We start from the raw sequence: 62185 nt of genomic DNA on the forward strand, positions 1-62185 counted from the left end.
GTGTTCTAGGTCTTTAACTTTATTCGGTCTTAATTTTCTCATATAGGTGTGAGTCTACTTACCGGAGTTTGAGCATGACAGACACCCCGTGACCATCCAGTCAGGATCGCTCATTCAGGAGTTGCTTAAGGAGATTTATTTTATTTTTTATGTTTTGAGTCTGTTCTTCATTTTATGTCGTCTTTCACTTTCTAGATTTGTACAGTAATGTCGAGTCTTTTGTTATTGTACTTTCTACTTTACATTTGAAAAGTGTGTTGTAACTCAAAAATCCAAAAAACAGAGTTTCACATTTTATATTTCTGTTAGAAGTATTCTTTTGAATACTAATTCTAGAAATAAAAAAAATCATTTGAGGTAGTTTTCCTTTATTGAATTAATATCTAGAACTCAAAATAAAATTACTTTTATATTTCCTTTTAGTACATTAAGACTAAAAATTAAAAAAAAAAAGGAATTTTCTTTTAGTACCTCTTTAAAAGTTTTCTTTAAGATCTTAATTCCAAAAATTCATAATGATTTTCTTTTGAGATTCTTTTTTGGCAAATTAATGAAAAATGAATAAAAAAATATATTCTTTTTATTTTCACTAGAATTTTAGGACATTATGCATAGAAGAAAAAAAAACAACAAAATAGTTTTTATCTTTTTCATTTCTCATTTCGAAGTTTTTCTTTAGAGTTTCAAATGAACATTCAAAATATTTTTCTTTGATTCATACTTTAGATTTCCTTCCTAAAAAAAGAATCAAAAAATATTTTTCTCTTCTAGAGTTTTTTCCTTAATAATTTCTCATAGAGTATTTGTTTCAAAAAGAAAAAAGAAAAAAAATATATGCTCGTTTAAGCTTGAGTTTAGAATAGGTTATAGAGCATTAAGTCTATAAAATTCAAAAAAAAGGATTTGCTTCTTTTATTGCTCTTTTCTCATCAGAGTAGTCATTAAGGTAAAAAAAGAAAAGAAAAAAAAAAGAACGTTAATTTGTTTACTTTATTCCCCATCTCCCAGAACTACGCTTGGTCTGATTCATGCGGCGTCATAATACATAGGCGATCCCTATAGGATTCGATCATAACCGTGAAATGAAAAGAAAAAAAAGGAGAGAAAACAAGAAAATTGCGGGGAAAGAAATAATGGCAAAACAAGAAAGGAAAAATGAGAGAATAAAGAATAAAGACAATAATCAAGCAAAGAAAAGCAGGAATGAAAATGAGAGAGAGAAAGAAAATTGCAAAATGAAAATTAGTGAAAGCCGGGATGACGCAAGCAGTCATTCAAATGCATAATAGAAATGGTTAATTGCTTAGGTGCATTGCATCTCCAATGTGTGGTTGCCTTTCCATTAAGCTCTAATCGCTAACAAGTTTGTTTGTTGTCATCAAGTACAGGCAGGTGGTTAGTTTGTTCGGCATTCTGGCAACCCACCTGTACAACACCAGGTCTAAAAACATGTTGATCATGGCTGGCCAAGAGCTGATGGTTGAGTCAGAATCTGAGTTGAGAGAAGAGGTTCTAAGGTTGAAAGGACAAATGGTCGAAATATACCAAGCATGGATTAGTGGGCGTCCCCCACCATCAGTTCCCACTAACTGCACTGAAATCCTTTTCACCATTCCGCCACTGTCACAAGTCCAGGATATTTCCTCACAACCTTTTCACACTCCACCCCCAGAACCACCTCATATCCCGCTCCTTTGACCACTCATGTTTTTGTAGCTCATTCACCTGCTATATTTCCTCGATCCTCTAGCGAGACTATGTTCAAAATCCCTGATGCCCAACACTATGCTCCAGAACCAATTTTCAAGGTCTCAAGTCTATACTCTTACGCTCCTCATTTTGAGCCTCCCAGTGAGACTACGAAGCCTGCTAAGACAGTGGAGCAAGATGAGATATCCAGAAAGCTGAAAGGGTTTAAGATGCCAAAGTTTAATTTGTATGATGGGCGTGGAGATCCAGTAGCCCATCTGAGGGGTTATTGCAGTGAAATGAGAAGTGTTGGTGGGAAAGATGAGTTGTTGATGGTGTATTTCAGTGAGAGCCTGACTGGGGAAGTTTTGGAAAGGCATACTCGTCAAGATGTCAGTAAGTGGCATACATGGGATGACATGGCTCAAGATTTTGTGCGACACTTTCAGTATAATATATACATTATCCCAGACTGCTCTTCCCTATCTCAGATGGAAAAGAAACCCGAGGGAAGTTTTAGGGAGTTTTGGCTCAGATGGAACTAACAAGTTGCTCGGGTCAGTTCTCCGATTGATAAAAAAGATGTTGTTGATTCCCGCCAACGACAGGATCCAGTGGGCATTCCTGCTAAACGCTTTCAGCCTCAATACCGACCCTATGAACATCCCCAAGCTCCACATAATCCACCCCAGTATTATCCTCTGAACAATGTTTGGCCATCTTTCCAACCATTGGGTCATTCCTCATGGCGAGCGCCAGCACCGCATAATGCACTTTTGCCTTCACAACATTTTCGAGCATCCAACAACCCTAGAAAACTAGGGCATGGAGGGAAACAAAGGCAAAAAGATAATTTCACGTCCATCGGAGAATACTACACCAACTTGATTGAAATGTTAAAACATTTTGGCCTGATTGAGCCGCTCCTCGGCTATACGTCGGACCCATATGCAAAAGGATTTGATCTTACTGTACGGTGCATATACCACTCTAATGTCCAAGGGCATAGCATTGAAGATTGTCGTGCTTTGAAAAGGGAAATAGAAAGAATGATTCAAGAAGGAATAATTGTGGTCCAAGGCAGTAATACCCCAAGTGTCACACATAATTCTCTATAGGTACATGACAACGCACAGATTGTTGGGATGGTTTGCAATGACGAAGGGATGGTCAAAGGAGTCAATGAGGCACTTGGTGAAGTTAATGATATTGAAATTGGTAATGGTCTTGGTAATATTGATGTGGAACTCAGTGGCTAAGATGCCAAGCTTGGTAATTGGAAAGACACTCCTTTCTTAGCTAGCCAGGGAAGAGTCTTGGTGGTTCATTTTGTTGTCATTTCTGTTGTCCGGGTTATTTCAGGGTTATAATCCGGATATTGTCTTGTGATTCAAACCCTTCTATCCTTTTATTTTGCCTAGTTCCTTTAGTCGTAGTAACTCATTTAGTGTTATCTAGGTTTATTCCAAGGTTGTACCCTAGTTTATTTTGCTTGTTTTGTTGTTCAAACCCTTTCATTGACTGTCTAATGCAATTTTCTGTTTTCTGTTATTTCTAGTCATTTTTGTTTAGTTCTCTTCTCCTTTTATAGTTCTTTTCATGCTGGTTCTAGTGACATGACATGCACGCATAATTCTAGGCTTGGTCTTAAAAGTTAGTTTAGTCATGAAGCAACGAAGTAATTTTGAAGATGATAGGGACACTTGAGGGAAATAAGTACAGATTTGGACATTTTGAGATCATTTGAAGCCCGAACCATGTGAAACTAGAGCAGATAATTTGGGAAGTTAATAGGGTGACAAGAATTCGTTAGGAGAGTGCATCCCGGACGATTTGAAGTAAGCAACTTTGAGTTCAAGTGCATCTCAAGTTACAAGATAAAGTCAAGAAAGTCTTCTCCAAATTGACGGAGGATATCCATTGTGAAAAAGGAATCACCCAACGAGGGTTCTGTACTTGACAAGGCGCTAAAGAAAAGTGGAAGGCATATCAGTGATATCAATGACGAAACCGCAAAAGAAATATTGTGCATGATCTTCAATTTTCATTTTAAGTTGCATGTGTTGTACTTGACATTTTCAGGGATTGGGAGGCTCTTTTTCAGCTACCTAAACACTTATACCATTTGATACCCTTTTGAGCCTGTACTAATTTCTTTGACCTCCCCTCTTTTGGAATCAAGTTAGAGTCATACGAAAAAAAAAGTTTATGTCCCCATAGGTTTATTTTAAAAGGTTCATTCCAAAAGAAAAATTCAAAAAAAAAAAGAAGAAGAGAAAAATAGAGATCAAAAAAGGGGAAAAGAAAGAAAAAAGAAAAAAAGAAAAAGGAAAATAGTAACAAGAAAGTATCTTTGTGAACTACGTTTGACCCGATTTTTGTTACCACAAGATACATAGGCAGCCTTATGGTTCGATCATATCAAATAAAATATTTCATAATCCCACGAAGTCGAGAGTGGGGCAATTTTTCTTAGTAACTCCATCAAAAGAAAAGAAAAAAAAAGAATCAAATTCCCTTATTTTAGAAATTGGGGCAAAGTTTTTCGAATGAATTCAAAAAGTTGTAAATAAATTAATCCCGTTGTCTTAGTTATTTTGAGCCTTTATGATATCCTTTCTTTCTAAACCTGTCCAAAAGCCACATTACAGTCCAAAAAATACCTTCCAGATAATCTTTGAGAGTGCTGAGTTTAGACATGCCAAGAGTATTTGATATTTTTACTATGGTTAATGCCTTGTCATCTGCAGAATCAAAGGAAATAAGAAGAAAAGAACAAAATGAGAGAGTTTTATTGATGAAAACCTTCACAGGTACCATAAGGTGATGGTGAGTTGAGAGAAAGAACAAAATGAGATAGGCTTGACGATGAAAACCCTCCGGGCACTACAAGTCAAATAAGGATCGTGAATCAGATAGGATAATCGGAGAATTGAAGCCGAGTTTCACGGTTTAGGGGGTATAACAAGAGTTGAACACTAGACTTGCTTGACAGATTAGGCCACTTAATCCAAAGGTGCATGTCATGGTCATTAGAGTTGGTATCCACATCTGATAAGTTTCTACTTTGTAGTTTTCTTGTTAGGAATCATCTCTTTCCATTGTCCTTTACTCTGTTCCTTTTGTTTTGTTTACTTCCTCTTCCAGAGTCTGTTTGTTTAGAACAAGTGAGAAATGACTTCAAAATTTGCCACCAGCTTTCCAATTGCACAAATCGGGGTCTGGCTAGCATATCAAAATGGCATAAGTTAGGAAAGAACAGCATGCGCACTGAGTTGGTAACAATCAACATGCTTTGGAATTCATGTGAAATACAAAGGTTCGGTATATGTCAATTCATGAACAATGCAATAGATAGAGGGTGTTGGGTTTGGACGGATCAAAGGTATTTTCTGTGATAAGGTTGACAGAGAAAGTGGTTAACCAATAACAAGCAAGGTCTTTCAAATGGAAATCAAAGTTATCATGGCAAGTGAAGGAGCAATAGACCTCAAGGCCAAGGCCAGTGGCCTACGTCAAGAAAGAATAGTAAGCGCACTGAGTTGGTAAAAGTCAACGTGTTTTGGGATTCATGTAAAATACAAAGGTTCGGTAAATGTTAATTTATGAGCAAAATGCAACAGATAGAGGATGTTGGGTTTGAACGGATCAAAGGTATTTTCTGTGATAAGGGTGACAGAGAAAGTGGTTAGTCAATAAACAAGCAAGGTCTTTCGAGTTGAAACCAAAGTTATCATGGGAAGTGAAGGAGCAACCGCCCTCAAAGTCAAGGCCACAAACCAACCACCATATTTATAAACTCACGGGTTTTCTTTGTTTGAAACAGGGATGAAAATTGTGTCCAAATCAAAGCTTGGAATTTTGAATTTTTTCAAGTGTCGTGCCCAAATTTTGTCAGCACAAAGATAGTTTGAGAAGAGGAAAGAAAAAATTGTTCGATCTGTAGGAACCCTCCATGAGGAAAAGCATGGTTCAAAGGCAAGGAATTTTGTTCGTTTTGCATAGATCTTCCAAGAAGAGAGCATGGCTCAGGTAAGTTCATTCTCGGCTTTTCAGGACCCTCCTGGATAATGGAATTTAATTTAAAATTTTCGGGACCCTCCTGGATAATGGGAGCTAATTTTAAAAAAAAAAAAGTTTTCATGACCCTCCTGGATAATGGGACTTAGTTGAATTCTAAGACCTTCATAGATAACAAGATTTAGCATAAGTTCTACCTTTAGGAAATATAAGTTAACTTTGAAGTTTTCACTCTTAAGATGAGATTTAATTTCAATTTTCAGGGCCCTCCTGGATAATGGGATTTAGCTTTTAAATTCTTAGGGCTTTTTTGGGTAACATGATTCGATTAACACTCACAGATGTGCCCAGATACAAAACTGGGGCAGAAAAGTTTCTTTTGTTTTGTCTGTTTTGTTGTAATCAGGCACCCACCTTGAGAACAAGGGAATACAGCTCAAGTTTTGGCAATCAGGTGCCCACCTGGAGAACAAGGGAATACAGTTCAAGTTTTGGTAATCAGGTACCTGATCAAGGCCAACCCTGCACTACTATTGAGTAGCGAGAGAGGTCGAAGCAGCTTTTACCCGATGAGGTCAGGATCAATTTCCACAAGAAGCCAGATATTGGAGTTAAATGTCTATCTAAAGTGGAGTTGTGTATTTGTTCCAAATTACACTTCAAAACATTTTGGGTTTTGATTTTACTTCTAATTGTATAATACTACGATGCTAAATTATGCTAAATAAAGCTAAGATTAGACTATTAAGAATTGATCAAATAGATAAAAGGCACTAGGGTAGTGACTTTCTCCTAGGTGGTTAATTAACGGATTCTTGAGTCTAAGGCTAGATTGTCATATTTGGGGAGTATGATATAACCATTGCACGATTCTACTCACTCTACACCTCTCGGTGGTTCAAGTGATTTTGCCCTAATTGACATTTGTGCAAGCAATTAAGGTTCAAGTCGGGTATTACTATCTCTAGGTTTAACCCTTTAATTGGGGCTATCAATCTCTTGAGTACGCCCCAATTCCTTGTTGGACTAATTTCATGGACTTAGGCTCTCTTTCTCAAGAAGAGCCAAAGTCTACTAGGCATAAACTAGTGTTTGCAACCACTAATTCACAATTAAAACCCTAATTAGCCCAAATATCAAACACCCATAGACAATCAAGCTCAAAACACAAGACCCATCAATTACACACACTAGGGTTGAGCCACAACCCTAGCTAATGGGTCTAGCTACTCATAATTAAAGAAGAAAATAAAGCAATAGATGAAGAAAAGCTCATAATACTTAATTGCTTAATTAAAGTTGAAGATTCAATGTTGAAATTAAGCTAAAATTACTCAAAATAGGTAAGAGAAACGAAGTCACGAGCGCAACTCTGAGTACAAAACTATCTGATGACCTAAAAATGGGAAAAGAATCTATTTATACTAGGCTGAAAATTCTGGATAAAATACCCTTGCGGGGCTAGTGCAGACCGCACAAAATCGAGTGTGGTCGCACTAAGGCTCTAGGCTTGAATAATCATCTCTCTGAACTTGGGCAATATGGACCGCACAAAGTCGAGTGCGGGCGGGGTGGCTTCTAGTGCGGTCCGCATGAAATGGACCGTGGACCGCATTGGGCTTTATCCTCCAAAATGCCACCTCTCTGAACCTTGGCTCTGCGTACCGGATGAAATCAAGTGCGGCCGCGGTGAACCCAATGCGGACCGCACAAAAACCTTTGTGGCCGCATTGCCTTATGGCCTGAAAAGTAACCTCTCTGAACTTCACTTTTGTGGACCGCACTGAACGGTGTGCGGCCGCACTGGCTTCTATTTGACTGAGCTTGATCTTATCTTGGTACTTGTGCAAGTTTCACTCCTTTTTGAGCTGGTTTTTGACACCTTGTCACCTTGTTGATCAAACCTGCAATCAAGCACAACTTGTGAGCCTTTAGGACTTATTTTGTACACATTTCTAATTAAAACTTAAGCAAGAAGGAGTGTAAAATGCATCACAATCCCTATTTATCAGCACCCACCTGGAGCACAAGGGAATACAGTTCAAGTTTTGGCAATCGGGCACCCACCTAGAGAACAAGGGAATACAGCTCAAGTTTTGGAAATCAGGCGCCCACCTGGAGAACAAGGGATACAGTTCAAGTTTTGGCAATCAAGCGCCCACCTAGAGAACAAGGGAATACAGTTCGAGTTTTGGCAACAAGGCGTCCACCTGGAGAACAAGGGAATACAGTTCGAGTTTTTGGCAATCAGGCGCCCACCTGTAGAACAAGGGAATACAATTCAAGTTTTGGCAATCAGGCGCCCACCTGTAGAACAAGGGAATACAGTTCGAGTTTTGGCAATCAGGCGCTTACCTAGAAAATAAGGGAATATAGTTCAAGTTTTGGCAATCAAACGCCCATCTGGAAAACAAGGGAATACAGTTTCAAGCTTTGGTAATCAGGCGCTCACCTGGAGGACAAGGGAATACAGTTCGAGTTTTGGCAATCAGGTGCCCACCTGGAGAACAAGGAAATACAGTTCAAGTTTCGACAATCAGATGCCCACCTGGGAAAACAAAGGAATACAGTTCAAGTTTTGGCAATCAGGCGCCCACCTGGAGAACAAGGGAATACAGTTCAAGTTTTTGGCAATCAGGCGTCCACCTGGAGAACAAGGGAATATAGTTCAAGTTTTGGCAATCAGGTGCCCACCAGGAGAACAAGGGAATACAATTCAAGTTTTGGCAATCAGGTGCACACCTGGAGAACAAGGGAATACAGTTCAAGTTTTTGGCAATCAGGGGCCCACCAGGAGAACAAGGGAATATAGTTCAAGTTTTGGCAATCAGGCGCCCACCTGGAGAACAAGGGAATACAGTTCAAGTTTTGGAAATCAGGCTCCCACCTGGAGAACAAGGGAATTCAGTTCAAGTATCGACAACAGGCACCCACATGGAGAACAAGGGAAGTCATTTCAGAATTCAATTCAAGTTAGAAGTAGCAGAAGTTCGCGGCAAGAATGCAAGTCAACAGTCCGAGATGATCAACTAAAGTTAGCCACAATGCAGAATAAAAAAAGAAGAAAAAAGTGAATCCAAAATGCAGAAGTAGAGAAAGATGTGAACTGCGCAAGACATGGCTAAAATCACGAGCATTGCATGTCCGGTTTTGATCCGAAGAAGAATGAACTAGCACCTACAGCTATCAAGCGTCAAGATTCAAATCTAAAGTCTGCAGGAAGAACCATTCAAGACTCAAGATCAAGCTTCAGAAGACTTATAGATAGGAGTCTTGTAACTTATAGTTGACAGACTTAGCTAGTTTTTCATTTTTGATTTTGATGTAATAACAGGACTGCGGACCGGAACCTTGACGGAACGGCACCTCGACCGGCTCTCCACCTCAGTATACTCCATCACCTCATTCACTTTTGAACTACACGTGGCCTAATTCCTTTATAGCTAAAGATATGTAGGCAGCTCAGATACTGGGGCTCGGTCACATTCTCCTTTCTCTTAGTTTTTGGTCTCCCTAAATAGGGGTCGGGTCAAAAAACCTGTCTAGTCGTTCTTTGTCTGAAAATACTTTGTGTTTCCAGTCAAAGAGGGGTAGTTGTAGACATGTAATTTTTGACCCTCCCCAAGATTTTACACATTTTTGTATTTAAATATTTAGTTTAGGTCTAATATAGTTATTTTAACTAGTTTTGACCCTTTTACTTTATTTTATCACAAAATAAAAATTACAAAAATATTTCTTCTTTTTAGGTGCATTTAGTTTATATACCTTTCATAAAATTAAAAAAATATAAAAATATTACTTTATTTTTATTTTAATATGATATTTGAAAATACCAAAAAATAGGTTTGTTTTAATGATTAATCTTATTTTAATAGTTATTTTACTTAAATAGGATTAATTAGTAAATGAGGTCGTATTTTAGTGTCGTTCACGTAGAAAGAATAAAATTTGGGCTCAAACAACCCATTTTAGGCCTAATATAATTCTCAAGCCCATAATTCTTGAGTCTATACCCCTAACCTGAAAATAACCCAAAACTAATACTACTTAGAGCTATCAGCTGAAAATAACTCAAAAACGGGAGCACCCCAATTCCAAGATGAAAAAGAACGGTAGTCCTCTAATCTCCAAGCTTCTGCAATATACTTGATTGTGCCTATTGTAGTAGTTGATCTTGAGAAATAGGAAAAGTAGTGTCAAATATTCACTACCCAAATTATTGTAGCTAGATCAAGGGTGTGAATGTGGAAAATTTAATATTTCAATCACAATCAAGAGAAGAACGGTACTCACCCTTCTCGACGCCTAAGCCATCCACCTCCGTCCACTGTTAGATCTAGGACTCTTTGGGTAAACGCACGCACACAGGCATAAACGGAGGCAAGAAATAGTGAGAGAACGAGAATGCGAGGGAGGCAGGGAATTTTAATCCAAACATCGAGTGAACAATAGCGAAGTTCAATCCGTCGAGGTCGCCAGTTCAGAGTTCAATCAATAGTTCGTCGGGTATTGTTCCATCAACCGACGAGGTTCATAACGTTGTTTCTTCTCTTCAGCAGTCAGTTTTTGTGTATTTCTTTTTCTTCCATATTACGTTTCTTTTGTTTGATTAGAATTTTGTGGTATTTCTTGAAATTAAATGGCATTTCTTTTAGAACTACTTTAATTCTAGTATAATGAGACCATAAACAAGTTTCTTTTGTTTTCTACTAGTACAAAATGATTTGTCATATTTATTTGGTGTGCTTTGGTTGTAATCTATAGAAGGCAGTAGTGGAAAATCCTCCCGTGCAAAGAAAGATATTGTCAAATCTCTTTGGATATATGCGGGAGTTTACTGAAGTTATGCTAATTCTCGTTAATTAAAGTTTAGACTTTTTCACAATAATTTTCCACAACTTTAGCCTTATGATAATCTTGAAGTAGTTTAGGAAAATAACTTATGAATATCGTAGCTTGCTTTAGGCGCGATCAGTAATAATAAATCATCGTGACTATGGGTAAGCTTCCCGTGGCATGGTCACGATACGTAAATCTCAATTCGGGTGTGCATTTCATGTGACCCGTCCATAATGTTGATAAATAATTAAAATAAATATGTTGTAAATTGCGGGTGCATTTCACGTGACGCGGTTCGCAATGTGTACCAAAATGACAAGTGTACGACATCGTAACTTGTTCCAGAAATAATTCCATAAATCCTAAAAAGCGGTTAAATAAATAAAAGCGGTTATAAAGTTAAAAATGCACAATAGATTTAAAACATGTAATAAATCAGATAACGAGGCCAATTATTAATAGTTGAGCGACCGTGCTAAAACCACGAAACTCGGGAGTGCCTCACACATTCTCCCGGGTTAATATAATTCCTTACACGGTCTTCTGTGTTCGTGGACCATAAATAGAGTCAAACTTCCTCGATTCAGGATTTTAAACCGGTGATTTGGGACACCATAAATTATCCCAAGTGGTGACTCTGAATTTGAATATAAATAATCACATTTCGATTATTGTTACTTTAATTAAAAAAAACTCCCGTATATCCTTGTGGGGTAGAAAAAGGAGGTGTGACAAGAGTAAGCTGGTATTGTCTTTAGCGTCACCTGAGATCGGTGTCATGTGTAAGAGCTTTTGAGTATTGATTTGCGGATCCTTGATTCACTTTACAACATTAGTGCGGCTGGTGGTATGGATGTGCAGACTTGTTTCCTGATACGGAAGATCGTGGAAGTGTATCCACAGGAAGATGGTATAAGTGTGACACGTAGTCACTTAATTGATTAAAGATTGAAAACCAAGTATGGAGATTGTGGTACTATCATTAATGTGAGAATTTATTCCTAAAAGGTGCTAGGTTCATTTGGTGGTGGACTATGAAAGTTTGTTCCGGATTTGATGGTTGTCCTTGTATGTCATAGTAAAGATTGTGGTGAATCCTTGGAAGGTTACTAGCCTAGTGCGGTATGATCAGAATCGGCTTGAGGTCTATGGATGGATCTAAATGTGAACGTGGGTTCTATATCAAGCTGGATGTATTCATTTCAGCATAGCACTCCTTATGGAGGAGTATTCGGACATTGGATGTTGTTTCGTCGTCGGCTATTTCATGTAATACTAGATTGTGCCATGTGAGTTGTGAAATGGCTTGATAAATTTCATATGTGTTGAGGTTCCGCATAGCGATGGTGTTATGTGAGCAGGATGACTCTCGAGATTCAGATCATATATCGCACCATAGTTGTGCTTGAGTTTTTGTAGCATATGGATCTATCTGTCTCCCCAGGGATGGTATTATGCACTTGGCATGCTTGTGGCCGATATTCGGATATTTTTGTAGTAATGAGCATTCTAGCTCGGTAAGTATCTCCTTATATAGATTTTATGTGTAGATCGGGTGGCACGCCGCCACGGGTATGTTGTTTGTATCGGGTTGCACGCCGCAACAGTGTGATGTTGAGTACAGTCCCCTATATCTATTCTTGTGTTTTGTTTCCCATTTTCTGAGGAAGTTTCATAACATCCTTTCGGTTGTTCAATTAGTTATGTGGGTCGAGTGCTTCTTTCCAGAGTTCGTTCTCCTTATGTATTACGTTTGAGTTTGTAACTTGTTGGCCCATTGTGGCATCATATGAGACTTTTGGCAATGTCTGAGGTGGCTGGGTGAGACGAGATTATTGGACCTGAAATCAGTGAGATCAAATTTATATGAAGTATATTAAAGAGAAAATATAGTTATTTGGTTCATAATGAGGCAATGGTTCTTGTCAAGAGAAGGAACTCAATGAATTATTGACTCAGCAGTTGGTCATGAATTTCTACATATCTCTTATGTCGTAGCAGTATTGCAAGAGTTGGAATAGGACTTATATGAGTCATGAGGTATGTGTGAGCATCAGATTCGTGGAATGTTGACTATTATTATCAGAAAATGTTATTATGGTCATGTGAATTATGCGGTGCATGGTGTTAATTCAGCAAAGGTATGCAATCATGTTTTGGTACGTTGTGTGGTGATTGATATAGTGTTCGTATGTTGGAAACAGGCCTGGTAGAGAATTCCGGGTGTTGGAATTTGGCTCTAAGGCTTATTTGGCTTAGTAAAAAGGGAGAATCTTTAGATTTTTTCGAGCAAATGTGCTCAACTGAGTTGTGGTAGCACGGATAGGTGCACGAGGTGTTAGCGATTTCGGACAATTCCAGAACAGTTCTTAGCACGTTCGAGGACGAACGTACGTTTAAGTAGGAGAGAATGTAATGACCTGACCGGTCGTTTTGAGCTCTAGCGCATCGTTTGGCCGTTTAAAGCCATGAGCAGCTTCACTTTAGGCATTATGACTTGTACGCCTGGTCGGAATTGAATTTCGGGAGGTTCGGAGTTCAATTGAAAAGAAAAATTCTCATTTCGAAAGCTTTAAGCTGGAAGAATCGACTAAGATTAGATTTTTTGAGTAAACGGCCTAGGAATCGGGATTTGAAGGTTCCACCAGGTTTGTATAATGATTTTGGACTTGGGAGTATGTTCGGATCGGGTTTTGGATGACACGGGAGCGTTTCGGCGCCTATTGTGGAAGTTAGCATTTTGGAAGAATTTCATAAATTTGGGTTGAAGTGCATTTCAAAGTTATCGATGTCCGTTTGGAATTTAGAGTCTGAGAATAGCTCTGTGTTGTGATTCCAGTATTGGGAGCGCATCCGAAAGTGGATTTGGAGGTCTATAGGTCATTTTGGAGTCGTTTGGCGAAAGTTAGAAATTTGAAAGTTTTTGAGAAGTTTGACCGAAAGTGGACTTTTTGATATCGGGGTCGAAATATGATTTTGGAAATTGGAGTAGGTCCGTAATGTCAAATATGACTTGTGTGCAAAATTTGAGGTCAATCGGACGTGATTCGATAGGTTTCGGCATCGAATGAGGAAGTTTGAAGTTCTAAAGTTCATAAAGCTTGAATTGGAGTGTAATTCATTATTTTTGCGTTGTTTGATGAGATTTGAGGCCTCGAGTAGGTCCACATTATGTTTTGGAACTGGTTGGTGTGATTGGACGGGATCCCGGAGGCCTCGGGTGGATTCTGGGTGGTTAACGGATCGAAAATTGAATTTGAGGAAGGGTTGAGGCAGCTAGGCATCTGGTGTAATCGCACCAGCGTGAAGAGGGCCGCAGGTGCGAGCCCGTAGGTGCGGGAAAGGACTCGCATAAGTGAATTTTGCTGGGGGAGGCTTGGACCGCAGATGCGGTCGAGTTCCGCAGAAGTGGGACAGCACCTGCACGCGTGGAGTTGCAGGTGCGAGCTACGAGCCGCAGACGTGAAGAAAGAAGGATAGTCCCAGGCACCACAGGTGCGGAGGTTTTGGTGCACCTGCGGTCCCTTGAGCTTGCAGGTGCGAAGCTTGGCCAGTAGGGGAAAATGCTCACCTGTGATGGCCTCTCCGCAGGTGCGGTACCGCAAGTGCGGCCAAGGCACCGTAGGTGCGAAAAAGCTGGAGGCAGTGAGGTTCATTTAATACGGGACTTAGACCATTTTTTTTTACACATTTTCACTCACTCCTTGGGCGATTTTGGAGCTTCTTGAGAGGGATTTTCACCTAGCTTGTGGAGGTAAGTAATTTCTACTTAATATAAGTTAAATACATAGTTTGTGAGTGGATTATAACATGTAAGTTAGTGAAAATCATGGGTTTAGATAAAAAAACCTAGGGTTTTGATAAAAATGAGATTCTACGACGAAAATAATTATGAAACTTAGTGAAAATCATGTATTATGTTCCTAAGGTTATGGGTAACAACTTTCTTTGAAAATTTTCGGAATTCGGGCATGTGGGCCCGAGGGTCAATTTTAGGAATCTTGCATTTAGAGTTGGAAAATTTCCTTAATAGTTAGAATATGAACTCTTGAGCATATATTGATTAGTTTTTATACTATTTGAATAGTTTTGGATCGTTCGGCTCTGATTTGAGGGTTTGAGCGCATTCTTGAGTTTGGAAGTAGGCCTTGGGAGGAGGTAAGTCTCCTTTCTAACCTTGTAAAAGGGAATTAACTCCATAGGTGAACTAAATTATTCTGTGCTTCTAATTGTGGGGGCAACGTACGCACGAGGTGACGAGAATTCGTACGTAGCTACTAGCTATGCCTATGTCCGAGTAGTTTTAGGCTTACACCATGCCTTGTTGATATTATTGTTAATTTATGTTTATTGTTTATCTTGAGATGAAGCGAGATTGACTTAGCTTATCAAATGTTTTGAAAGGAGTTGAAAGTGAGAAAAAGTTTGGAACTTAAAGGTTTTTCATTTGAAATTCGTAATTTAAAAAGAATTAATGAATACTTTAATAACTTAAGAAATCTGTGTGTAACCGCGTCGCATGTATGTTTCGCGAGCGAGGAAAATTTCCTTATAAGTTTCACGTCGAATTATCTTTATTTTGAAAAGAATTAAGAAAAGGATTATGATTTATTAATAAATTTATATTTAACCGCATCGCACGTATGATTCGCGAACGGGGTATTTCCTTCTACTACTCTTATGGGAGCGGGTCGATCGCCTCGGCAGGTTAATAGATGCATCTATGGTTCACGTTGTTCGACCTTCGGCATTGCACAATTTACTTTTATATTTGATTAGGCCGTACGCCTCGGCATTTCCTATATATATTATCCTTATGGAATCGTGCGTAATATTTGGCAAGAAGCAGTGTATCTGAGGAATTTTTCCTTGATTTGAATCATGACAACTTCTTTGATAAAATTCATTATATATATATATATATATATATATATATATATATATATATAGAGAGAGAGAGAGAGAGAGAGAGAGAGAGGGAGAGTATTGCGGTTACGGAGGGAACTTGCTAGTTGAGAGCTTGAGTAAATTATAAAGAGGAAAATTGTACCACGTATTTTATACTTGTTTGTTTCATATATTTACTCTGTCTCATATTTATTCACTTCTTTACTGTACCTGATATTATTGGACCACTAGTAAGTGTCGAAGTCGACCCCTCGTCACTACTTCTTCGAGGTTAGACTGGATACTTACTGGGTACGCATTGATTTACGTACTCATATTATATTTACTGTACATTTTATTGTACATGCACATATGTGTTCAGTGGCCTTGTGGGCGCAGTGGCGTGGTTGATACGGGGACTTAGGTGAGCTGCATCTTATGAGACGATCCGCAGCCAGCAGAGTCTCCTTCAGAGTACTTGTATTTTCTTTTCTGTCCAAATTTGTATTCCGGACAGTTATTGTATTGTATTTTTAAATTCCTAGTAAATGCTCATGCACTTATGACCACCGGGTTCTGGGATTATTATGGAATATTTAGTATAATATTTGAAAATATTATTAATTATTCTGCAAAGTTCATCTTTTTACTAGTTAAATTGAAGGAAATTTATGGTTTCAAAATATAAAAATGAGAATTTAATTAATTATTTAGTGTTGGCTTGCCTGACAGAGGTGTCCGGCGCCATCACGACCTTTAATGGATTTGGGTCGTGACATTCGCATACATGGATTTCATATTGGCAAAAGTGGAACATGACAAAAACTACTCATCTTTTCCTATAAATAGCAAGCTCTCTTTGTATAAGGATATCTAATCTTTGCAAGACAAGAACTAGTCCATGTCTTCTTTTTTTGTAGTAAAAATATTTCTAATTTTCTAAATATCTTTTTAGCGTTTATTACTCCATAATGGAGTAATCTCTTTTCGTTGGGATAGTTGATGAAGCTTGATATATTTTATAATACTATCTCAGTTTTTATATATTTTTGGCTTGAAACTTCTTATTCACATTTCATAATGTACTGGAATGATAGTTTTTAATTACTCTATTATCATGTCTACATATTTTATCTCTAAGTTATACTTATATTAAGTTTGTAATTCTCACGGAGCAAAATTAATATATAATAACTGATGAATAAAATAGTAGAGTGAAACTAATTTTTTAGTAGACTATTATTTCAAGTCAGTAATGTTATTTTCCTCAGTTTTAATTCTCACAGAGGAATTATTGTAGGCAAGATTATCGATCCTTAGTAAAAATATTCTCACGAAGTTTTTACTTTCTTTTAGCATAATTCAAGCAAGAAAAATATTTCGGTTTAAACGTCACTAGTCTTAAGTTGATTAATTAATATAATCCTCACAGAGTGTTATTAATTGGTTATTTCTTAGTGATCAAATATAATTGTATTAAAAATAAGCAATTATTCTTTAAAGAAATAAATGTAGAAATTGCGATTTTATTATAGTAATATTATCAAGTGAATTCAATAATTCCCATCTCTTTTTAAAAATTTTAAATCTTCCAAAAGTTATTTATTTTGTTTAAGTAATTAACAATTTTTAAACCTCACTCACTTTTCATCAATTTGATTCTCTCAATAGTAGTTAAAAAAATACAAGTTGTAGCATAGATTATCCAGTCTTTGTGGGACGATATCTTAAACTATAATAGAATTTGACAGAGTATGAGCAGGAAATTACAATACACATTGGCCTCGTCATGGCCCCCGTAGGGCCACATTGCCAGTTCGTCGTAATCACCACGACCTGCATAGCTCGCTCGATTGTTTCGACCACAACGAACAAAATCCACTCATTGACCACGCCAGAAGCCGGCTTCAATAAGCGGAGGGACTAACTGTATGGGTCAAAATCTGTCTTTAGAATATTTTAGCCGAGATAGTATTAAAGGAAGAGTTCTCAAGTCGTCGTTCGTCTAGATGGCCCAAGAAGCAGCGAAGTCTGTAGTCGAAGAGTCAACGAGAGTCGAAGTCGAGGTGTCAACAAGGGTCGAGGTCGAGTAGCGTTGATAGAGCTGTAACGGCTAATTTTTCAGGATAGAATATTCTAGTGAATATTCTCTACACGTTGTGCTATTAAGGTTTCTTATGAATATGTCCCATATAAATAGGAAAAGAGGCAATGGTAGGGGAATTATGATATTCATTTGTAAAGAACACACTTTGACTTAAAGATTAGGCTCTCACTTGCTAAGATACAAACATCACCTTTTCACTGAGATTTTTGTCCATACTTTTCCATCAGATTCGAGAATAACTCGAATATTCAAGGATTTGTCTATCATTCATCATTGTCCAGAGGAACATCCACTTATTCCTTCCTTTCTTGGGTGACTCATTCACTCTATTTACTTAAATGTCATTTATTGTTGTTCTTTATCATTAAATGCTATTTTGTTATACCTGGTTTCTAAAGTATTTATTGCATGTTATCGCCATTATTCGACCAGATCTACCTAATATTTGTTGCTTCTTTAAAAACTTCGTCTAGTGATATTATTATTAGCTAAGATTAACCCTTATTTCTATAAATTTAATTATTTGAACCAAGATCTATATTTTTTGGTCAAATACTCGCACCTATGCCGCCCCTCACCGCTTGCCATTCCTATACGCAGGAGAACTTTCCATACGCTAGAGTTCTAACATAATATGCTGCAAGTTTTTACGCAGGAGCTCCTAATTGAGCATATTATGCTGAAACTTTTTGTGTTTCAGTAAAATAATGATTATTTTTCAATGACTTTGAAAATGCTGACTATTTTTAGTTACTAGTCTGAAAATTGGCTAGCCCGTGCTATTTTCACTAATCCCGTACGAACTGTAAGCCAATCACACAAGGAGTCCGCTTCTTTTCTTCCAAAGCCCACCTGGAGACTGCTTTTTTACTAATTTGGGCCCGAATTTTTCAATCCAAATTCGAAGGCCCCATATTTACCTGCCAGCCACAGCGCGTACAAACACGTGCTCCAACCCCTTCGATATTACTTTAGGGGATATACAACCTCTCATCGGCGTCTTCGTCTTCTTCCATCAATCGATCAATTCTTTTATTTTCAGTATTTTTCATGAATCCTCCGATGCATACAAGTTTGTAAAAATCATATTTGCAATTCAAATTCCTTTTTCCCAAGTTCAGATTTCAGATTTTTCTTTGTCGGAGTCCGTCGGCCGAATTTCAGCTCCGATACGTGCCGGTGAGTTTCAGTTCTCTTTTAGTTCCTGTTTTCAGTAATAATTTGATAATTCGATCCGTAAATTTATATACCTGAAGTTCTTATGCTTAATTCACGCTTATTTGATTGCAACTTCAATGTTATGCCTACAGCTTTGTGAAATTCAATGATCCAGTTGATTTGATCTGTTAATTATAATTACCGTTGACTTATAATCTTCCGGACGGTTACTGTAGGATTAATCGACGCCTTAGATCATTGCTTTATGTATAATCCACGAATTCTAAATTTCTGAAAATTTTACTCTCTCCATGTCAATTATGTGAACTATTTGACTGAATGCGGAGTTTAAAAAAGAAAGAAAGAAAAAAAGACAACTTCTCAAATACGGAGTTTAAAAAAGAAAGAAAGAAAAAAAGACAACTTTTGAAACTTATGTGTCCATTTGTGTGGCTAGAAAAACTTCTCAAGGTAAATTGTTTTCAAATATAGGAAGGGTCATTTTTTTGGAACGGACCAAAAAGGAAATATGATCAAATAAACTGGTAAAGAGGGACTATTTTGAGTCTTTTCTAGTATTTCCTAAAGCAATAATTTTTTAAGTGGAGTCAGAGGTGTGCTACATTACTGAGAGTTGCTTAAGTTTCAACATGTGTGGAATTATGGAGTAAGGAATATACAGAAGCATCGTTTCGTAACTTTTCATAACCTGTAACGTGAAAGAAGAAAATTCAACTATATATGTGCAAAAATTATTTTTTGGAGTACAGCAAGAAAAGTGCAGAAGGTTAGAGGCCTCGAGGCAGGAAGTAGTTGTTTGTCTGGACTCTAGCTTACTATTGGATCTACTAAATGTTTCTAAATTTGGATTATATTCTGCCAATTTTTTCTTGCTGCTGATTAGCTTTTCCTGTGAAGGTGTAACTGGCCAGAATAGATTGGAGCACTTAGTCGGCATAAACAACGTATAACAATGAGGCGTATGGTTCCTTCACTGGTAGATTTATGTGTTCAGACAGCTATAGATAATGTCAGATACCTAGGGGATGTTGGTGAAACAGATTCTCATCTACTAGAGCGCATTTTGCCTCACTGTTCTCTTGAACAGTTAATACATGTGGAGAATTCGACACAAGTAAGAAACTCTATGTTTAGGTTATCCTCTTGCCGTGTTACAGAGCAGGCTAAAAATTTTAACTTTTGAATTCTTCTTTCAGGGAAGAGATCTCAGTCAAGTGACAGATAGACTTTGGAAGAGGTTCTACCAGATTCAGTTCGGTGAGAAGAGCACCAATCAGGTGGTTGAGAGAATGAAGCAAAAGAAAGTAACATTTAAATGGAAACTGTTGTATGAGGTGATTTATCGTTTCATATCTTGTTCTCCCATTCCATACTTTTTACTCCTTTATTTTGATGTATGTCAGTATGTTTAGTATTAGATCGTATCTTTTTCTTATTGTGGTTATCAAATCATTCAACATTTACAAAAGGGTATAAAATTTACTTGCAGGCAAAGTCAAAAGAAGTGGAGGAGACTCAACAAAGGTCATTCGAAAGAATCAAGGAATTGTATCAAAAGGAAGATGCAAGTATGTGCTTTACTTCTGTTTTCTTTGTTCTTTGATTTGTTTTCCCAGTAAGTATTACCATCCTCTCCTAGTACTTTTAAGAATGAATTACAAAATTCAGTACCAGCTCAAGAGTATTTAAGCAAATCCCCTCAGGAATTTTAATTTGGTTATTATGGTGATAGGTTGTGTCGTGATCACATCTGACTATATCTAGTTCTTGAAACTTGCTTAGTTTATTTCTGTTGTAGTGGAGATATGGTATAAGTTTACCATTATATTTGGCTTATAGTCGGACTGTCTCTTTTGTCTTTGTAGAACGGCAAAGCCGACAAGTTCGAGTTTGCACAAAGGTTCCACCTTCTAGCAATAAAAGAAGCTTTTGGGGTACGCTTCATGTTTTCTTCAGATCCCTTTTCATTGTCAAAGTCAATACATAATGTTTATTGGAGAATGTATGGTATTTTGTCATAAGATACACCTTACAAGGTAATAAGTTACTTCTCTATTTGTTCCTGAGTAAATAGGTAATTTGTAGGTAGTGGACCTGGTAGCAGTTTTTGCAACACAAAGAGTACCTTGATGAAGAAGGCAAAAATAGAGTTTGTAAACAGGTAAGTTTGGCCTCCTTGGAACACATGGTTCTGATATTGTATTCATGCAACTATAGGCACTCTTTCCCCCACTCCATATTGGATATCTTTCCCAGTGTTGGTGTTTGTGTTCTTAAATTTGTCCTCAACTGTCTCTATGTTCATGGGCCTGTATCGAATGTATCTTCTTGGTCTTCAGCTTATATGCAGTTTGATTGGAAAATTTTGCGTTAAGAAGTTTAACATTTCTAGTAACTTGTATGTGTATTTGTGTGAGTTGCTCAATTAGCTCTGCTTCTTTGAAAGGGCCTCTTTATTCAGGTAGCTGATTCTGTTTCTGCCGTTTCTTACAGTCGAGAAGTAAAGAATCTCGCAGCTATGAAGAATAAGGCTGTGCAAAGAAATCACAGCCACAGGTAAAGATCTACTTACAGTTTTGATGCTTCAACATACTGTATTCTATTATTCTCTAATCTTCTTTTTAATTTTTCAAATTTTCCAGCCAAATTTCTCCTGCAAAAAAACCAGGTGGTTTTTCCTCTATGGCTTCTTCCTCAAGATCAAACTTTACAAGCCGGTAAGAGAGATTCTACACTGGCATTGAAAGCATCAAAGTCGGCTGTTGAAGAAAATGATGATTACTTTGTTTTCTGCAACATCAAAGTGCAATTCTGTATTTATTCATAAAACTTTTGCGGGCTTGAGTGTCATACTTTCCATTGTTTTCAATCCATAGTATTGCAAATAGTGCTTTTGGATTTCTTGTAAAATAGGAAATTGGAAGTCTGAGGACATCAAATAAAACTAGTTTCATATGAATAGTGTAAGAGGGGCGCAATGCGAGATGTTTTACCTGATATAGGGCAAGGCATGGCATTCGTCCCGATGCATGGTACGCCTTGTTAAGTTTTAAAAATTAACTATTCATAATTTAATAAAGTAGTAAAAGAATTCAAAATGTTGAAAATGTGTTACAAATATTTCAAATGTTGAAAATTTAACATATTATAGAAGCATGCAAACCTAGTACTAAGAGTATAAAAATACATTAAGGTACTAAATAATTACAACATCCTAACAAATCAAACAAACATTGATAAGAAAAAACCATAAATTATATAAAGATAATATTATCAGAGTGTACACCATACCTTCTTATGAGTAAAGAAGAATTCTCCTCGAACACTATTCCTTCAATATTGTTTTCTAGTCTGGGATGTAACCAAATTGCCAAAAAAAAAAATGTGTTTTATCTCCAATTGAAACAACTTAAAATAACATTATATAACCCACGTGTTATATGCTCCTCAACAACGTGTTAAGAGTCAAGCAATAACTCTTAGTACTGTAATTCAACTATGGGTATTGAGGAGTCAAGAGTTGGCCAATTTAAGTTTACATTTATGGTTCTCGGGAATTGGTACCTCCCGTTCTACTGTTTTCCTTTTGGTTTTAGCTAAATTGATGTTACTTTAGATCACAATAGTTAAATCATCCAATAGGTGTACAGGTAGTCACTTGTTTCCTTCTAGTTTGATTTGTTGTCCATTGTGCACTAGCGAGTCTTTTGTAGATCTGTCGTAGGTGTAGTGGCGGCGGTCTGGGATGATAGATTAAAGGCATGTCCTCAGGTGGGGCAGAGTGTGGGGCAAAGAGTGGGCCCGGGGTCAGGGGGTGGGTCAGGAGGCAGGGGAGGTAGAGGGGGCCAGGGAGCCTATAGGTTGAGAATCGGGTCATGGAACATAGGTTCGCTAACGAGTAAGTCTATAGAGTTGGCGAAGATCCTTCAGAAGAGAAAGATTAATATAGCGTGTGTCCAAGAGACTAGGTGGGTCGGATCGAGGGCGAGAAACGCGGATGGGTATAAGTTGTGGTATTCTGGAGTCGTGAGGGGTAAGAATGGAGTGGGTATCCTAGTAGATAGCCATCTTAGGGAGTCGGTGGTAGAGGTCAGGCGTGTGAATGATAGACTAATGACTATTAAATTGGTGGTGGGTGAGTGTACTTTAAACGTCGTTAGCGCGTACGCACCGCAAGTAGGTTGTGATGAGGAGATTAAAAGGTATTTTTGGGAAGGGTTGGATGACATTGTTCGTAGTATTCCGCCTTCCGAGAGGTTATTCATAGGAGGGGATTTCAATGGTCATATTGGGTCGTCGGCAGGTGGTTATACTGAGGTGCATGGCGGCTTTGGTTTCGGGAAACGGAACGGAGGGGGCACCTCACTGCTGGATTTTGCCAAGGCATTCGATCTAGTGATTGCAAACTCGAGTTTTCCGAAGCGAGAGGAGCATTTGGTTACTTACCAAAGTTCGGTGGCGAAGACTCAAATTGACTATCTCCTCCTCAGGAGATGCGACATAAGGTTGTGCGAGAATTGCAAAGTTATCCCAGGTGAGACCCTTGCAACGCAACATAGGCTCTTGGTGATGGATGTTAGTATTATGATAAGAAGGAAACAGAGGTCAGTACGAGGCCGCCCGAGGATTAGGTGGGGCGCCTTGACTAAGGTTAAAGCCCAGGAATTGGAAGGAAGGTGGTCGGCAATGGGAGCTTGGAGAAGTAGTGGGGACGCAAACACTATGTGGTCGACGACGGCGGACTATGTAAGGAAGGCGGCGAGAGAGGTGTTAGGGGTATCTTCAGGCCGCACCGGTGGCCACAAAGGAGACTGGTGGTGGAATGCAGTTGTACAAGGTAAAGTGGAAGCGAAGAAGGTGGCTTACCTACGGTTAGTGGGGAGCACTGGAGAGGAGGAGAAGAGAGCGAACATTGCGAGATATAAGGTAGCTAGGAAGGAGGCAAAGATGGCAGCTTTTGCTCGTTTGTATGAGGAACTAGGGAACAAAGGCGGGGAGAAGAAGTTACTCCGACTCGCTAAGGTGAGAGAGAGGACGACTCGAGATTTGGACCAAGTGAGGTGCATAAAAGATGAGGACGGCAAAGTTTTGTTGGGGGATGACCAGATTAAGAGGAGATGGCAGACCTACTTTCATAAACTTCTAAATGAGGAAGGGGATCAGAATATTGTACTAGGTTAATTGAGGAACGCCGACAGCCCCCATGAACTAAGTGATTGTCGGGACATTGAGGTCGATGAGGTCATGGAGGCAATGCGTAAGATGAGAAGGGGCAGAGCTACCGGACCAGATGAAATTCCGGTTGAGCTTTGGAGGTGTGTGGGTAGAGCAGGTTTGGAATGGCTTACTAAGTTGCTTAATGTTATATCCAAGACTAATAGGATGCCCGAAGAGTGGAGGTGGAGTACAATGGTCCCGTTGTATAAGAACAAAGGCGATATCCAGATCTGTAACAACTATAGGGGTATTAAATTACTAAGTCATACCATGAAAGTTTGGGAGAGAGTGGTAGAAATGAGAGTGCGAAGAACAGTGTCTATTTCAGACAACCAGTTCGGGTTCATGCTGGGGCGATCTACCACAGAAGCTATCCACCTTATTAGGAGGATGGTGGAACAATACAGGGATAAGAAGAAGGATCTCCACATGGTGTTTATCAGTCTAGAGAAAGCGTACGACAGGGTTCCTAGGGAGGTCTTATGGAGATGCTTAGAGGCTAAAGGGGTCCCGGTTGCCTACATTAGGGCGATTAAGGACATGTATGATGGAGCTAAGACTCGGGTTAGGACAGCAGGAGGCGATTCCGATTATTTTCCGGTTATTACGGGGTTGCACCAAGGGTCTGCGTTCAGCCCTTTCCTATTTGCCCTGGTGATGGATGCTATAACGCATCATATTCAAGGGGAGGTGCCATGGTGCATGCTATTTGCTGATGACATAGTCCTAATCGACGAGACACGACGCGGCGTCAGCGAGAGGTTAGAGGTTTGGAGACATACCCTTGAGTCCAAAGGTTTCAGGTTGAGCAGGACGAAAACGGAATACCTTGAGTGCAAATTTGGGGCAGAGCCGACGGAAGCGGGAGTGGAAGTGAGGCTTGATTCTCAAGTCATCCCTAAGAGGGGTAGTTTCAAGTACCTGGGGTCGTTTATTCAGGGGTCCGGGGAGATCGACGAGGATGTCACACACCGTATAGGGGTGGGGTGGATGAAATGGAGGTTAGCGTCGGGAGTCCTGTGTGACAAGAAAGTGCCACTGTTACTGAAAGGTAAATTTTATAGGGCAGTGGTTAGGCCTGCTATGTTGTATGGGACCGAGTGTTGGCCGGTGAAGATCTCACACATCCAGAGGATGAAAGTTGCAGAGATGAAGATGTTGAGGTGGATGTGCGGGCATACAAGGAAGGATAAGATTAGAAATGAAGATATTCGAGAGAAGGTGGGTGTGGCCCCCATGGAGGACAAGATGCGGGAAGCAAGACTCAGATGGTTCGGGCACATTCAGAGGAGGAACACTGATGCACCGGTGAGAAAGTGTGAACGACTGGCGGTGGTGGGTACGAAGAGAGGTAGAGGGAGACCTAAGAAGTATTGGGGAGAGGTGATCAAGCAGGATATGGCGCGACTTAGGGTTACTGAGGACATGGCCCTAAACAGGGAATTGTGGAGATCGAGCATTAAGGTTGTAGGTTAGGGGAAATTGTGATGTCTTTTTTACAGCGCACTAGAGTGAGACTAGCCAGTTAGGAGTTAGTCTTAGGATGCTATTGATCAACTACTGATGATGGGCTTTATCTGCTGTGTATTAATACCTTATATCTTTCTCGTATTTCCTATATCTCTTATATTGCTGTTACTTTGTTTTTTATGGCATTTATGTTATGTTATGGATTTCATGGTATTTTATGTTGTTTTATTATGAGTCTATTGATAGTACTAATATAGTGTCTCTTGTTGCCTCTTTGAGCCGAGGGTCTCCTGGAAACAGCCTCTCTGCCTCTCGGGTAGAGGTAAGGTCTGCGTACATATTACCCTCCCCAGACCCCACTTGTGGGATTACACTGGGTTGTTGTTGTTGTTGTTGTTGTTGTTGTTGTATTTATGGTCATCAAAAGCATACGAGGTGTATCTCTCACGTCGACAAAAAGTTTCTCTCACGTCTGCTTCATGGTGTTAAACGACGAGATCCATTTTAAGACATTACATTTGATTATTAAGGGTATGTTTGAAAAGCCACCAATTAATTGAAATTGGTGTAATTACTATTGTAGTAATTATACAACCTAGTAATTATATAGTTGTGTAATTACGACGATACGTTTGTTTGTCATAGTGTAATTACAAGTTTACTGTTTGATTGCACAAGTATAATTACACAGTTAGACTAAAATTTAAATGAAGTAATTATCAAAACTTAAAAGTTAATATTTATGCCTATAAATTTTATGAGTATAAATGATAATATTTGGTATTTAAGATGTATATTTTTTCGTGAAAATACATTAATTAGTAATAATATATTTAAAACTAATATTGAAAAAATAATTTTTATATATATTTCAAATTAATAATATTTAGTTTAGATACTTACAAAAACTAAAAACATACATTTTGTAAGAATATCATGGAATTCTTGTTTGATAAAATAAATTAATATTTATAAATATAATGTCATAACATTATTCAAATATTTGAGAAAACTAATCTATCAATTCTAACTAAAAAATGAACAACATGCAATGTGAGTCAATACTACTAAAACAAGTAAATTGGAACCATGAATATAACACAATTTTAAAATCCAAAAAAAAAAAAAAAAAGTTTAACATATGTCAAATTCCAACATAATAATAGTAAGTTCCACTACAACTTAAGATTAGGAAACATAATAAGTTTATAACTACATCCAACAATGATATTCCGCTTTAATTGCATCACTCATTATATGTCAAGTTTGTTAATGACTCATTATTTCTAATATTAGGAGGTGTAGTTTCAAAAAATAGAATAACAAAATAAATAAATAAAAATATAAGCAATTACATGAAATGACAAGAAGTAAAGGTAGAGAAATAAATAATAAATAGTGTACAAAGAAAAATATATTTTAAAATTTCAAAAGAAAAATTAAAAGTAAAAATAAAATAAAAAAATAGAAATAAAAAGTTAAAAAGAAAATAAATTAAAATAAAAATAAAAATGAAAGAAACTAAAAGGCAACCTTGTAATTACACAGTGTAATTACCATCAATTCTCACCTCCCCTTGAGAATTGGAGAATGTAATTACACCCCTCCAATTACATCCAATTTCATGTTGACCAAGTAATTACTTGGCCAAACAAACATGCCAAACTATGTAATTACATCCAAATCCAATTCCTAGATGACTTTCCAAACATGCTCTTGTCTTTGTTTACCTAAAAATCGTCTCAAACTTCCCTAACATTCACCACAGATCAGAAATCGCGGTAAAGTACGATGCAATCAAATAGTACCACGAAGTTCACCACGAGGTTCTTTAAAATCTGTCTTAAAGATCCTATACCAATGTCTGAACCCCACCAATTCTCGTCACAGGACTTACATGGATCTTGTACTTGCTTGATTCTCAACCTGCTACGGGAGGTCAAGCTATGAGCCATTAGCTACTGAGACAAGGCTTCTTGTCTTCTGATTGTAGTTGCATCCCCGACTAACTATACATATTCTTGATGGACGAATATACTTACCCTACTAGCTCGATGAATACAATAAATAAGATGAAAGAAACCTCACAACAAAGAAAAACACAAGCTTCGCCTGCAATAGAAGGAAGCCTGCCATGAGTTGCACAAAGCAGCGACATGGGTGTGGAGATGTTTGGAACGCACTCCCTTTTTCCAGGCTCATGGTACTGTATTATAAGAAAAGATTTCTTCGAAAAAATAGTAACAGAAGTGGCCAGACTTTAGTCTCCTTACACTATTCCCAGTTTTGAAATTTGTCTATAACTTGATGTATTTCCCAATACCATGATTTTTGCTAGTAATTCAGAGTATTCAAAAAGAAAAATTACATAGCTCAAACCCTCCAAGGGAAAATAAAAAATGTGAGAACAGATGGTTGGGCATTGCATTCACCATCCAACAAAGTGGAAAAAAGAGATTACATACAATTGCAGGATGGCTTAAGAGATAAGAGCAGAATTAATTCGGCAACTTTATTGCAACTTAATCTAGAGTTTCATCGCTATTGGCTGGTTTTGTTCCCAAAGCAATATAATTAACACTGATGTCATCAGATAAAAACCAACGACCTGTCAAAGGGTTGTATACAAATCCAGCCATCTCTTGCACCTAACAAATGCACAAGATTACCATTCCGAGTGGCGCAAAAACACAGAAATGGGGTTGATAATGATTTAGCTGTAAACAGAAAGGCAGGTAGTCCACTTACAGTTATAGAAGCACGTTGAAGAATGAGGACTAGTTCTTCTGGGGTTACAAAGCTTGACCATTGATGCGTCCCTTTAGGAAGCTGCAAAAGTCCATTTAGAACTATTAGAATATGTTTAGTTAAGCTGACAGCAATATGATCAATGTACAACCATTATGTTCTTGGAATGGTAAAATCAATCTAAACTCTTCCTCTCTTCTAACTCTATGAAAGCAAATGCAAGAAGGCGACAAACAAACACAGACATGGGAAGCAGGGCTGATACTCGAGGAACACCAACTTTCCATATTTCCTTGCTACAGATAATCAGCAGAAATTTTCCGTTTAACATGGCAACTCTTGTGCACAGAAAACGATAGTATATATCAGCAAGATGAATCCTAGCAAATTCAATAGCAGAACGTAATTGGCATACCTTGAAGCATAATCATCTTTAAATCCAGGAGATAACGCGCTAAACAGAATTGTTTCCATTTACACGTATGATAAAGCAAGAACATTAACATGATCCGCATAAATTGAAAGTTCAATTTAAGCTAAAAGAAGAAATACATAGAGAACTATCCACAAACACCTTTCCTTTAACTGGCTCCATAGTTTTAAAGTGCACCAGCAATCCTCCATACACAAATATCATATATGCATAGCTATGGTTCATTTTGGGATCATTTAAGTTTTGCAAGAAATCAATCCATCTGAGTAGACATAAACCAACAATGACCAGAATTTAGTAGGAATTACTAAATATATGTACCCAATGCAGGAGATACTCTGCTGCAACAATCGTTGTTGCATATGCTCTCATTGAACGATTAATTGTGGATATAACAGTAGCGCCACCAGGGATGGTCAATGCTGATAGTGACTTGCAGAATCCAGCAGGATCTGCTACATGCTCAATCACCTACGCAAAGACGAAAATAAGATTCACATATTAGTATAGATCGGATCAAAAGTTGGGAACTCAGAACAGGAGAAGTTTTGACCCGAATGTTGCATTTTCACTTCAGCATTCAGACTTCCTAGCTCATGTTCATTATGTCCATCGCTTTGTAACATGTCATTTACATTCAACCATTTAAGAGGTTACTTATACACTACTCCAGTATATGCTTGTTTATCGGCTTAAATAAAAATCAAAATAACCAAACCCAACTATAAAAATGCAGAATAAAAAGATAATGCAAATGGACCTTTAAAAAGAAAAAAACAAGGAGTTGAAATCACCTTAAACTAGGCCCAAATATTCTCTTCCCACACCCGCATGCTTGCCTACTCGTCCCGGCCTATTTGTACCCCGCTACAATCTCTTCCCTTATAAAAGAAAAAAGGGCCCCTCGGCCAATCGTCACTCAACAGCTCGAAAGCGGATCAGTACAAAACCATGTGATTTGTAATTGTTTACGTACTGCCCCTTAGGCCTAGGGCTTCGTCGTACCCTGCTTACTCCTCTTTCACTTTCACTGGCTTCTACTTGTCTTTTTTTTATTGGCTTATTTCTAAAATGGTATCAGCATTTGAGACGACTCTCCCCGGCCAATCCTCAGTCGTCCGTCCTTGCTTAGAACCACTATCTCTTGATTGATCTGTTTTTTTCTACCTTTACAGCTCGCTCTGTAAGTTCACTAGCAATACACCAATACAGCACTAGCTATAGCAGTAACTAGTACAATGAGTCAGGAGTCGGGTGAATTCAATAATAGACGCCTGTTGGCATTCCAACCTTCCTTCTCCTTTCAGGGAGAGCTAATGCGGGTATTTTGGTTTGTAGGTAATAAAACCTACTATTCCGCTATGAGGGAAAGGAGTGAAAAACTATGTGAAGTCAAAGAGGAGTTAAGAAAAAGTCTTGTTTATTAACATTTAATAATAATGAAAGTAGTTATTTTTTATTTTTTAATTCACATTTGATTTTAATTCAAAATTACAATTATATCCTATCTCTGTAAGGTGAGAGTGGAATTTCTCCTTTATTTTGTCCTTTCCATTCACTCGGATTTCTTCCGTTTCATCGATTTTGTCCGGATCCCACCTTTCTTCCGAAAAAAGCGAGAAGTCGGACGACTCTTCAGTAACCCAGGGTGATCCGACCCCTTCGACGCTTTTTTCGCTGTATACCCCCTCCATCCTTCGGAAGTGGAAGAAAGGGTACTCTAATTTGAATACATAGTAGGGCCCCAGAACGCTAAAAGGTGGGGGAACTAGAGTTGTCACGATAGAAAAGATAAATAAATAAATGACTATAAGGAACCAACGACTCTCTCTTCTTAAACAACCTATATCCTCCACACTTAATCAGCATTTGATAGATTATCCAACCCCGAGCAATCTTAGTTATTGGTGGGGTTTCGGTTCGTTAGCTGGTATTTGTTTAGTCATTCAGATAGTGACTGGCGTTTTTTTAGCTATGCATTACACACCTCGTGTGGATCTAGCTTTCAACAGCGTAGAACACATTATGAGAGATGTTGAAGGGGGTTGGTTGCTCCGTTATATGCATGCTAATGGGGCAAGTATGTTTTTCATTGTGGTTCACCTTCATATTTTTCGTGGTCTATATCATGCCAGTTATAGCAGTCCTAGGGAATTTGTTCGGTGTCTCGGAGTTGTAATCTTCCTATTAATGATTGTGACAGCTTTTATAGGATATGTACTACCTTGGGGTCAGATGAGCTTTTGGGGAGCTACAGTAATTACAAGCTTAGCTAGCGTCATACCTGTAGTAGGAGATACCATAGTGACTTGGCTTTGGGGTGGGTTCTCCGTGGACAATGTCACCTTAAATCGTTTTTTTAGTCTTCATCATTTACTCCCCTTTATTTTAGTAGGAGCCAGTCTTTTTCATCTGGCCGCATTGCATCAATATGGATCCAATAATCCATTGGGTGTACATTCAGAGATGGATAAAATTGCTTCAAACCCTTATTTTTATGTAAAGGATCTAGTAGGTTGGGTAGCTTTTGCTATCTATTTTTCCATTTGGATTTTTTATGCTCCTAATGTTTTGGGGCATCCCGACACTTATATACTTGCTAATCCGATGTCTGCCCCGTCTCATATTGTGCCAGAATGGTATTTCCTACCGATCGGCTCATGTTTGAGCATGATGAATCACTTCGTGCCGACCTGTTGCCAATCCACTTTCCGGCCTCATATGAGAATGGAAAACTGGAGCATTTTTTCCATCGGTGGATGAAGAATCGCGAACATAATAATTTCTGGTTGACCATGTTCCCAGAAAAAAGATACTTTCGAGAAAGGACGAGCACGACTGAAGTGACTATACATACAAATCTATTTATGGATCTATATGCTTCGATTGGAACTGGAAGTTCCAGAACAGGTGGCTGGTATACCACAATAATAAAACTTCCTTTTATTTTTTTTATTCGGATTGGATTTATGTTGGCTTCGTTGGGAGGCTCGCGTAGTTTGTTAAGTCAGCTCCAAAAGGATAAGTTGCGTTGGAATTGATAAAGTTTCGTGGAGTTCATAATTGCATAAAAGGAGTCAAAGTAGTGGCTGCGGCGCGTTGAGGCACTTCTTCGACGGTCCCCGTACGCCCGGCCTGCCGGCCCGCTCTGAAGAATTCATGATTTATATATGTTTCAGGCCGGTGAGAGGGAGTGCGGAATAAGGATTGATTTCACTGTATCCATCGTAGCCCACCCCATCTACCTATTGTAGGAGGTCAATTGTTGCTCCCTCTCTCGAGATTGCAATCCCTATCGAGTCGGGAAGGAATGAGTAATGGGTCGGGGAATCGGGCATCGGCCCTCTTGGATCCGGTAGGAGCAGGAGTAGGTAAGTTAGTATCGATCCGGTGAAGAAAAGAGAATTTAGTTGATAGAGACGTTAGATCTGGAGGAAGCATCTGGTCACATATCCCAAAACCTTCACGGGAAAGGAACGGACTCACTCGCCCTACTTCTAAAGATAGATAGAAAAGGTTAGGGGGTCCCAGTTGTTGAGGTGGCGTAGTGACAGGTGAGAACAATAACAACAAAAGCAGCAGAAGATCCTGCATTAGTATATTCGGTAGTTTGCGGTGGAATAGATTTAAGCGTCCGGGCCAGTAGATCCACAGCAAATAGGCGTTGACTTAGTTGCTTTTGCAGTTTATTTTAATCCCGATGTTGATCCGACGCAACTTACCGATGATAGTCGCAGCACCAGGAGCTTTCAAGGGAGGGGGCTAGGATCTCTAGTTCTGTTCTGGAATCAAAACAAAAAATCTAACTAAATAAGCAGCGAGCCGTTCAGATGAGACCCGAAGACCAGGAAGAATAAATAAGCAAAGGGAGGGGCTTCTTCCTTCAACAAAGGTAATGCTTATTCTTCTCCTTCATGGTACTCTTGAATAAGGCAAGGCTTTTCCCTATTCCCTATCAAAAGCACTTTCAGTAGAAAAATGAATTCGTCTCAAATCAAAAGAAGAAGACTCCGCACCTTCAACTAATTCAAGCAATTCAGTCAGTAGAAAAGTCATATCACTGAACATTGGATTATATACAACCTCGTGAACATTATAACCAATCAATCGAGAGTCTTCTATACATTTAGAAACTTTCTATTTATTCCCGAACGCACAAGAAAAGGTAGAACCTTTGGGAGGTACTTTCGTTCTACTTTACTATAGCAGTTTTAGATCTGTTGGTCGCTCTCTTGCAAGTGCTCGTCTAGCTCCCTCTCCTTGATCTCTTCTTTTTGTTTTTAGCCGAATTTGGCCTTTTAGCCATCCCTTCGATCAAATAGAGTTTCTTATCCTACGTTTTTCTTTTTTTCCCATGATAGCGATATTCCTTTGCTACTTCTTTCCTCGGCTAATGGAAAAAAATCCTTCTTTTTACCCTGCCTAGCGCCATCCATCTCCAAATAGTAAATGCGCTGCTGAGCTCAGATGTCCGCTCGTCTGGCAAGTTGGCAGCAAGCACTTCCTCCCCTCTTTGTGTGGAAAAGCTTTTGAAAGCCTATTAGTTAGTATTAGTAAAAAACCTAGTTAAGGGGTCCGTAGTTGTCGCAATCGCTCATTGGTCTTCACCTCAAGTGTTTTCTTCAAATGAGTCCAAGTCTGCCTTCGCGGATAAGAAATCAAGGACTTGTCGGTAGATCAGCTAGCTCGCGCTCTAGTCTTTCATTGATCTTTTCTACCCTTTGCTCTATGAGGATGCGAGCCTATCCAGAACGTGCAAAGTAAAATAGCGGTAGATCAACTGGGTATAGATCGACACATAGGCTGCTTGCAGAGTGGGGGACAGAATCACACAGCAAGAAAGCTTCCTGTCAATCCAAAAATGTTGGAAAGAGAATTAGATCTAATGTCGTCAAGTGGGCTTATCTAATCACACCCACTTCCCTCACCCACAAAAAAAAAAAAAGATTTTAACTTCCATTATTCGTTTCATATGTTCATGTGTAATGTATAGCTTTGGGCCGACTGAGGTCTGTTTGTACTTTTTCTCTCTAACGTCTCTTTACCCATCACTTTGTCACTATATCGTCTTCCACCGTCGTGAGACCATTATCACGCCGACGTAAATCCGGCGACCTCTCACCGGGTACAGGTAAGTCCTCCTCTCTTTCTCTTTCTCTGTATCTTTTCTCCTTCTTCTCTTCTCTCTCTTCCTCCCTCCCCTCCTCTTTCTTCTAAACTCGTCAGATCTGCCCCTCCCGTTTCTTTCTCCTTTCTCTGCTTCTTCAGCTACTTCACTTCTAAGGTAAACACATTTCTTCAAGTATATTAATAGTGTAATAATATACTTGTAAGAATCTAATTCCCTTTGTTTTGAATGTATAGATGAAAATATTTGCATTATCCTAGATAATTTGGCATCTGGGTATTGTTATTTTATTATTATTTTTTGTATATTTTGGACGCGTTCTCGTTACCGGTGCCGCCGGATTCTTCTTTTGACTATTATTTACTTATTTATTTATTATTTAATTTACTCAAAAAACAATTTAAGGTTTTATTACAACATTTTTGCGCTCCTTTGCTACGGGTGGGGCCTCACCAGTGGTAGCAGTGACAACCCCCATTGTTTGTCTTCGTGGTGTTTGTGTGTATTTCAGGTTAGGGACTGTGGCTATTAGCGGTGAGCGGTACGTGCGTGTGCAAACATAAGGAACAATCCCGGTGAGGGTCAACGAGGGGCGGCGTGAGCTGGACAAGAACGTGATAGGTGGACGCAACGTTGCATATACCAAGGCAATTCCCAGGTTCTACTTGCGGGAGTTGGTACCTCCTGTTTGTCTTTCCCCTTTATTGTGTTAGTTAAATTGTTGCAATCTTAGTTCCTATTAGTTTATCCACAGTATTAGTGCGCCTTTAGTTGCAGCCTGTCTTTGTCTAGCTTGGTCTGTTGCCTTGTGTGTGTTAGTGATTTTCCCTTAGTCTGTTGTAGGTATAGTGGTTGTGGTCTGGGATGGTCGAGTGAGGTCATGTCCTTGGGGGGAGCGCGGGGTGGGGCGGGAGGTAGGGCAGGGTTTAGGGGGTGGGGCGGGAGGCGAGAGAGGCAAAGGAGACATGGGTGTCTATAGGTTAAGAATTGGGTCATGGAACGTGGGTACACTGACGAGTAAGTCTATAGAGTTGGCGAAGATTCTCCAGAAGAGGAGGGTCAATATAGCGTGTGTCCAAGAGACAAGGTAGGTAGGGTCGAGGGCGAAGGATGCAGACGGGTATGAACTTTGGTACTCGAGAGTCCAGAGAGGTAAGAATGGAGTGGGTATCTTGGTGGATAGGGAACTTAGAGTCTGTGGTTGAGGTTAGACGAATGAATGATAGATTGATGGTTATTAAGTTGGTGGTTGGAGAGTACACCCTGAACATTGTTAGTGCCTATGCGCCGCATGCAGGCCTAGATGAGGAGGTTAAACGACGCTTCTGGGAGGGGTTAGATGAGATTGTGCACCAGGTTCCGCCTACAGAGAAGCTATTCATAGGAGGGGATTCAATGGTCAAATTGGGGTGACTGCAGGTGGTTATGGCGAGGTGCATGGAGGCTTTGGTTTTGGGGAGAGGAACGGAGGAGGTACATCGCTGTTGGACTTCGCTGAGGCTTTTGGGTTGGTGATTGCGAACTCTAGATTTCCAAAAAGGAAAGAGCATTTGATTACTTCTCAAAATGCGGTAGCGGAGACCCAGATCGACTATCTCCTTCTCAGGAGGTGTGACAGCGGGTTGTGCAAGGACTGCAAGGTGATTCCAATATCCAAGTGAGACACTCGTGTCGCAGCATAGACTTTTGGTGCTAGATGTTGGTATTAGGTTAAAGAAGAGGAAAAGGTCTGCTCGGGGAAAACTAAGAATCAGGTGGGAGCCTTGACTAAGGATAAAGCCCAAGAGTTGGAGTGCCGGTTGTCAACTATGGGAGCTTGGAGGAGCAGTGGGGATGCGAACATTATGTGGTCAGCGACAGCAGACTGCATAAGGGAGTCTGCAAGAGAGGTGTTAGGGGTCTCGACCGGTGGCTCTGGTGGGCATAAAGGAGACTGGTGGTGGAATGAAGTGGTCCAAGGTAAAGTGGAAGCGAAGAAGGCGGCATAGCTGAAGTTAGTTGGGAGCATAGGTGAGGAGGATAGGCGAGCGTGCATGGAGAGTTATAAGGTAGCTAGGAAGGAAGCTAAAATGTCGGTCACGGAGGCTAAGACTGCGGCTTATTGTCGCATGTACGAGGAACTGGGAAAAAAGGCAGGGAGAAGAAGTTATTTCGGCTGGCCAAGTTGAGAGAGAGGAAGGCTCGAGATTTGGACCAAGTGAGATGCATCAAGGATGAAGATGGTAGAGTACTGGTAGAAGATGCCCAGATTAAGAGGAGATGGCAGACTTACTTTTATAAACTTCTGAATGAAAAAGGGGATCGTGATATTGTGCTAGGCGAATTGGAGCATTCCAAAAGTCACTGTGACATATGTGTATAAAGCATATCGAGGTCGAGGAGGTCGTGGGGGCTATGCGTAAGATGAGTAGGGGCAGAGCGACCGGGCCAGACGAGATTCCAGTGGAATTTTGGAAGTGTGTAGGAAGAGCAGGTGTGGAGTGGTTGACTGGGTTGTTTAATGTTATTTTTAAGGCCAAGAGGATGCCGACTGAGTGGAGGTGGAGTACGGTGGTTCATTGTATAAGAACAAAGGTGATATCCAGAGTTGTAACAATTATAGGGGTATCAAATTACTAAGTCATACCATGAAAGTATGGGAGAGATGGTTGAAGCGAGGGTGACGATGACAACGTCTATATCCGACAACCAGTTCGGGTTCATGCCGGGCCGTTCCACCACAAAAGCTATACACCTTTTTAGGAGGTTGGTGGAACTGTACAGAGAGAGAAAGAAGGATCTGCACATGGTGTTTATTGACCTAGAGAAAGCGTATGACAAGGTTCCTAGAGAAGTTCTCTGGATATGCTTGGAGGCAAAAGGTGTGTCGGTTCCTTATATTATGGCAATTAAGGACATGTATGATGGGGCTAAGACTCGGGTTAGGACAGTAAGAGGCGACTCTGAGCATTTTCCGGTTGAAATGGGGCTACACCAAGGCTCTGCGCTCAATCCGTTCTTATTCGCCCTGGTGATAGAGGCGATAACAAACCATATTCAAGGGGAGGTGCCATGGTGCATGCTATTTGCCGATGACATAGTTCTGATTGATGAGTCACGAGCCGGTGTTAACGAGAGATTGGAAGTTTGGAGACAGACTCTTGAGTCTAAGGGTTTCAAACTAAGCAGAACGAAGACAGAATACCTCGAGTGTAAGTTCAGCGCTGAGCCGGGGGAAGTGGACGTCGATGTGAGGCTTGAGTCACAGGTTATCCCAAGTAGAGGCAGTTTCAAGTACCTTGGTTCGGTTATCCACGAGTGAGTGGAGATCGACGAGGATGTCACACACCGTATTGGGGTAGGATGGATGAAGTAGAGGTTAGCATCTGGAGTCTTGTGTAACAGGAGAGCGCCAATGATACTCAAAGGTAAGTTCTACAAAGCGGTGGTTAGACCGGCCATGATGTATGGGGCTGAGTGTTGGCCTATTAAGAACTCACATATCCAAAAGATGAAAGTAGCAGAAATGAGGATGTTGAGGTGGATGTGCGAGCACACTAGGATGGATAAGATTAGGAATTATGATATTCGGGAGAAGGTGCACGTGGCTCCCATTGAGGACAAGATGCGGGAAGCGAGGCTCAAATGGTTCGGGCATGTACAAAGGAGAAGCCCAGATGCTCCAGTAAGGAGGTGTGAGCGGCTGGTTGTGGATGGCACGAGAAGAGGTAGAGGGCGGCCTAAAAAGTATTGGGGAGAGGTGATCAGACAGGATATGGCGAGACTTCAGATTTCCGAGGACATGACACTTGATAGGACGTTGTGGAGGTCGAGTATTACGGTTGTAGGCTAGGAGGTAGTTGAGTCTTGCGTTACTTTATACCTTTGTGAGCCTAGTCCGGTAAGGTTTTGTCTAAGAGAGCTAGGGGCAATGTCGTGTCTTACTATTTTATTTTTCGACGTTGGATCCATTTACTAGCCACCGTTTTTGCTTTGCATTTTTCTTCTGCATTTTATGTTCCTATTTTTCCTATGATCTCCGTGATGAATCTAATATCCTCTCCTTTTGTTTCTTTTTATTATCTTGAATCGAGGGTCTTTCGGAGACAGTCTCTCTAGGGGTAAGGTCTACGTACACACTACCCTCCCCAGACCCCACTTGTGGGATTTTACTGGGTTGTTGTTGTTGTTGTTGATGTTCATGTGTAATGTGTATACAAATGTTTATATCTGACCTGTTTGATCCCTATCAACTTCATCTTATTTAATTATAATACAAGTATCAAATTACATAAATCCATCTGCATCAGTAAATGTAACAGTCTGACTCTAACGGCCTCCAATTATCAGACGAGAGAAAGTGCATCAAAGTTAAAAAAGAGTAAATCTGCTCAAAAGACCAAGGACTTTACTCAATGTACTGCGCAAAGTCCAAATAGATAGTGAAAGCTTGCGAATCAAAAGATACAAATGATGTAAGTACAGCTTACTAGAACTATTGGATTGCAATTAAGAAGTTAAAATATCTTAGAACAGAGTCAGGTATTACTTACTAAATCATACCTCTAAAGAAATTACAGCATCAAATTGTCTCTGTTCTTCGACCAGGTTTTCTGTTGACATAACATTCAATAGTGTCATTTTTCGAAGAATAATCTTGAGATCCAGATAAACACAGGATTTTAAAATAAGGTTACTAAAATCTATTTTCCTGCAGTTTCAAGACATATGTCATCAGCCAAGGTTGTTATACAACATAATTAAAAACCAGCAACATACACAAGCATCAAATCATTAATGTTTCCGTGTCTTTGTGGCATAAGAGTAATTGCCATATAACTAAAACGATTAGCTTGATTCATGATCTCTCAAACATTTTAAGGAGCTGCTCTGGAATTTAATTAGGCACAGGCGCCATGGCAAAGTCAATTTCTTTTTCTACTATATAATTTCTTCAGGAAAGCAAACATAACGACAAAGAAAAACATTTTTAGAATTTAAAGGAGAGACACAAACAAGTAACGAACAACTAAGATTACCCCAAAATAATTATTGCATACCTTTTTTCTTTCACGAGGAATCTCACGCTCCAATAATTTTGCAAGTTCAAATACCATTATCGGATATGCAATCTGTTTTTAATTCAAGTCTTTCTGAAGCTTGATGATTTTAGTCATATCTTTTTTGATTAATAAGTGTTTTTTATTATGTTACACTGAAGAAAGCATTCATGGAGAGAAATAGATAAAGTGGACAGAACTTAATATAGTAGACCAAGTACATGACATTTCAATTGAGTTTTTCTTCTCTGCATTCATCTGCTGGAAGGTGAAATTCACAGTGAGGACATCACCAACCACGCAAGTACTGAATGCAGCGAGTTAGGGTTTTAACTCTTATGTTGATTATCATGAAGCTACAAATAATTAGCACACTATCTCGACCAATTACCGACCTCCATAATCTCCATAAGGAAGAAAGAGGTTAACCAATTATGATCCGAGGATCCAACAAATCATGAGCACTTTCTTTTGTGGTTCACACAGTTAAATGGCGATAATTTCATACTATTGCAGCTCAAATCAGAACCACACAAAATTTGCAAAAGGCAATGACATACAACAGTTTTGATCAGAATCCACTTCAATTATATAGGAATGAAAGTGAGGGATGCCAAAATTCATTTCAAATTGATAGGTTGAGCAGATAAAACCAGTGCTTGATCATTGACATGGTTTCATAATGATAGCTGATGTAATGCGGACTACTTCTCCAATTCTCAATTAAAGAAGGCACCAACAAATTCCGGCACCTAAACCTGCTCATAGATCTGTTCCTTTTTAAATGGTTCCGATCACTGTATATTGTAATAGAAAATTAACATGCACATAGAAGTCAGCAATATTTGAACTTAATTATCATCAAACAAGACAGACATGTACCAGCGGTTGTGCACCGATATTCAATTGAAGACGCTTTTGGATCCAAATCCTGAAAGAAATATTAAAGTCCATAAGTATCCACTACATAGCATGGATACGGGTTTGACTGTCATATTTGTATAGGTATGACATGGAGACACACGAAGATAATAGGCAGAACTGACACCAATTAAACACTATATCATGTATTATATGTCATTCTCTACATAGCAGAATCAACAAAAAAGATACTGGAAGAAGCATAAGAATATATAACTTCAAAAATAAACAATATCAATTTTTTATTCTTAAAAAAAATGCAAAATCAATTTTAACAGAATTTAACACCAGAACATGAATTCTAGGCACACACCCATAAAACTATGATAGAATTTAAGATAGGATTTACAGCTTAATAAACAGCAAAAATAATGCTGAATCTTAATCAGTTCTATAAAGTTGTTTCGATTACTTCATCACTGATATGATTTTAGAGAATACGCCCTGTGTTTTTCATTTCTTAAACTACTGTTTGGTACATAAAGACCCGAAGTTGTCACTGAAAATTGTTGTCGCGGGCTCAAGAGTTGTGCTTTGGTCTCTTGGAAGGATAAGCACATCTAGATATGGGGATATGCTGTGCAGAAAATATAACGTAAAATAAGGAACTCCTTTTTTTTGTTCACATACCAAAAGTTAGTACCCTACATATATTTTATCCAATACCTACATATATTTTATCCAATACGATTATGACACAATTACATGGACTAAAGTTCAGTAACTGTGCACCTTAAACGCAATCTTTTGAAAATATTTTTCTGGTATATATCAATCATGGGAACAGCTAGAGTGAAACTTTTGGCGAACATCCCAGAACATCATAGCATATATTACTGCACGAAAACAAAGATCTAAAGGATAATCTGGCTTGTTCCCATTTTATGCAAAAAGGAAGAGACTCGTAGAATGGAAGAGGCAGACAGAGCTTTGCACATTTTGGTTAAAACATGACATCTTAATCAGAGCCTCTTGTGCCAAATTTACTAAATGCATAAGTTGCTTATCCCTGGACTTTGTAATGTGTCTACTTTATCTGCTGGCCAAACTTATGACACTATTTCTATGCCAGCAGCATGAAGCACTGATCCGAATGAATATTGCTCCACCTCCCTCAATAATGCCTAAGATTTAAACATTTCTTTATTTTCAGATCACCTAAAAGGGCAGAAGAAAGATCTCGTTTCTTCAACAGTTACATTGCTTCATCTCTACTGGACCTTTAAGTAGGATTCAAAACCTAGACAGAAGAAACATCAGATAACCAAATGTTCTATATTGGAACTTTTCTTGCATTTTCTGTCAACGTTGGGTACTTCGGATTCACAGTAAACATTCTAGTGATAAGCTCAAAACCTTTCTAAATGTTAAAATCCTAGTACCTCTTTCTTCCAGATCTCTTTGACCATCAAACGAACTATAATTCTGACAGGAGCAAAACTGTAATTGTCCCTCAAGGTAAGGTCGTAAGGATGTCTACAGAAAACTCAAAATCAATAAAAAGACTCGTATATTTTTAAATGTCATGCTCGTGATATTTCATGCGTGAAAGAACTTTAAAGAAACTGTACATTAACCAGACAAGACTTAAAAGTTAAAACAGCAGTTTAATAGTGCACAATGGGAACATCTAAGAGTAAAACATACCGCATGAAGGCGAGCAATCTTAATATTTTTGTCCACAGCGTCAACTCCCATGATGGTAGCTCCCATTCGAGCCAAAGGCTGAATTAAGAGGGAAAATGAGATGTGACAAGCCATACGTTTCAAATAGGCAAATAACTATATTCACAGGAGAAAAGTAATCTGCCATCTGCAAATGTAAAAGTGAACTTAATGGAGTACTAAGCTTAAAGAATGTATACCTCAGTTAAAATTCCCCCTCCACAACCAACATCGACAAACTTTAATCCTTCAAAAGGTCTAGTGCAATTTGGATCCTTTCTGATACAACAAAAACAGATTAGCTTCCAGGGATACAACAAGAGTAAAAACTGCATGTAGAGCAGTGTCAAGATGTACATAATAAACTGCATGAATAAGAACGCACCATCTCAAATCAGAGTAATTCACTCAGCTTGAGCCACACATTGTATTGGTGTTATGTGCATTTTAATAGTATTAAAATTATAATATTAAAGTGCATTAACTTTTGTGATGTTAGTGGCTATAAATTGGCAAGAAAGTGGTCATTATCTTTGGTTTAATTCATATAACCACTAATACCATGACCTATCACTAATTACCCACTAAAGCTTAAATCTGTAACCACCATCCCATGATCTAAAATTTTACTATCCCACTACCTTGTAAGTCTTCAACTTATTCTCTACAATAGAGAAAACTATTTCCTGAAGGAAGGTGTTCATTTTTGGTGGGGCTTTCCACTCAATAACTTGTCCGGAGTTTGTTCAATTCATACGACACTGTCATATGGAGGGGACAAGTCAATAGTGTTACTGCTGTATCGGTGAAGATTCTATCACAATGGGCTTGAATCTCCTTAAAAAGAGCGACATATCCGTGCCTAAGCTGGAGAATGTTTATTTATTTTTCTTCATCTTATTTTTTCAATTGTAATTCCTTGTATTTTCACCAACACATTGTTAGGACGTTGATACACTAAATACAAATGCTTCTTTATAAATACATGCACTTCTGAGAGTTTTCAAGTAGAGCCAAAGGTAGGGATAATTTGATTTTCTGTTTTTTATTTTAAGTGCAAATTTTGTAGTAACTTTTTCTAGAAAGTATAACGGAAAATAGGAACAAATTTGCTGATTACCCCATCTGACAAGGGAGGGTTTGTTACACACAAATTGCAAATGAGGGAGGTCACTGTACTAGCGAACTCTAAAACCAGCCCAGCATGATTTTTTTAACATAAGCCTGAAAAGAAGGCCGCTAATATACTATGATAATTACCTGAAATGGCGACAAAGAGAGGACCTAATGAAAGCAAGTCTCGTAGGGTTCATCATATGTAATGGCTTAAACGGTCCTTCTGCATCCCACCTGATTTTAAACTCAAATTCAGTACCAAAAACAACTATGCCTCAATTAAAAGAACAAATTGCGGAACTTTGAACTTTATATAATACCAGGTCTCGGAAATGGCGGAGAATTTAGCAAGTTCAAATTCATTGAGAGAACTTGTAGAGGTGGTGGAGGGATTAGGGGATGGAGGTGGTGGAGGATTTATAGGAGTTGGCTGAGAAACTTCCGAATAAGATCGCCATTTTACTTGATTATGTAACGACGGGAAGTTGGAATTGGGGTCTCTGAGTTTATTATTGAAACGAGCATTGCTGAGTTGAGAGATTCTGCATAGGGATCTCAGTCGGTTATGAACGAGTTTCGAAGCCATGGCTGACGAGCTCGAAAATATGGTGTAACGTGTTGCTAATAGGACAACAGCTTTGTCACAACTCTTTTATGTTAGGTACACAGTCAGGTGACCCCGTCATCATTGGGCCTGATTGGGTCTTTGGTCCAAACTTGTTTACTTTCTTGGGCCGTCAGAAATTTATAAGAAAAAATGACACTATAACCGTTGTAAAAATAATAATTAAAAAGATGTATAAAATTTGTATAATTTTTTTATATATATATTTTGTATGTTATATACAAAAATTATACATATTTTACACATTTTTTCGGCTAAAAAATGAAAATAATTTCTGGCGAGGGCTAAAAGTAATAATACACAGTCACTTTTGGGCAGCTAATCAAGCTTTAGCCACTATTTCAAAAATTATTACACATTTTGCCATTCTTTTGACGCAAAAAAGGTTGAAGAATTAACCCAAATAGCCATCCACCCAATATCTTAAACTAAAAATGGCTGATGGAGGTATAATATATGCGTAATTTATGTATTATATATGTATAATTGTGTATAATTAATGTATAAACTGTGTATATGACTAAAAAAAATATGGACGGCTGTTTGTGACAATACTCCAAATTAAAACAAGAAACAACTCCACCATACTGGAGTTTAAAAATTTGTTGGAGTTTCAAATCTCAGAAATTCTCATGGGGTTAAAACCTTTATAAGTTTAAATTCACAATCTAAGTATAAAAATTTGTCGTCATAAAATCGTAGTGACTCAATATTTCTTGGCTCCAATGTTTTAAAACCTTGAATACGTATTTTCTTCCGCCTTTATCTTTTTTGTCCACCCCTTCCCCTTGCCGGGGACATTGCTAGTCTACAAAGGGCACTTGCATTATTCAATGACTGATTTGCCCACGTGAGGGTGTGACATTTACTGTGTTTTCTTCCTCTAATAAAAATAATAATGTGTCTATGTGAGGACCAAATGGTGAGTAGTAATAGTTAGTGCTTTGTATTTATATCAGCCAAAAATAGGTATTCTTTTGCCAAAAAAGTAAATGAGATTTCCCACAAAAGCTTTGCGACCTGTATTGTGTTCTCCAGTTTTTTGTTGTATTTAAGCTATCAAGTAACAATCCTTTTCCAAAGGCATTGTATGGGTCCGAATTTGATCGACCACGACCTATGGTGGGTACGGCAAACGACCAAAAATCTATGAGTCGACAAAGAGATACGACCCTGTGAAGGGAGGAGAGATACCACCGCATTGGCAGTAGATTCGGCATGTTAGGTGACCTAGGGAATATTCATTAGATATTTCTTAATTTGTCGTCCATACGATTATGGGAAAACCCCTCAGTATATAAGAAGGGTGAAAGTCTTGTAAAAGGGGGGATTTTTGGAAAAAGAACCACTGGCCTTGAACTATTATCATCTCTCTATTATTGTCATCCTAGAGTTTATTATCTTCGGCTATGATTTACCCCTTCATCATTGATTGATTTGATTAAAAAGGGTTCGAAATCTTTTTAGTCAAACAATTTGGCGACGTCTGTGGGGATTTCCATAGCTGAAATCATAGTTCTCATCTAGGTTCTTGAAAGCGACAATCATTGTTCTTCAAACCCCATAAAAACCAACAATGGCGGAGAAAGAAGCGAGGTCGAAGATGATAGCAGATGTCTCAAACAACCTCCTGAACTCCCTCAACAAAGCTGGTAGAGAAGACATCGAGAATACAACACCAGGGGTTGCACCTGAGGGGGAAATCTCACCTTCTCCATACGGGGATCTAACGATCCTGCGCGAAAGGAGAGCCTCCACGTCTACGGCAGGAGAAACTCCACCAGTAGTCAAAAAACTGCTAGAGGAATGGTTGACAAGTGCTCTGAGCGACATGCTCGAAAAAACCCCTCAAGGAAATGTCGAAGACCTACCACCTACGGAAATCGCAGTTACCGTCAGCGAACTAAGCACTACACGAATGGGCAGCACCCGCACTGTAGCTGATGCAGGTGGTGATGCACTCGTAACCATCTTAAAGAAAATAGGAGAGATGGAAAACGAGAACAAGACGCTCCGAGATCAAATGAAAGAGCATCAGGAAAGAGTTGACAAAATACCAGGTGCCCTAAGCTATTGCCAAAACGCGATGTGGGCCGATTCGTCGAACAGCCATACAACGAAGGGGCTACCCCTCATCCTATTCCAAAAACTTTCAAGATGCCACCATACCTGAAAATATACGACGGGACCACGGACCCGGAGGATCATCTAATCCATTATGTTACTGTGGTAAAAGGCAACGACCTGTCAAAGGAGCAAGTACCATCTGTGTTGCTAAAAACGTTTGGCGATACTTTGACGGGGGAGCACTGACATGGTATTCCCAGCTGCCAGCACGATCAATATCAACATTTGAAGAGATGGCGGATAAGTTCGCCACCGCTCATATAGGGGCGAAGAAGGCTGAAGCTAGGGTCAATGATATCTTCGCGGTCAGGCAAATGGCGGGCGAAGGACTTCGGGATTTCTTGGCTCGATTCAACAGAGTAAGGATGAGCCTCCCAAACGTATCAGAAGGAATGGCAGTGGCAGCCTTTCAGAATGGGTTAAATAGGAACGGATCGAAGGCAACCAAGAAATTGCTCAGCAAACTTATGAAGTATCCCCCACCACGTGGGAAGAGATCCATAATGCCTATTGCGCGGAGGTAAGAGCAGATGAGGATGATCTGAATGGCACGATTCAGCGATTAACGTCAGTTCAGACCGAGGCAAGGAGAGGTCGATGTAACGACGGGCGAAGAGACCAACCACCACGCTTCAACCGATAAAGGAATCAGCCCTATATTCGAACATCCAACGTGCCCCCTCCACGACACGCGGAAACCATGCAACGGCACACTGCGCCTCTCCGAAATGAAAGAGGTATGCCTCCACTACTATCTGCTCATAATTTTTGTGTTTCCCCTTCAGAGATAGTGTACGCACTAGAGAAGCTGTGCACGAAGGTACAATGGCCACAAAAGATGAAATCGGACCCGAGCACTAGGAGGTCCAACGTTCTCTGCGAATTCCACCAAGAAAGAGGACATAAGACCAAGGATTGCATAGGTCTACGCCAAGAAATAGTTAGGATGTTGAACCAGGGGTACCTGAAAGAACTACTCAGCGACAAAAGAAGGACCAACTTCGCCAGAGGACGTGATTCATCTCAAGGACCTCCAAAGCCATCGTCGCCAGCACGCACCATATAGATGATCATTGGAGGCGGCGGCGACATGGTAATCAACCATGTAAAGTTCACCACCATGCACAAACTCAAACGGACGGTTGCCCACGAACTGCATGACGACTTCGAAGACAGTATCATCTTTGATAAGTCCGATGTCGACGATTTGTCTTTCCCTCACTATGACGCTTTGGTTATAACTTTACGCATCACTGATACCGATGTAAAAAGAATCATGGTAGATGACAGAAACGGCTCATGTATCGTTCACCCAAGAGTTCTCATACAAATGAGGCTCGTGGATAAAATAATACTGCATTGCATAACACTAATGGATTTTAACAATGTAGTAGAACTGACATCCGGGGAAATAATGTTACCTGTCCTAGCAGGGGGAGTCACGCTGGAAACAACACTCCACATCGTGAACCAGGAAACAGCCTACAACGCCATCATAGGGCACCCATGGATACACTCCATGCGAGCCGTCCCGTCAAACTTCTATCAAGTGGTCAAATTTCCCACCCCGTAGGGAATATTCAGCATCCAAGGCAAGCCGCGCACCGCCCAGGAATGCTATCGAATCGCCCAAGATTGCACGCACACCAAACAACTGAAAGGTGCAAGTACAGCAATCAGCCATGTCAGGAACTAAACCCAACCCACCAATAGAGGCCATCAAAGACCCAGACATCGTAGAAGCCTGCAAGGCGACTATAGAGGACCTCGACCCAGTCCAATTGAACGACGCCGACAACACAAAAAAGGCTTACATAGGGCACAGCCTATCAGAGCCAGGTAAGTATCGTGAATTTTTAACTAACAATGCCAATTTATTTGCCTTTTCCCATTCAAATATGCCAGAAATCCCAAAGGACATCGCCACTCATAGGCTGAATGTCGATGCACTCTATCCGCCGGTACGGCAAATGAGGAGAAAGTTCAATGCCACAATCAATGAAGTGGTCAGCGAGGAGGTGGATAAATTACTCGCCAACGGTTCCATCAGAGAATCAAAATACCGCCAATGGGTCACCAATGTGGTCATGGTCAAAAAGAAGAATGGGAAATGGCAAATGTGTATGGACTTCACCGATCTGAACAAAACATGCCCTAAAGACTCCTTCCCGTTACCCCATATCGACCAGCTGATCGATGCGACGGCGGGGCACGAACTGCTGAGTTTCTTGGACGCCTACTCCGGATACAACCAAATTCTAATGGCCGAAGAGGATCAAGAGAAAACGACGTTCATCACTCACCAAGGGACTTATTGCTATAAAGTGATGTCGTTCGGACTCAAGAATGTAGGGGCCACTTACTAGAGGTTAGTCACCAAAATGTTCAAAGAACAGCTCGACAAGACCATGGAGGTCTATATCGATAATATGCTGGTAAAGTCGACCAAGAAGGAAGATCACATTAGCCATTTAAAAGAAGCCTTCGAGATATTGAGGCACTACGGGATGAAGTTGAATCCGGAGAAGTGCGCCTTCGGTGTGGCCTCAGGAAAATTCCTAGGTTTCCTCGTGTCACAGAGAGGAATCGAAGTCAACCCGGATCAAATCAAAGCCATCAAAGCGATACCAGAGGTACTGACCAGCAAAAAGTAGGTGCAAAAATTAATGGGGAAAATAGTCGTCTTATCAAGGTTCATTTCACGATCCTCGGATAGATGCCACAAGTTCTTCAATGTGCTGAGAAAAGACCTCGGGATGCAATGGAACGAGGATTGTGTCGACGCCCTGAGAAAATTAAAAGCGTATCTGTCTTCGACGCCATTTCTCGTCAAAGCGGATCCAGGCGAGTGTCTGCTCGTGTACTTGGCAGTCTCCGAAGTTGCGGTAAGTGCAGTCTTGGTCCGTGAAAATAAAGGTACGCAATCTCCGATTTATTATATCAGTAAAATTCTCATCGATATCGAGACAAGGTACCCTCACCTTAAAAAGTTAGCCCTGGCACTGGTCGTAGCTTCGCGAAAGCTTAGACCGTATTTTCAATGCCACCCCATAAAAGTAGTAACGACCTCCCCCCTAAGAGGTATCCTGCACAAACCCGAACTATCGGGTAGACTAGCCAAATGGGCCATAGAATTAAGCGAGCACGATATAACATATCAACTGCGAACTGCCATTAAGTCGCAGGTGCTCGCAGACTTCGTCGCTGATTTTAGCATGGAGATATTGCCCGAGGCAGAACAAGAAGCACTTCGCGCCTCCACACACACCGACCTCTAGGTCCTCTACACCGATGGAGCCTCCAATGCCTCGAGATCGGGACTGGGACTCGTCCTCGAGGTCCCTAGGTGCGAAGTGATTAGCCAGTCCATAGGATGCCCCGAGATGACTAACAATGAGGCTGAGTACGAAGCTGTGATTACAGGATTGAAGTTGGCCCTCAAATATGGTGCCCCACGTCTTGTCATCCACTGTGACTCCCAACTCGTGGTGAACCAGGTCACCGGGACTTTCCAGATCAAAGAACAGAGGCTACAAAGGTACCAGTCAGAAATCCACAAGCTAATGCCAGAGTTCGACGAGTGTCGCCTCGTCCAGATACTCAGGGCACAGAATATCGAAGCAAATGGCCTTGCTAAACTGGCTGCGGCCACCAAGAATATCAACAAAGAGAACGTGACACACCTTCATTCTGAAATCGACCATGTTGAGGTACATTCTATAAACTTAACTTGGGACTGGCGTAAACGCTTCGTAGCATATTTGCAGGATTGAACACTTCCACAAGACAAGAAGGAGGCCAAAAAACTCCGGGTACAGGCAGCCCGATACAGCCTAATAAACAATGATCTCTATAAAAGAACATTCGGCGGCCTTCTGGCTAAATGTCTTGGACCACATCAAATGAGACGGGTACTAGAAAAAGTACATGAAGGGCACTGTGGCGCCTACACGGGAAACCGCGCCCTCGTCCGATGCCTCATCCGCACCGGTTATTACTGGCCCACCATGAAAAAAGAAGCCGCAGGTTATGTCTAAAAATGCGAGCAATGTCAAAAGTACGCCCCCATAATACATCAAGCAGGAGAACTCCTCCATTCAGTCATTTCGCCATGGCCATTCATAAAATGGGGAATGGACATTGTCGGCCCCCTCCCAGCAGGACGCGACAAGGTATGCTTCCTTTTGGTTTTAACTGACTACTTCTCTAAATGGGTGGAAGCAAGTGCATACACTCAGATACGTGAGTAGGAAGTCATCGCCTTCATTTGGAAAAATATTATATGTCGTTTCGGCATCCCCAAGGAAATTGGTTGCGACAACGGACCTTAATTCATTAGAAAAAGAACGACTGAGTTCTTCGAAAAATGGCACATCAAACGGATACTCTCTACGCCATATCATCCTGCCGCCAACAGCCAAGCCGAATCCTCCAACAAAGTGATACTGAACATATTGAAAAAGAAGCTCGAGGAAGCTAAAGGGCTATGGCCCGAACTACTACCTGATGTGTTATGGGCATACCGCATTACGCCGAAATCCATCACAGGAGAAACGCCATACTCACTGGTCTACGGGACCGACGCAGTCATACCCGTTGAGGTCAGGGAACCTAGCCTAAGATACTCCAACGTAAGTGGGGCAGATAACGACGAAAGTAGGCTACAAGAATTAGACAAAGCCGAAGAACGAAGAGACATGGCCCACGTAAGAATGGTAGCCCAGAAGCAGCAAGTAGAAAGATACTACAACAAGAAAGCCAAGGTACGATCACTCAAAGTGGACGATTACGTCCTCAAAACCAAAACACAGGCATCAAAGGATCCAAATGAAGCAAAGTTAGGAACAAACTGGGACTGACCGTATAAAATCGTAGCAGTAGCAAATAAAGGGGCATTCCAACTAGAAACAATGGAAGGAAAACTATTCCAAAACAATTGGAACGTCGCCCACCTCAAGTACTTTCACTTCTGAAAGGCGTCACCTAAGTTGTACTCTTTTTCCCTCACCCGGGTTTTTTCCCAATCGGGTTTTCCCGGGGAGTTTTTAATGAGGCGACGAAGGGGACGCCCTGCGGATCAGAATGTTATTTATCACCTCGGCCCATCGATACAATCTCCCGGGCGAAGTGATGAAGGGACTACACAATCAAATTGCCATCGTATGTATGAAATCAAATCGCCATTGTAATCGTTATTGTATGTATGAAATCAAATCGCTATCGTATGTACAAAATCAAATCTCCACTAATCGACATTAGTTCAACCTCGTTCGAACCACGACGGGATACCACTTCGGCGACAGTCGAAGCAAAATCCTAATGGCCAAGGCCATCGACATTAGTTTGACCTCGTTCGAACCACGACAGGATACCACTTCGACAGTCGAAGAAACATCCTAATGGCCAAGGCCATAGACATTAGTTCGACCTCGTTCGAACTACGATGGGATACCACTTCGACGACAGTCGAAGCAACATCCTAATGTCCAAGTCTATCGACATTAGTTCGACCTCATTCGAACCACGATGAGATACTACTTCGACAGTCGAAGCAACATCCTAATGTCCAAGGTCATCGACATTAGTTCGACCTCGTTCGAACCACGACGGGATACTACTTCGATAGTCGAAGCAACATCCTAGTGGCCAAGGCCATCAACATTAGTTCGACCTCGTTCGAACCACGACGGGATATTACTTCGACAAGTCGAAGCAACACCCCAATGGCCAAGGCCATCGACAACGACAGTTCGACCTCGGTCGAGCTATGATGGGATTCTACACAATAATCGAAGCAACATCCTAATAGATGCCCAAGTGTCATGCAACAAACAAAATAAGAAACGACGAACAGAAAAACCGACAAAAAGTAAAGTTTATATTATAACAAAAATATCATTTACATTTTCTCTTATAAACAGACCCTAGCACGGCCCGTGCCAAAAATTCCCAAGCAAAAAATGTAGTACAAACTAAAAGTACACATCATCCCAAGCGGGGTAGGCATCTTCATACCACGAATTCGAAGCAAGGTGATTCACATCATCAGAATTGACACCTTCCCCGTCGGGAGTGAGAGGGTCATACCCATACGACTCACGGGCTGCACGCACTTCAACATGCACCGCCCGAACCTCCGCTTTTGTTGACCGGCCCTCGGCATGAAAAGCCTTATACACATCGAGCCGAGCCTCCGCATGGACCTATAACTCATACAAGCGATGAGGTGAGCCCTGACCAGTTGAAGGACGAGACGTTGAGGGCTGGGAACGACGGTTTACCTCCTCCGACCTCAGCGAAGCCATCTGCCCTTGCAATGCGGCCAACTCTGCCTCCAACTCCCTGACACGCCCTTCAAATCCCGCGATTCAATGACCGAAGTTTTCCCTCTCCCCCATAAGTTCCGACCTGGATAGGTGGAGGGCATCCTCCAAAGAGACCGTCTCAGAAATGGCAGCAGCCAACTTATCGGCACTGGCGTTCAACTCACCCTTAAGTCCGTCGATCTCCACTGCCTTTGCATCTAACTCAACGGTCAAGATGGCCACCTTTAGCTATAAATCGGCGTTCTCAGACGTTACCCCCTGACTCAACTCAAGATCGTCCTTCTTCGCCTTAAGAAGGGCCTCTAATTCGCTATTACAGGCGATAGCCCTCACAAGCTTCTCGTCTCTGTCACGCCCCAAACTAGGGGAGGCACGACTGGTACTTGATACTGTATTGGATCGAGTTAGCCACTAAACATACTAGCTAACTAAACTAGGGACCCAACAGATCGGGAAGCACAACATCTGAAATACTCAGCCTGGACCATTAAGGTGATGACCTGAATAACAATAAGCGATATAAACAAAGGTAGACGAGCCAAAATAATAAAGTACTAGCTGGCCGACGAGGCCGCGATTGGAGACATACATGCCTACACACATATATATACATGTCAAGCCTATGGGCTGGAGACTGAAAGCTACAAAAAGAAACCCAGAATATTGTGTCCACAATAGCCTCTAAGAGTGTCATAAGCACTGTCGGAACAAGGCCCCGACTATACCCAAACTGTACACAAAAGTAACCATCCTATGAAAGCTCCAGGAAGAGGTGGAGCTTACCAACTCATAGGAACCCCGAAATCCTAGCGGAGGGGTCGATCAGAGTCCCTACCTAGATCTGTATGCACGAAACAAAAATGCAGTGTCCCCAGGCAACGGGACATCAGTGCGAATAAAAATGTACTGGTATGTAAGGCAGAAAGTAGAATCATACATAGCTAATGTAAAAAAAAATAATAGTGAAACCACCTGACACTGAAACTCTTATAGCCTCCATGACCGACATCCGACCTCATAGTAATCAATTATGCATGGTATGCTCGTGTAAGCGTATGTCATGAATACATATATATTGATGCAAATGCATGACATACCCAACCAAATGCTAGCAATGGCGGTCTCTCCCGGTAGCTAACGGGTATCATATTGCCAACCTGTGGCCATTTGTACAATATATATAGTTTTTCGGGCAAATAGGCCCCTTACCTCCGATTATAGCTCGAAGTCCATGCATAATATGCCATGTATGATATGAACTTTGAATGCACATAATAGGCCATAACAAGAACTTAGCCTATCTTGGCTCATTGGTACTCTTATTCTTATAATCTCATAATCACCTTCGTATCGCATACAATTGTCTCGTGGAACCTCATATGTTTTCTTTGATTAAATAAGCTTGAAAACTTAACTCGACTTTTAGAAAGATAACTTAACTCTAAAGATGTTCATAAAAAGCTTATGGTGCTTCACTTAGTCCTTATACCTGATTTCTTGATAATTAGTAAAGGAAAGTATATCAAAAATCAAGTGTTTTAATAGTTTAAACGTAAAATTTATATTTGAGATTTTTGAAAATCGATGTGTCACTTTAGAGATTTTAAAATATACTTTAACAAGGAAGAAGGACTGATCGTAAATACTACATGCCTTTATTTTGTTTAGTCACACAACCCAAAGACGAATAAGAATTCATATATATAGACATATGGATAAGAAAACCGACAAAATGACATATATAATTAACCGAACGAGTAGAATATCAACCTAATAGCATCATGAAAATACTTCAGCTACGATCCCAATGCCTTTCACAGAAGGTCTTTCTAGCAATAGAATAGTAAAATATCACATTTGACGTCTTAGGAATTTCCAAGAATTCGTGCAAAAAGGAAGGACGGAGCTTAGCCTTAACATACCTTCCCAACGAACGTCCGAATGCCTATAGTTCCTTCACGAAAGTTGTTCCTTACGTCCTAAGCTTCGCAAACACTATATATATGCAGCTTATGCACACCTATAAACAGTTCATAATTGATTTTAAATCGGTAGATTTGCTATATGGCCCTAACTTGACGAAACGTCCGTAGAACTTTGTAAAAACGATCATAAAAGAGTCCCAAGATGGTTACCTTGGAAAATCAAGTATAAAGCCTGAAGAACCAGCAAGAACAACAAATTCCTATCTTCCAAAAATAGCTCCAAACACAGCTAATAGAAGGGGGAAACGATTGCAAAGCGTAGAGATTGAGTTTCTAGGCACGGGGACAAACTTTAACGGTAGAAATCGTTAAAACATACCTTAATCACTCAAGAACACCATGGAACCCTCTCTTCATCTCCCTCACTGTTTTGGGACGAAAATTAAATGTTTTGGGGTCTTACAAGTTGGATTTGCCGACTTATACCACTTATTTGACCCGACTCGGTTCGCGACCCGGTTTTAGCCTGGACAGTCCGGGGTAAAACAGTCATAACTTTTTACTCCAAGGTCCGTTTGATGTGAGATTTTTTTGATTGCAAACTAGACTTGTAGACCTTCAATTTGATAGGTTTTGGGTCCCAATAACTCATTATATATTGGGAGAAATGATCTGATACATGTGACCCAAAGTTTAGAAAAATTATTAGAGAAATTTACGATAACCTTTGCCGACCTTTATTTTGCAACTTGCTTGACTCTAAAACTTAACATGTGACCCGTGTGATATTATAATACCTCATAATACACTATTATTAGCATATTAGACACTCTTAGTCTTATCCCACAGGTGCAAGTTAACTTAAACCTTCCGAACACGCGGGATGATACCCGAGCCATTTCTTTAACCACGAACCTTTGTTTAAGGGATTCCTTTGACCTAAAGCTTTAGTTAGTTCCTTGATATTACCACACATTTTCAGTCTTATTCTCCCAATGTGCTATACCCAATCGTATATATCTAATATAACCACGCCACGTTACGTATATTATGTAAGAGAAGAGAAAAAAACACATGGGGTCTCACAGTCCCTCTCCTTCAGCTCCTCTACCCTGCGCTCCAATTGGTCCTCCCGCTGCTTAAGTCCCTCGCGGAAAACCTGGAACTCGGGATCCTGATGATAGATATCAGACATCGCCCGGTGCTTAGCACGATACTGATGGTATTTCGACGACATCTTCTTATAGAGGCCCGTCCTTCTCCGTTCACGACGCTCTCTCTCCACCTCCATGACGAGGGTCTGACAAAAGAGAGGAGCAGAGTTAGACTAAATACATCACATTGCCACACCAACCCCATAACACAAGGAAAAGAAGAAACATACCTGCAAGGCCATACCGACGACCCTCCGAGATAATTCCGCGTCACTCATCGTCCCAAGTGTCTCGCTTTCAGGGGTGGTGCATAAAGGAGCGAGGGCCGACGCAACCTGCTCACTATTCAATAGAAAGTTGTAACTCCCGGAATTACCACATGACGGTTGGATCCGTCTGTCCTCACCTCCACACGGGTATGGCGACCCAAAAATTCATCAACGTCCTCCGGGGCGACATATGAGCCCGATCCATCCTCCTCGACACAAGGTCCTCCGACATTGGACGATGCACCCCCTTCAGCGGAACGCACTAAACCGGCTCCCCGGCCAACTCTCTCCATTCGGGAAGACCTCCCCGAAAAAATGGCGTCGGCCATAAACACGGGCACCGGGGCCATCCGAGATGCCCCACTTCCGTCGGCCTCAGTGGCCACGCCCTTTCCCAGCTCCAACTTTCAATTTTTTTCTCTAACGACTCGTCTCCATTAGAAGATTCATCAACAGGATGCGGGGTCGGTGCCAATGAGGCCTTTTCCCTCATGACCTCAGTCCGAGACTAGTCTCCCTATTGAAGAAGCTGAGGACGACCTCCCCGAAGAGACTCGCACAAAACGAATCGTGTGTCCATGGTAGCAATGGATCATCTAAAAGTAGGGACTGGCACCCTTCGCCTAGAAGCCCTCCGACCTGTCGTCACAGAGGGCTATATAGTTAGGCAGGGTCGCACAACCTATGAGTTAGTAAGGCAGAAATTTACCTGAAGAAACCCTAGTGCCATAACGTTGTATGAAGACAGACCAAGTCCAAGTTTCCTCCGCATGGGGCAGCAGGTTAGCGACCTAATTCCTAAGACCCGTAATAGGGTGGGGCAGACGACCTATAGTTGCAGAACAACAAATAACCAAAAGTTACGCTAATTACAGAGGACGGGGGGGGGGGGGGGTACATAATGAACGACGATTCTTACGAGTTTTATTCCACCGCTTTAGAAATCCGGCAGGGTTAGAGGCGACGTACTCGGTCTTGATGAAAAAGTACTTGTGATAAAATTTACGGCTCGCCCGGTCGTCCGTTCCGACCACCAGCCCTTTTGTACCACGAAGTCTCAAGTGCACCATGGTACCCCTAAGGAAACCAGGTGAAAATAAGTGCAAGAGATGATGAACGGAGACGTCGCATTCTGCTAATTCCGCGTACTTGGTCAGCAGCAGAAGCACCTTAAGCGTGTACGGCGAAAGCTGAGCCGGGCAAACATGATAGAATCTGCCGAATTCATCCGCTAGAGGGAAGAGAGGAAGGCTGTAACCGATCACAAAAGGATATTCATAGAAGGCACAATACCCAGGCCTATGAACGTCAACGTAATCCCCCTCCGCCAGAGTCATCTCTCTGTGGGTAGGGATACCATATTTTATGCGGAGGGCGTCAAGGTGAGTCTGACTCGTCTCAGAGAGTACGGGGTTCGGAGTAAGGGGCGGGTCTTTAAGGAAGTCACTCCGAGACAGGGGATGCCTCGGTAGTAGCGCCTTCACTATAAGAGGACTATCACCCTCTTCTATCTCCACCTCTCCACTGCCGGAAAGAGGTGCTGCGTTCGATGGAGCGGCCTCAGGAACCCCCTCATCAGTGCGACAAGACATTGGCATGATTTTGTTTAAGAAGGGGTAGTTACACAAATAGAGTAAAAGAGAAGGAAATTTCCGGCCAGGAACGGAAACAAAGAAATGAAAAAGCAGAAGAAGGAGACTGAAGAATTATCAAGAACGGCCAAAGTTTTTCAAAGGAATCGAACCCTTCACCTATTTATAGGGTTAGGAGGCGCCAGAATCGAGGCGGCACGTTTCAAATCAGCGCGGGAAACCAAGTGCCAAACCGTCAGTCTTTACCTCAGAAATCCGCGTAATGATGACGCATGTGGAAGCTAATGTCACCCCGGGTGGCGTGTACTCTTCGATATTCCGCCCAAAATGACAACCACCTCTCGCTGACCACGTCATAATATCCCGACAAGTCAAATTCCTCTTAAGGGAGGCATCGAGTCCGCTCATCGAGGACGCACCCAGTTGCGACCTCGACAGGAGGGACTAACTGTATGGGTTCGAATTTGATCGACCACGACCTATGATGGGTACGTCAAACGACCAAAAACTTATGAGTCGACAAAGGGATATGACCCTGTGAAGGGAGGAGAGATACCATCGCATCGGCAGTAGATTCGGCATGTTAGGTGACCTAGGAAATATTCATTAGATATTTCTTAATTTGTCGTCCATACGATTATGGGAAACCCTTCAGTATATAAGAAGGGTGAAAGTCTTGTAAGGGGGAATTTTGGAAAAAGAACCACTGGCCTTGAACTATTATTATCTCTCTACTATTATCATCCTAGAGTTTATTATCTTCGGCTACGATTTACCCATTCATCATTGATTGATTTGATTAAAAAGGGTTCGAAATCTTTTGAGTCAAACATGCATAATGTGGCAAAACTGTATCAAGGCTTGGGAAAGCTCATTCATTGTATATAACATGAGTATAGTAACCCTGGTGCCATAACGTTGTATGAAGACAGACCAAGTCCGAGTTTCCTCCGCATGGGGCAGCAGGTTAGCGACCTAATTCCTAAGACCCGTAATAGGGTGGGGCAGACGACCTATAGCTGCAGAACAACAAATAACCAAAAGTTACGCTAATTACAGAGGACGAGGGGGGGGTACATAATGAACAACGATACTTACGAGTTTTATTCCACCGCTTTGGAAATCCGGCAGGGTTAGAGGCGACGTACTCGGTCTTGATGAAAAAGTACTTGTGATAAAATTTACGGCTCGCCTGGTCGTCCGTCCCGACCACCAGCCCTTTTGTACCACGAAGTCTCAAGTGCACCATGGTACCCCTAAGAAAACCAGGTGAAAATAAGTGCAAGAGATGATGAACGGAGACGTCGCATTCTGCTAATTCCGCGTACTTGGTCAGTAGCAGAAGCACCTTAAGCGTGTACGGCGAAAGCTGAGCCGGGCAAACATGATAGAATCTGCCGAATTCGTCCGCTAGAGGGAAGAGAGGAAGGCTGTAACCGATCACAAAAGGATATTCATAGAAGGCACAGTACCCAGGCCTATGAACGTCAACGTAATCCCCCTCCGCCAGAGTCATCTCTCTGTGGGTAGGGATACCATATTTTATGCGGAGGGCATCCAGGTGAGTCTGACTCGTCTCAGAGAGTACGAGGTTCGGAGTAAGGGGCGGGTCTTTAAGGAAGTCACTCCGAGACAGGGGATGCCTCGGTAGTAGCGCCTTCACTATAAGAGGACTATCACCCTCTTCTATCTCCACCTCTCCACTGCCGGAAAGAGGTGTTGCGTTCGATAGAGCGGCCTCAGGAACCCCCTCATCAGTGCGACAAGACCTTGGCATGATTTTGTTTAAGAAGGGGTAGTTACACAAATAGAGTAAAAGAGAAGGAAATTTCCGGCCAGGAACGGAAACAAAGAAATGAAAAAGCAGAATAAGGAGACTGAAGAATTATCAAGAACGGCCAAAGTTTTTCAAAGGAATCGAACCCTTCACCTATTTATAGGGTTAGGAGGCACCAGAATCGAGGCGGCAAGTTTCAAATCAGCGCGGGAAACCAAGTGCCAAACCGTCAGTCTTTACCTCAGAAATCCGCGTAATGATGACGCATGTGGAAGCTAATGTCACCCCGGGTGGCGTGTACTCTTCGATATTCCGCCCAAAATGACAACCACCTCTCGCTGACCACGTCATAATATCCTGACGAGTCAAATTCCTCTTAAGGGAGGCATCGAGTCCGCTCATCGAGGACGCACCCAGTTGCGACCTCGACGAGCGGAGGGACTAACTGGGTCCGAATTTGATCGACCACGACCTATGATGGGTACGACAAACGACCAAAAACTTATAAGTCGACAAAAGGATACGGCCCTGTGAAGGGAGGAGAGATACCATCGCATCGGCAGTAGATTCGGCATATTAGGTGACCTAGGAAATATTCATTAGATATTTCTTAATTTGTCGTCCATACCCTTCAGTATATAAGAAGGGTGAAAGTCTTGTAAAAAGGGGGAATTTTGGAAAAAGAACCACGGCCTTGAACTATTATTATCTCTCTACTATTATCATCCTAGAGTTTATTATCTTCGGCTACGATTTACCCATTCATCATTGATTGATTTGATTAAAAAGGGTTCGAAATCTTTCGAGTCAAACATGCATAATGTGGCAAAACTGTATCAAGGCTTGGGAAAGCTCATTCATTGTATATAACATGAGTATAGTAACCCTGGTGCCATAACGTTGTATGAAGACAGACCAAGTCCGAGTTTCCTCCGCATAGGGCAGCAGGTTAGCGACCTAATTCGTAAGACACGTAATAGGGTGGGGCAGACGACCTATATCTGCAGAACAACAAATAACCAAAAGTTACGCTAATTACAGAGGACGAGGGGGGGGTACATAATGAACAACGATACTTACGAGTTTTATTCCACCGCTTTGGAAATCCGGCAGGGTTAGAGGCGACGTACTCGGTCTTGATGAAAAAGTACTTGTGATAAAATTTACGGCTCGCCTGGTCGTCCGTCCCGACCACCAGCCCTTTTGTACCACGAAGTCTCAAGTGCACCATGGTACCCCTAAGAAAACCAGGTGAAAATAAGTGCAAGAGATGATGAACGGAGACGTCGCATTCTGCTAATTCCGCGTACTTGGTCAGCAGCAGAAGCACCTTAAGCGTGTACGGCGAAAGTTGAGCCGGGCAAACATGATAGAATCTGCCGAATTCGTCCGCTAGAGGGAAGAGAGGAAGGCTGTAACCGATCACAAAAGGATATTCATAGAAGGCACAGTACCCAGGCCTATGAACGTCAACGTAATCCCCCTCCGCCAGAGTCATCTCTCTGTGGGTAGGGATACCATATTTTATGCGGAGGGCTTCAAGGTGAGTCTGACTCGTCTCAGAGAGTACGGGGTTCGGAGTAAGGGGCGGGTCTTTAAGGAAGTCACTCCGAGACAGGGGATGCCTCGGTAGTAGCGCCTTCACTATAAGAGGACTATCACCCTCTTTTATCTCCACCTCTCCACTGTCGGAAAGAGGTGCTGCGTTCGATGGAGCGGCCTCAGGAACCTCCTCATCAGTGCGACAAGACCTTGGCATGATTTTGTTTAAGAAGGGGTAGTTACACAAATAGAGTAAAAGAGAAGGAAATTTCCGGCCAGGAACGGAAACAAAGAAATGAAAAAGCAGAAGAAGGAGACTGAAGAATTATCAAGAATGACCAAAGTTTTTCAAAGGAATCGAACCCTTCACCTATTTATAGGGTTAGGAGGCGCCAGAATCGAGGCGGCACGTTTCAAATCAGCGCGGGAAACCAAGTGTCAAACCGTCAGTCTTTACCTCAGAAATCTGCGTAATGATGACGCATGTGGAAGCTAATGTCACCCCGGGTGGCGTGTACTCTTCGATATTCCACCCAAAATGACAACCACCTCTCGCTGACCACGTCATAATATCCCGACGAGTCAAATTCCTCTTAAGGGAGGCATCGAGTCAGCTCATCGAGGACGCACCCAGTTGCGACCTCGACGAGCGGAGGGACTAACTGGGTCCGAATTTGATCGACCACGACCTATGATGGTTACGACAAACGACCAAAAACTTATAAGTCGACAAAGGGATACGACCCTGTGAAGGGAGGAGAGATACCATCGCATCGGCAGTAGATTCGGCATGTTAGGTGACCTAGGAAGTATTCATTAGATATTTCTTAATTTGTCGTCCATACGATTATGTGAAACCCTTCAGTATATAAGAAGGGTGAAAGTCTTGTAAGGGGGAATTTTGGAAAAAGAACCACTGGCCTTGAACTATTATTATCTCTCTACTATTATCATCCTAGAGTTTATTATCTTCGGCTACGATTTACCCATTCATCATTGATTGATTTGATTAAAAAGGGTTCGAAATCTTTTGAGTCAAACATGCATAATGTGGCAAAACTGTATCAAGGCTTATTCATTGTATATAACATGAGTATAGTAACCGATGATTGTTGTACCCTTGTGACAAGTGATTGAGTGAACATTACACTCACTTCAATTGGAAAAAAAATGGACTTTTGCTTTTGTTCTCTATATACAGAAAAAGAAAAGGTAGGTATTATATATGTTCTTTTCAGAAATACTAGTTTTGATCTCCCTTAAGTTACCTTCTGAAAACATCATATCACATATAAGTCATTTTATTTTTTCATAAATCATAAATAGGGTCATTTAAGTTCCCTTTTCCCAATCTTGAGTTAATATAGCACAGGTATGGTATCCGTGCGTTTGATTTGACTCCATTTTTTATTTTATCTTTGTTTGTGTAACAAAGAATATCAAACTAATTATGTCAAATCAAATAAAATTAAAAGCGTACGTTTGAGCTGCATTGTTCATTGACAGAAATATTAGCCTGCAATATGGCCAAGTGCATTGTTCATTGACAGAAGTATCCAACTGATCCATATTTTATAACCAAGTAAATCTTGATAGTTTTAGAAACAGTGAACTGAATCTCCTTTAAATAATTAATGTCCTCGTGTTCAATATGAAGGTTTTGTCTCATAATGGATAGCAAGTAAAGCATGACTTGTCTCATAATCGAGTTTGAGTTTTCTGAAGCTACCAAAAAGATGATTACAAGAGGTAATAAGACAAAAGTGTGTTACTGTTACTAAACGTGCAGTGAAAAGAACAGGCTGTGGCAGACTGAGTTTATGAGGTTTTGTACATATAATAATGCACGTTCATAGCAACAAATTTTGAGAATTGATCAACATCCCCAGATTTCATGAATCTCCTTTTCTTTTACCACCCAGTATCCGGTACCCGCATTACTATATTCGGATTCGCGCCGCTTAGGACCCCATTCGTGGGGAAGTGCACCAGGACTCGAATCCGAGACGTGGGAAGAGCAGTCTCAAGGTTCAGATATTTCAATTAAAGCAATTGGAAGGACAACTGGGGCACTTACACATCACATCTTCACAGAAACCGTACCAGTGCACGACTCACTGTTTATGCAATAGTGAACTCCTCAGACCCTATCTATATGTCACCAATTTTACAAGCCAGAACTTGGGATCCTTTGGGACTATAGAAGAGGCCCATACAAAGTTGTAATCAATACATTTTGCTTACTGAGTTATATTACATCAATCAACAACGCTGATTAACAACCAATTGCAACATGCTAAAGTTATATTGTATGAAAGCAAAACTTGGAATTAAGTTGGTGATGATCATTTTCTTTTATAACAATAGTATCCGGGCAGTTTGCGCCC

The 62185-nt window shown here is 40.7% G+C and overlaps 3 protein-coding genes across 3 annotated transcripts; 2 read left to right on the forward strand and 1 right to left on the reverse strand.

The window, feature by feature from the left end:
• The first annotated feature begins 18442 nt into the window (after positions 1 to 18442).
• Positions 18443 to 21679, forward strand: LOC107762669 (uncharacterized). The gene is made up of 8 exons (XM_016581045.2): positions 18443 to 18724; positions 19622 to 19838; positions 19921 to 20058; positions 20214 to 20292; positions 20590 to 20658; positions 20810 to 20885; positions 21218 to 21280; positions 21367 to 21679. The coding sequence occupies exons 2-8, from the start codon at positions 19677 to 19679 to the stop codon at positions 21443 to 21445; spliced, it is 666 nt and encodes a 221-aa protein (XP_016436531.1). The 5' UTR covers positions 18443 to 18724; positions 19622 to 19676; the 3' UTR covers positions 21446 to 21679.
• Positions 21680 to 27695: 6016 nt separating this feature from the next.
• Positions 27696 to 43082, reverse strand: LOC107819249 (ubiquinone biosynthesis O-methyltransferase, mitochondrial-like). Its single transcript, XM_075223312.1, has 9 exons — positions 42782 to 43082; positions 42606 to 42695; positions 41546 to 41624; positions 41328 to 41405; positions 39642 to 39690; positions 38263 to 38312; positions 28914 to 29063; positions 28160 to 28240; positions 27696 to 28059 (listed from the first exon to the last, which is right to left on the reverse strand). Exons 1-9 carry the CDS (start codon positions 43045 to 43047, stop codon positions 27934 to 27936), a joined length of 969 nt encoding a protein of 322 aa, XP_075079413.1. The 5' UTR covers positions 43048 to 43082; the 3' UTR covers positions 27696 to 27933.
• A 3197-nt stretch (positions 43083 to 46279) lies between these two features.
• LOC142165392 (uncharacterized) lies at positions 46280 to 46786 on the forward strand. Its single transcript, XM_075223958.1, has one exon. The coding sequence runs from the start codon at positions 46280 to 46282 to the stop codon at positions 46784 to 46786; it is 507 nt and encodes a 168-aa protein (XP_075080059.1).
• The last annotated feature ends 15399 nt before the right edge of the window (positions 46787 to 62185 follow it).

Source organism: Nicotiana tabacum, chromosome 10 (assembly GCF_000715075.1).
Source record: "Nicotiana tabacum cultivar K326 chromosome 10, ASM71507v2, whole genome shotgun sequence".
Lineage (NCBI taxonomy): Eukaryota > Viridiplantae > Streptophyta > Magnoliopsida > Solanales > Solanaceae > Nicotiana > Nicotiana tabacum.

Bases quoted from the DNA above. Each gene is read 5' to 3' on its own strand.
- LOC107819249 (XM_075223312.1), bottom strand. From the start codon at position 43,047: ATGGCTTCGAAACTCGTTCATAACCGACTGAGATCCCTATGCAGAATC. The intron at 41,406-41,545 runs GTATACATTCTT...CTCTTAATTCAG, and splicing joins GAGGGGGAATTTTAACTGAG to CCTTTGGCTCGAATGGGAGC. The intron at 38,313-39,641 runs GTACATGTCTGT...TTATGTCAACAG, and splicing joins ATATCGGTGCACAACCGCTG to AAAACCTGGTCGAAGAACAG.
- LOC107762669 (XM_016581045.2), top strand. From the start codon at position 19,677: ATGAGGCGTATGGTTCCTTCACTGGTAGATTTATGTGTTCAGACAGCT. The intron at 20,059-20,213 runs GTGATTTATCGT...ATTTACTTGCAG, and splicing joins AATGGAAACTGTTGTATGAG to GCAAAGTCAAAAGAAGTGGA. The intron at 21,281-21,366 runs GTAAAGATCTAC...CAAATTTTCCAG, and splicing joins CAAAGAAATCACAGCCACAG to CCAAATTTCTCCTGCAAAAA.
- LOC142165392 (XM_075223958.1), top strand. From the start codon at position 46,280: ATGATCATTGGAGGCGGCGGCGACATGGTAATCAACCATGTAAAGTTC.